General features: G+C 50.8%; 1 protein-coding gene across 2 annotated transcripts; it reads right to left on the reverse strand.

Moving 5' to 3' along the window:
* Nucleotides 1-1300: 1300 nt before the first annotated feature.
* Nucleotides 1301-55852, reverse strand: PTPN5 (protein tyrosine phosphatase non-receptor type 5). Of its 2 annotated transcripts, none has more exons than XM_029208226.1 (14): nt 55682-55852; nt 33599-33679; nt 15704-15897; nt 15051-15158; nt 14728-14805; nt 13995-14236; nt 12452-12641; nt 9951-10035; nt 5813-5892; nt 5492-5629; nt 4844-4954; nt 2533-2693; nt 2328-2441; nt 1301-1900 (listed from the first exon to the last, which is right to left on the reverse strand). In XM_029208226.1, the coding sequence occupies exons 2-14, from the start codon at nt 33621-33623 to the stop codon at nt 1807-1809; spliced, it is 1620 nt and encodes a 539-aa protein (XP_029064059.1). In that variant the 5' UTR covers nt 33624-33679; nt 55682-55852; the 3' UTR covers nt 1301-1806. The 2 variants fall into 2 exon arrangements, with proteins under 2 accessions (XP_029064059.1, XP_029064060.1); XM_029208227.1 differs by having other exon boundaries at nt 15051-15062; nt 55682-55780.
* Nucleotides 55853-70907: the final 15055 nt, after the last annotated feature.

Raw genomic sequence — 70907 nt, forward strand, 5'->3', positions numbered from 1 at the left:
GCTGCCCAAGCACTCCCTGTTCTTTCCTCATTGTCTGTAATATACCCTCAACCAGCCCACTCAAGGCTACCTTGTGAGGACCTGCTGGTTAGCAGCCCTGCCCTGGACTCCCTCCTGCCCTGGGTTGACCCACACCTGTCATCAAGGGCATGACAAATACTTTTGCTGCATCCCTGGGGGCTGGGATAAGAACAGAGCAGGAATGTCTAGGAGGCACAGCGTCTTTGCCTAGGGGCAGATTCCCCAGGCTCCTTGGGTGGGGCTTCCTCTCAGCCCAGGCCTTACAGGGGAAATTGCTGGCTTGCAGCTGCTCTTGGGACCTGCGGGGCTAACAAGGGATAAGTGGGCTGGCCAACAGGGAGGGGCCTGAGTGAGCTGAAGGTCTCCCTGCTCCAGCCTTGGCCTCTCTGGCCCATCTGTCGAAGCTGGTGGCCTGCCAGACACTTTTCCTTCTCTGGAAACCTCCAACACCTGTCCCTGTGGCTCCCCGTGGCCCCTGGCTCCTGGCTGGGTGAGACGGTGGGGGTGTGTGAGGATCCTGCTCGATGGACTTTGGCTTTTCAAATCTGGATTCAAGCCACACTCCCAGCATCCACAAGGGGGTCCCACGGATCTTGAGGGCCAGGGTGTGTGTGTGTGTGTGTGTGTGTGTGTGTGTGTGTGTGTGTGTGTATACAAAGACAGAGATACAGGGAGTGGAGGGGAGAGGCAATCACACAGACCCAGTTTTGCTCAAAATGCTCCATTTATTGCTCTATTCAATGACCATGAGCAAATTATAAAAAGACACCAAATGTCTCTGTCTGCCGTGGAATAAGTACTTAAAGTCAGCAATAAAAACACGTGGCTCCAAGATAACACATGTTGCCAAAGAGTCATGCATGCCCTGCTGACGGGCTCTCAACACACGCATGGACATGGGACACACGCAGAGCTACACGCGGTGAGACTTCTGGGAGGGATTTCCCACAGTGACACGGAAAAATGTTTCACACACATCTGGGGCCGAGTCCCCACCCCACCCTCGGAGCTCCCCCTCTCCCATCGTGGCCCAGGTCCTCTAGGTTCACTGTCCCCATCTGTCCCCTTCCTCCCTGACGCCTTGCGGGTTGCTCACTGCCTCCTGCGGGCATCTGACACCCAGAGGCCACCCTGGCTGCGATACTCCTCCCACCACCACCACCCAGAGACCTCTCCCCCAGCTGAGATCTTTCTGCCACCCCCTCAGGAGCTCCCTGTGCCTGACCTCCAGGTCCTGAGGCCCCCCGTCCTTATCCTGGTCCCAGTAACTAGGGGCAAAGTGCAATCTGCCTGTTGGGAGAAGTGGGGCTGGGGGCCGGGGGCAGGCACCTCTGCCGGGGCCACTTGGGGGCTGGAGCTCATTACCCTTCTCCCGGGCTGAGGAGACACAGTGTCCGGTACAGACAGCAGAGATGGATGGACAGACAGAACACGCTGCAGCAGGACACATGGAGCGCGGCACGGAAATGTTTTGGATCAAGTAGCAATGGAACCATCATTAAAAACTGAGGCCCCAGGTCGCGCAGCATGGGTCAGGCCCTGGGGCCCCAGGCCTGGCCTGGCACACCCCTCCCCCACCCTCCCCCACTCCCCAATATGTACAGTAGGAAGAGCTACGTTGTTGGGGGAGGCAGGGGCCAGGCCAAGGCTGGGGAGCAGACTGAGGAGAAGGAAGCGGGAGGGACAGGGGGCAGGCTGGACCCGAGGCAGGGCTCTGGGTGTGGCCGGGATGAGGGCCCAGACTCAGGCTGGGTGGTACCCAGAGGACCTCGGGGAGGAGTGTGGTCACTCGGGGGACTGGCGGGACAGCTGCTTCTCGTAGAGGCTCATGACGTGGTGCACGAACTGGTACTGCTCACACGTCTGGATCATGCCGCCCCTGCCCGGCAGACGCACAGTGGGGACGGGGTCATGGAGGGACCTGCCCCCAGATCCACAGAGTGCCAGTCATCTGAGGCACATCAGGGACTCTGTGCAGCTTAGAGAAGCCAACCCTGGCCAGCCACTCCCCCTGCCCCTTCCTGTCCCTCCCAGCTCTGGCACAGACAGCAGGGACACAGGTGACATGTCCCCCGCCACTCAGCCCCTGCCCCTCTGTCCACCAGCTCTGTTTCTCTCCCCTCTTCATCCAGCCACCAACTGCCTGGATCCGGTTCCTTTACCCATCTGTCCTCCCTACTTCCTGTCTGCCGGTCAGTCGCCACGGAGTGTGTCCCCCTAACCCTCACCCTATGCACACGTCAGTCTCTCTCTGCTGCCCCCGGGCTCTAGCTCGCCACGTGCTCAGACCCTGCCCACGGGCTGACCTGTCCTGCCGGAGCTGGCACGTGGTCTTCAGGATGTCCACCACGCCCTGGCGCCGCAGCTGCCGACAGCAGATGCTAGTGGCGATGAAGCAGCCCGTCCTCCCAATCCCTGCGCTGAGGGCCGAGGGCGTGGGTGGGTGAGAGGCAGGGCAGCCGAGGGCTGGGGGAAGCTGCCCTGCCCTCGTGGGTGTCTGGGAGCACCCACCTGCAGTGGACGACGATGGGGGCGCAGCGGGGCCCCTCCTGCTGGGCTGCCTCCTCCACCTCCTGCACCAGGTGCAGGAGTGGGGGGGCCCGGTCTGGGGTCTTCTGGTCAGGCCAGGATGTGAACCAGTAATGCTTCAGGCCTCGCTCTTCTGTGCCACTCTGTCCAGGACACAGAGGCCCACCCCAGATACACGTGAACTCTTTGAGCCCACAGATCAGCCCAGAGATGGAGATGGAGGGAAGGAGGAAACACACAGGAGGGAGGCCACAGGGAGTGCGGCCTCGGGCCTCTGCCAGCTATACCACATCACCCAGCGGCACCAGACAGAGACCCGAAGCCAGGTGGGCAGCAGGGGCTGGTCAGCAGCGTCAGCACTGGTCTTCACGTGGGTTCTGCCCCAGCAACTCCAAGATCATCCAAGAGAGGTGAAAAGTCCCGTCTCCAATTCACTCCTGTCTCCTGGTCACCCCTTAACAGCCCAGTCACCCCCCAAGAGCCCTGGGACCCTTCCTCTTGCCTCAGTATACTTCCCTGCCCACCTCCAACCCCAGCAAATGTTCCCCCCTCCGTGCTATCCTCTCCACCACCACCGCCTCCACTTTGGTCTTTATCATCTCTCGACTGTGTGAGACCCTCCCATCTCCTCCCTGACAGCCTCAGCTCCACAGTGGTCAAAACGGTCTGTCTACAGCACAGGCTGCTCTGCTGCTCAGAACCCTTTGATGGCTGTCATCGCTCTTAGAATCAAACCCACCGTCCCCAGTCTTCAGCCAGGCAAATAAGACACATGGTTCAGTATCTACCCTCCAGGCCCAACTCCTGCTCCTGTGAACTTGCACTTGATTCTCTTGCACTCCAAATGGTTTGCAGATCAAACCTCTGCTTCCCCCACCTCCTCCACGTATACACACATAGAGCTATTCTATCTTCCACGCCCTTACTTTTACTTTCTCTCTGCCTGGAATGCTCTCTCCACTTCTTTGCTCCCTAGCCAACTCTTACTCATCCTTCAGAACCCCATTCAGCACCACCATTTCCAGGAAGCCCTCCCTAAGCACCCTAGCTGACAAAGGGTCCTTCTTCTGTGCTCTTACCTATTTCTATGTCACTTACCATTTTATAGGTGCTCCTTGAGGAGAGAGTCCAGGCTTTGGACAGCTCTGTGTTCCCAGTACCCAACCCAGAACCAGGCTCAGAGCAGGTGCTTGTAAAGGTTTATGGACAGAAGTAAATACCCCCAAGCCCCAAGTTGTCCCAATTCTTCCCTAACCAGTCCGGCAGCACTGAGAAGATGAGACAGCCCCAGCATATCTTTCGGGGGGAAAAAGGAAGCTGGTTCCTTGCACCCCTGTGTTATCTGGCTGTGGCAGCTACCATGGCCTCTGCCCTCTACCTCCTGGCCCTTTCCGCCCGCAAGCAAGCCTGTATCTTGGAGATGCTTAATTGGCACCAGTCCTCCAGGGGCTGAGCTCTCCTTGACACCCCCTCTTTCACCTGCTCCAGTGGGAGGGGGCAGCTCAGAGGAACAAGTCTCAGGCCCTTGACATCCTATCCAGACCCTGTGGCTGCCAGCATCAGTGGACCTCCTAGGCTGTTTCTGGATAGGGTGTCAGCTTACCGGCATCCAGCTCATCTTCCAGACTTTGGGTTATTACAGTGGCACCACTTTCCCCAAACATGGGTCATAAGATTTCTCTAAAACAGAACGCACTGATTCTCCTGACTCCAAAGGAACAATCTCCTCTTATGCTGAGCCTGGAAGAGGCACAACCTCAGGGTGGGAGGATGCCTCCCCCCACTCTTTTGGGCTGTTCTGTAATTGTTCATTTTTCGTATGTCGTCTTCTCTTTTTTTTTTTTTTTCCTTTTTCTGTGCAACCACAACCTCCCTGTGCAGCCCAAATGCAGCAAGGAGTGCCTGCCCTCTGGTGGACGGTGTCATACTACAGGCTGGAAGCTCAGGTAAAGGGATGTTTCTAGGCAGGATCTCAAAGCTCAGTTATAAGGACAGTGCTGGAAGCTGCTGAAGCCCCCTTTTCCAGACAGTCCTGGCCCTGGGTACATTTGAAGCAGAGCTGGAAGACATTATGAATGACAGTGTGGATGGAGAGAACCTAACGATATGAAATACACTGAGGGTTTGATCCTTCTTCTGGCCTCCAAGTCTATTCACCACACTCTCCCTCGTCCCTGCTTATCAGTAAATCCTGGGAGTGACACACGCCTTAATTTCAGCTATCATGGCCTCTGGGACCCTGTTGGCTGTGGAGTCCCCCACCTGCCCAGCCCAGTCCAACCCCAGGCCTCACCCTGAGAGCAATGAGTCGGAGCCGGTAGTCCTCAGTGTGGATGACTTTCCGCACAGTGATCTCCACGCCGTCGCACACCACCTGCTCCTCCGGCCAATACTCGGTGCACTTCTGCAGGGGCCCAGGTAAGGCTGTGATACTCCCAGCACCCCAGCCATCCTCTCCTCAATACCCCTCCCAGGCCAGCGGGAAGAGAGGTAACAGGGCAGTAGGTTTGCAGTTGGAGAGTTCAAATCTCAGCTTCATAACCTGTAAGTTACCTCCCTTTTCTGAGCCTGAGTTTCCTTATCTGGAACATGGACATAATACCCGTTTTGAAGGACTTTTATGGGAGTTCAATTAAATGGGCCGTGATGAGTACAGAAGTAGCCAGCATCAGCCCTGGCAGGCTGAGCAGCAGCAGAGCCGCGTGTTTAAGATCCTGAGCCCTGGAGGTGGAGAGGCCACAGCTCCAGGCTCTGCCTCTGACTCTCTGTGTGGCTCTGAGCAACTGACTTAAGTTCGCTGAGCCTCACGTTTCCTCCCCTTGGCAGGCAGTGAGGTGAACATACCAACCTCACAAAACTGCTGTGAGGATTAATACAGAAACAAGACGCTTAGCTCAGGGCACAAAGCAGCAGACACCTGGTAAGGTACAGGGGTGCCTACCTCGTTCATCTCCTCGATGTTGGTGATCATGACAATGATGGGCGTGTGCTCCTGCCACACCATGCGCCAGAAGTCGCCAACTGTGCTGACGATGGGTCCCTGAGTGGCGATATACACCTTCTCTTCCCCACCATAGCCCTGCGGCCAGCCAAGGCCAGGCCATCAGGGTCAGAGGCCGTGCTCCTGGGGCCCAGTCCCCACACTCAGGCTCTTCCGGGGGGCTGGCAGGAGCCACCTGGGCTTAGGGACAAGCCTAGAGGATGGATCCCATTGACTCGGGCCTCCCTTTCAGGGAGAGGCCATCGGGATGGGGCTACATACCCGGATGTAGTTGGCGTTGATGTAGGAACTCAGAGGGTCGTCAGGGTCTGGTGAGGTCAGACACACTCTGCTGTGAGGGTCTGGGGTGAGGGAGACAGGTGAGGCTGGGATTTAACATATGCAGTCCCCCTGGTGCAGAGCCCACTTTGCCCCATTTCAGGGCACCCACATTTCTTCTGGAACTTGAAGTTCCTTCTTCCCTTGCCCAGAAGCAAAACACTGACCCATCCCTGTGGCCCACTCAGGCAGGTGAGGCCCAGGTTGAAGAGGACAGTACAGAGAGAGGCCTTAGGTCTCTCCCTCTGTAGGATCCATGCCGCCCCTTGCCATGTGTCCCTTAAGCTTCCCTGTCCTCACTGTGCCTCATGTTCTGGGGAGGAGAAAGCTAAATCAGTAAGGAATTCCCTAGAGGATGAATCCTGGACAGCAGGGCTGAGTTCGAGTATACACCGTCCCCAACGTGCCGTGTAAGCTTGTAAAGCACATGGCCTAAGCCTCAGTTTTCTGATCTGTAATATGGGGGTAAAGATGCCTACTTCCTAGGATTGTCGGGAAGATAAATAAGAAAACAGATGGGAAAGTGCAATGTTAAACTGTAAAGCACTTTATAGCTAAGATTTGGGTAGGACGCTGAGGGAGAATATTACTATGAAAGGAGTAAAGTCTTCCACGTCTGAGATGAGATGGCACACACGTGCACAAGGGTTCCTCCCTACCCCCATCTATTCACATGTCAAATCCCACAGCAGCAGATTCTCACAACGTCCTGCTCTTCTTCCTGGGTTTGTTTTGTTCCAGCTACAGCCTCCCTGTATTGACTAGTCTGCTCTGTGAGCCTGCAGAAGCTGGGCTTGAGCTGGCAGATTGTGGGGTGGGCAGGAAGCTGGGGCCTGGGGCCTGGGGCCCGGGGCCCGGGGCTCTGGTCTGGCTTTGTCACCAATTGGCTGTCTTCTCCCTTCTCTGGGCCCCAGGGTCTCTTCTGTGGAGGGAGGGCTGGACTAAAGGCCCTGCCAGTGTGCCCCATACGGGGCTCTCAAAGGCCGTGTGAGGAGCGGTCAGGAGCCTACACCACTGACCGGTAAGGCTGGTTCAAGTCCTGGCAGTGTCAGTGTAGGCCATTTACTTAGTCCCCCTGTGCCTCCTCTGTAAACTAGGGACATTCCTTCCATCACAACCTCACTCATCTTGTAAACGTTCAAGAGTAGATGTTAATGAGTCCTCAGACCTGTAACTCGGCCCAGCATATGGTGAACACTATAGGGCACGTATCTGCTGTTATTACTGCCATCATTACCAGTTCCGCTATAAGCTAACAGGTTAAAAGAAGGATCCCACGAAGTGAGAGAGCGGCATGGACATGTATACACCACCAAATGTAAAACAGCTAGCTAGTGGGAAGCAGCTGCATAGCACGGGGAGATCAGCTCGGTGCTCTGTGACCACCTAGAGGGGTGGGATAGGGAGGGTGCGAGGGAGACGCAAGAGGGAGGGGATATGGGGACATACGTATACGTATAGCTGATTGACTTTGTTATACAGCAGAAACTAAGACACCATTGTAAAGCAATTATACTCCAATAAAGACATTAAAAAAAAAAAAAAAAGACGGATCCCAAACCCAGTAGATGAAATGGGACATGACACCCACAAAGCCTCCCCTCTCTGGCCCTTTCATGCCCTGGCCCCAGTGCTTGAGGTTTGGGCAGGTGATGGTGCGGGGGGAGGTGGGGACAGGGCAGCTCCTGTGGAGGAGGGAGTGGAGGGGCGTCAGGTATGGGGAAGAGCGAGGGTAAATGGAAGGAGGCTTGGGGTGACCAGCGGGGGAGAGGAGAGGCAGCACTGTGTGGGCCACCTCCCTCCTCCTCGTGGTGCCTGCCCAGATTAGGACTCAGAAGTGGGCACTAGACCCCCTGGCTAGACACCAGGGCCTTTGATATTAAAGAACCACCGTGAGAATGGTGATGGTTCTATTGACCCTACCGAGCGTGGACTCTGAGCCTGACACTGTGCCTGAGCATGGGGGCTCCTAGATCATCCAGGCCCGGTCCCTGTCCCCTACTGCTGGGCAGGCGGTCGACCAGTGTATGGCCTGTGGGCACTGGGGACGAGGGAACAGAGGGGACTTGACTTGGCTCAGACGGAAGAGGGGGCACCTGGGTTGGGTTTGAAGGATCAGTGGAAAGCAGAGTAGGGAGCACTGCTCTGTCCAATTTAAGTGTACAGGGCCAGGTGGGAGTTGGGGAGAGATGAGGCTGGAGAGGAACCAGCTGACAAAGGGTCCAATAAACGATGCTCATAAGGCTGGACCTCAACCCAAGGATTACGGGGTAACAGTGACAGTGTTTAAAGAGGAGAATGACATGATTCGTTTTCTGTTTTGTGTCATTTTGGTGACAGTGGTAGAAGACGGACAGAAGGAGAGAACGGGGGGCTCAGGAGACTAGTTAGATTACTGTAATGATCCACATAAGAAGTGTCAGGGTCAGAGGGCTGCCCTGCCCTGCACAACCCCAGGGGGCACTATGTCAATGCAGTCCATGTAAATGGCACCTCTGGAATTGTGCAACATGCAAGTCCGACCCCCCAAAATCACTGGGCAACATGGAAGCCCTCACCCCAAAAAAGTAATTTGGCAGTGAAGTTGGAGAGGGGGAGCTAGATTTGAGGGATATTCATTCATTCATTCATATAGGTGCAGCTCCCCTGTATCTTGTCCTCAATGCTGCCTGCTGGGTCACTCTGTACTGGAACTGTCCATGGATCTCTCTCTCACTAGACTGCGAGCTCCCTGTGCACAGAGTCTGTGTCTCATTCATGTCTGAATTCTCAGGCCCTGGGCATGGTGTAGAATGAATGAGAAAGCAAACCTTTGGGTGTCCCGGATCTGAGAGGGGGCTTTGCCATACACCCTAGCCTGGTCTCTGAAGGCACAGGGTCAATTCTTGTTGGCCACAGAGAAGGTCTCTGTTGGGCTCGGGGACCTGGAGGCTCAGGGCATGGCTGGAGGCTGGAGTCTTCTCAGGAATCCAGTGGGGACCAAATGGAGTGATGGCCTGGCTCCCATATTCCCCCAGTGGCTATTCTGAGTGGCCAGCAAAGCCCTAGATTGTGGGGTACCCGAACCCCTCCCTCCAGGTTGGGCTGGGTGGGTGGAGGGCGGCAAGAGGAGGGAAGAGGTGAGCAGCCCTGAATATTGCATCCTGGCCTTAAATGGTGCTTTGTTTAACCGGAACTACCTAGACACTGTGTAACCATAGCAACCACAAGTCGATATTTTAAAAGTTAAAAATAAGTCATGACATCTTACATGTTGTTGGAGTTGCTAATGGCAAAACTGCTTTTTTAAAGCCTCGTTACTCCATAAACTGAGTGGAGTAGGTTTGTGGATTTGCTTTCAATATATCACCCTCTAAGCTAGCCCTGGGGCCAGGGGCCAGAACTTGGCAGGGGTGACAGGCAGATAGGGACTTGATGAAAGTTACCTGAAAATGACACTCCGGGGCTAAAAGAGGAATATCAGGTCGCCTGGTCTAACTGCCTCCAAAGGGGGAAAATCCTTATCAGACCTTCCAGGGGACTGCTCATGCAGTCTAGCTTGAATACCCTGACTGATGGGGAGCTTACTACTGGACAGGCAGCTCATTCCCTTATGGGGTGGCTCTGCCTGTTAGAGGACTCACAATCTGGCCAAACTGAACTCAAGGTAGACAAAAGAGCCCAATTCTGGGGTCACAGGCCTGGTTTGAAACTCAGTTCTGTATGTCTTAGCTGTGTGACAGTCGATGAGCCACTTATCCTCTCTGAGCCTTAATGTCCTCTCTTTAAAATCTGCCCATTCTGAAGAGACCAAGGATGTGATAAGACTTTTCAGCCACCACGAACTGTCTAGGAGCTGCTGTTATTGTTCCTCTTTCTCTCTGGGCTTCCACAGGGCAAGGGTCTGGAAAGTGCTGTGTGAAGGAACAAGGAGTCCTCTACCCTCTAAAGGGGGTGTTTCCCTTCACTGGGTACCTGCACCCTCCGTCCCCTCTCCTCGTGACTGTGGAGGCCCACTCTGGGGTTAAGGCCTTCCTCAGGGTGAAGTGGCACCCAGGTGAGGGGGAGCCTGCCCCCACCCCCTGGGGCAGTGAGTACTCACTGGGAAGGATGGTTTTGTACCGGTTCTTCCGCACCAGCCCAGGGATGTTATACTCTTTCGGATCCACAAAGTTCATGGGAATTTCCTGCAGGAGGAGGACGTGGGGGTGTGAGGAGAGGTGGGTTGACTTAAGTGCATGCATTCATTCAACAAACACTGACTATTAAATGAGTTAGTGCACATAAAAAGTACCTAGAACAGACCTGGCACGCGCTGAGTGCATAATAAATGTTATCATCACCATTGTTTATTGGGGGCCAGCCTGGCACATAGTAGACACTCAAAGAAGAACAGAAGAAAAAGTGACCTGGCAAATCACTGCCTTCTTGTGCACCCTGTCCTGCAGCCACACTGAGTGGTTTTACTGACCCGTGTTCCTACCCTGGGTGTCTCTACCTCAGGACCCTGGATAGTGCTGCTGACTCTGTAGCAACATCCACCCCATCCTCATCTTCTCGTGTCCTCCTGTCCATCATAAAGCCACCTCCTCCAAGAAGCCTTCCCTGATTCTCCAGCAGGAAAGGAGCCTCCTTCTGGGCCTCCCAGAGTTGTGTTTGCACCTCCCAATCACTCTCTATGTCAAGAGTTCCAAGTTGGAACTTCTCTGCCTGGAATGTGAGGTCTTTTCCGATCTGGCCTTTCTTCACCACCAGCTGCTCTGAAGAGACCCACCCTCCAGTTGTGCCCATCTCTTCCTGTGGCTAATTTGTCAGTATCCAGCTAGCCTCCAGGTCTGAGCTCACGGCACCCAGCTTGTGGGGAGCACCGGTCCCACCCCTCTTCATCACCCCAAATCCTTCCCAGCCTTTAAGGTTCACCTCTTCCCCCTGACCTATGTTCTCTGGGATGACTCCTCAGTGTCTGCCTTCTCTTCACGCCCCTTCCCTCTGTCCACACGCTTTAGCACCTGACTTCACATGGTTTACAGTGTTCACTGTTTGTGGACACACTAAGTATGTGCTTTGTACGATGAGGATCATAATACTTACCTTCTAGGGTGGTTGTGAGACTCAAAATAAAAAGCATGTGCAGAAGCGCCCATGGAGTGGATGTGTGGGCACCCCCTCTTTCTTACTCTCTGAGCAAAACTGACAATGATCTACTGAACCGGAGATGACAAGGGGATGCAAGCCCTTTCCTCAAGGGGAGGTGTGGCTGTGGGAATGGCAGCTGAGGCTGAGTGGTCGAGGAAGGCTTCCTAGGGGACTCCAGGGTGGGGGATGATGACAGGGGAGGCACCGGGGCGGGGGCATGGTGCGGGGCCCAGTTTGAAGTGGACAGTCCCTGCAGGGATGGGGATATAAGTCCGGAAAAGGAGTCTGGGGCTCGTTGAACTCAGGTAAGGCAGGCTGTGCCACATTCTAGAGAATCTGGAGCAACGGGTCAGAGGGTGATGAAGGGCTTCTCAGAGGGGAAAGCCATCGGGTCCAGGTAGGGAGCAGGGTGGCCTAGGGCGAGGGGAGCTGTGAGGGAGGCACACGGGTTCTCCATCTCTCTGGCTTCTCCCAAGAGGGACTCTCCCCAAATGCTCATGGCCTCTTGCCCGTTCCTACCCACAGAGGTGGGCAAGTTACCCAATGAGTGTGTTTGATTAAGGAACCGGGCTTTTGGGCCCCAGCCCCTTCCTTCCTCCTTCTTTCCCGGCCCTCCTGCCAAGAAAGAATTATAGGGCTCCCCTGTGAGGTGCCAGCACCGCCCGGGGTGCGTGGAAAGTTTGTTCACTCTGGTGGTTGGTATTAGGAAGTTCCCTACTGCTACAGACCTAATCCTCATGTTAAACCTAGCCTTTATCAGCAAAAATAAAGGTGGTTTTGTGATTTTCCACGTGTTGGCTCCTAACTGGTTGAGTGCTCAGGCAGGTAAAACAGGGGTGTCATTTATGGGCCCCTCAAAGTCCAACAGGAGGCAGCTGGAGGCTGCTGCCTAAGTCTAGAGGGGAGGCGATCAGGACCACCCTAAGCCTGAATCACAGAACTGGACAGATTTCAAAGGAGGACGAACAATGTGAGGTGATGTCGGGCAGCGGGAGGGTGGGAAAACGGGAGAGTCAGAAGAGAAGGCTTTCAGGAATTCCCTGGCAGTCCAGTGGTTAGGAGTCAGTGCTTTCACTGCTGGGGCCCAGGTTCAATACCTGGTGCCTTGCGGCGTGGCCAAAGAAGAAAAAAAGAAGAGAAAGCTTTCTAAGTCTTTCTCAGGCTTTCAGAGCACAGTCCTGGATGATAAAGACTTGGGAATGCCACAAACACCAATCACCCCATGGGTGCTTTGCACACGTTCTGCATCTCTTGAATCCTTGCAATACCCCTGTTATTTTTACTCCCATTTTCCGGATGAGAAACTGAGGCCCAGAGAGAAAACAAGACAGTAGGAGAGGTGAGAATGAAATGATGTTCATCTATCAGATGCTGATTTGGGGTACCCCGCTCCAAAGCCTTGCTGGGGGGATGAACATGTGCAGAACGGGCTGCCCCCTGCAGGGGAGCCGGCTCAAGGGGACTCACGAAGAATTCTGCCTGAAGCAGGAAGGGGTCCAGGGCCTTCTCGTGAAGCTCTTCGGCCTGGAGGACACGGGAGGCGCTGAGCAGGTACTCGCGGGCCGACTCCTCGCGTGGGGACATGAGATAGCCGAACCCCTCCTCATTGCAGCCCGGGGTGCACATGTCCAGGGTCAGGGAGACGTTGGAGCCCCTCCTGGAAGGACCGGGTAAGGAGGGGTGAGTATCAGGGTCAGGGACGGCCATCAGCTGGGGGCCTTGGAGCAGGAGGATGAGGGAGGGAGAGATGGGGGTGGGAACCAGGTGGGCTCCAGAGAGAGAAGTGGGTGTGACATCACCCCTGACACAGGGAGCGTGCGGCTCAGCCCCGAGGCTTAGGCTGCCTGTGGTGGAGTAGCCGAGTGTGGCCTCAGCCCGGTTCCCAAGGTTCAATGCAAGGGCCCTGAGCGCTCTCCTCTGCCACTGCTGGAGGTCGTTCCCAGCCCTGTGGCCCCAGGAAGCTCACAGAGAGGGTGCCTGCCTGGAGCAGAGAAGCAGGGCTCGACCTTCTATATACCAGCCCCGGACTGGCAGTCTGCAAGGACACAGAATCCAGGAGAGGCCTGGGAAAGATGGGGTCCCAGGGGCAGCACAGCGGCAGCGAGGACGAGCAGACGCGACAAACCCTACTGTGTTCAGGGCACAGAACGGGAAAGCCCTCGTTACACGGAAAGGGGATCTGAGTGCCACAGCGGGGACAAGAATGGCCCAAGCACACAGTGAGGGGGTGACAGAGCTGAAACAAAAAGCTAGGTTTTCCGAGTCCTCGTCCAGTGCTCTTTCCATGACATCATGTGGGCAACTCAACCTTGGTGTGATCTGGCTTACCCAGCCAGGCCCCCAAAAGAGAGTGCTGACACCTCCCAACGTGTGCTCTGTGGAACACTATGAGACACTATAAAAGAGAGCTAGTGGGAACCTGTATAGCACAGGGAGCTCAGCTCAGTGCTCTGTGAGGACCAAGATGGGTGGGATGGGGGTGGGGGTGGGAGGGAGGTCCAAGAGGGAGGGGATAGATGTATACATATAGCTGATTCACTTCACTGTACAGCAGAAACCAACACAACATTGTAAAGCAACTATACTCCAATAAAAAATAAAAATAAAATTGAGTTCAAACCAAAAAAAAAAAGTAGGGTTCTGTGGTCAGATGGCTTTGAGGAATGCCACACACTCCCCTTAGTCAGTCTACAATGACTACAAGCACGTTAAAGGTCCTGACAAGTCCTGCAGTAAAGAAACCTATCCAAACCACAAGTGTATGTGCGAGCGTGCACGTATGTACACTTGTGTATGCCCATGTGTTTGTGTGTAGTAACAGCATTTCTTAGCATTCACCTTGGGGCATCCTGATCTATGTGAATCAGACCTGAAGAGGATGTGTCTCCACTGGTGGGCTCATGAGCTCAGCTCTTCCCTGGGCACTGGGAGGCAGAGTCAGGCATCTGCCCTTCCGATCGGGAGCTGAGAGCTTCAGGGCCCACAGAGCCCACCTCTCCGCTGAACCCACCTCTCCTGCAGACCCATGGCCTTGACAGTCAGTGAGGCAGGGTCGGCTTCAAGCTTGATGTCCATCACGCAGTCAAACACGGGTGTCTCAGGGACAGGGTCCAGGTCCAGGAAGTCATCCTCGACCTTCTCCTCCATCCACTCAGAGTAGGTGAAAGAGGGCTGACGGCTCACCGACTGGCGCCTGTCCTCGGGGGGCAGCGGGCTGGGTGGCTCTGCGGGAGTTCTCAGGAGGTGCCACACCTAGTTCGGGGCATATGGCATCATGGACCGAGGACCATTCTGGCAGCCCCCCTGGGTGAGGGGGTGCCCATGGATTTGAGCCCCCTGCTCCTCCATGTGTCTGGAGCAGCCCTACTCTCCTGGGAGCTGTCTGCATTGCACCATCCCTCACCTAGATGGGAGGCTCCACCCCTGTCATGTCCTCCCAGCCCCCTCCATCTCCAACCCTCAGGTTCTTGTGGATTGAAGCCTTCTTCGTGGGGTGGGGGTAGGGTTCCTTCTCCAGTCTTCTCCCTGCCTCAGCCCCTTTCCCCAGCCAAGAACGCTGCAAACCAATTTTGAGAAAGACGGCACCTCTCCCCCCAGGCTGGGCGCATTGGTGGAAGGAGACGGGTACCCCATCCTCAGCCCTACCCAGAAGGTCTAGTCCGTAGGTCAAATGGGAGAAGGTGGGGATCGGGCCTCAGGGTCATGGAAGAGGAGCACGGAGGCTGGTTCAGGAGGAGTCTTACCAAGGTGGTGACGAGGACCACGGACAGAGAGACCAGCAGCAGATTAGGGACGTCCCAGGTCCCAACAGCCAGCCAGGCCTGGAGAACATCAGACAAACAGGTCAGGGTGATGGGGGGTGGGGGTGGGCAGAGTTCTCATGTTTCAACAGGGATAAAATCAAGGCTCTGAAAACTTTGGACCCGGTCTGGGTGGGGGACAGGGAGAGACACTTCAGGGGCCAGTAAATATCTCCTGAACTCAGAGAAGCCCTAGGCAGGGGTTGGTGGGACTGGAGGTCCCCGAGCATTCCCTCCTACCCTGGGGCTCCCTGGAGCGTACTCACCGAGGGTCCCAGCTGCTCCAGGAGCGTGAGCACGGAGGAAATGAGGTCTGTGGCATTTTGCGACCAGATGGGGCCATAGCCGCTGAGCCAGAGCATCCCGCAGGCGAGCTGGGGCGGCCGGGGGCAGCACGCTGAGCCCGGAGCCTGGGCTCCTTGCTCCCATATACTCCCATCTCCCCACCCTCGAGAGCTCCCCTTCAGCCTCAACCTGGCCCCCCAAGGCCCAGACTGCGCAGCTGGGGCAAGGGCCTGGGACCTCTCCCTGGAGAAGAGCTGACTCAAGGGAGCCAAGAGAAAGCCCTTCCCAGAGGGGACCCTCCCACCCCACCAGGTACACATAACAAGGAGAGTCTCCCAGAGATGCCTCCAGAGACAGGAAGTCCTCAGAAGAACCGCTGCGGGGCCAGGGGGTTGGGAGTGGGCCTGTGTTCCTACTTCTGAGGTCAGGGCGTGAGGGGTTTATCCATCAAGGCTGTGGCTCAGAACTCCAGCCTTCTCCTCACAACAGCCCGAGGGCTGGAGTCACGAGGGACGCCACGCCACGGAGGCCCCTCATCCTTCTGTGTCCCCAGGCGGCCATCTCGGGGAGGAAGTGGAGGCCGTCCCTCAACCCGCCCTCCCTCCAGGCCCCACAAGGCCTGTGATGTCCTTACCAGGAACTGGGAGGCAGCCAGCAGGCACAGGCTGCTCCTGACAGCGAGGGAGGGGCTCCTGGCGTCTCGAGGTGGTGGCTTCTGAGCTGTCTCTGAAGGCGGTGAAGGAGGCGGGGGCAGTGGCATCTCTCTCTGCAAGGCCGTGGGCCCCTCGGCCTGGTCCAGCGCCTGCATCCCTACCGGCTGGGGGACACCTGCGGAAGGCAGACACACGGCCGGTGATCCGGGCCCTGCCGACCCCGGCGGACCGCTCCTTCTGGGGCTGCCGTGGCTTCCTCTCAATCCGGGATCAGTCAGCCTGGCTCCGCTTCCAGCAGTCACCCTCGATTAGCAAAGCAATACTCACCTACCTTCGTCAGAAAGAGCTAAGTGTGGGTGGACAAATTATTTCTCTTTGATTTCTCCAGTAACAGAGTTAAAATGGCAGGAGGTTTTTCAGGGAGTTAACATCGTGGTGTTTACACAGCTTCATTCTTTTCCCATTCCTTAAGGAAACGAAAAACCACCACCTCAAACTCAATTAAAAGAGAGAGGGAAAAAAAGGTATGGCATGACCAGGCTGTGACCCTGAACAGCCCACCCATGCCTGCCCTCTGGGTTTTCGTCTCTCATGCTCTGCGCCCTGACTCAGTATGTGTGCCGGGGGGGAGACGCTGGACACTTGACAAGGTCACAGCCCCGTGCCCCTTCCCCACCTCAAGACCCCACACTGAGGGGGGATGGGGGTGGTCAGGATGGTGTGGAGGAAAATCTCGGTGCAGCAGAACTGATGTCAAACGTCTAAGATCCAGTTCTGGGTCTATCCCTGGTTGTGTGACCTTGGGAAAGTCACCCCCTCCTTTCTGGACCTCAATTTCCACACCTCGAAAATGGGGGTTGGGGGTCCTCCCTTGGTTTTCTTTTTTAAAGTTGTTGTTTTTGATGTGGACCATTTTAAAAATCTTTATTGAATTTTTTACAATATTGTTTCTGTTTTACGTTTTGGTTTTTTGGGCACAAGGCATGTGGGATCTTGCTTCCCGACTAGGGATCGAACCCGCGGCCCCTGCATTGGAAGGCGAAGTCTTAACCACTGGACAGCCAGGGAAGTCCTCTGGTTTTCTAACTGTGCTTTAAGGAGCCCTGGTGTTTTCTCAGGTGCACCAGCTATGACCAAGTGCTCTGGGTCCCTGTGCCTGGGCCTCAGCCGTGGGAGCTGTTCAATACCGTTCCGTATTCCTCTAAGATGATTTCAACACAAGGTTCCACTACTAAACAAGTCTGAACAGCACTGGCTTGGATCTGATGCCCTGGTGGAGTGTGGAGATTCCAGCAGCACCACCGCAGTGAGCCCCAGAGGTTGGAGCTCCCCATTTAAACCCACACCGTCCAGTCTATTGCCAAGAAGAAAGGCACCAGCAAGACGGACGTGTACGGCTTGATGGTGGGGATGGGACGGTCCACATATCACTGTGTATATATATGGGACAATGGACTCCTCTTCTGGTTGGGAGACAACGGAACACCCACAGCCAAGACCACGTGAGGCCAACATAGTTGTCTGCATGCTCACTTGGTTACGTGACAAGTATTTGCTGAGCATCTCGCATGGCCTGGATCAACAATGCGGTGATCCTGGGGATACCTGTATTTCTCTCCCAGGCTCCTCCTTCCCAGACCTGACCCTGTATAGCTCCCTACCTGCTGTGGTCCAGCCACACTCTTTGGCAGTTCCTCGGGTGAGCCCACACCCCATGTTTTGCATATCCTGTCCCCTTTGCCAGGAACATTCCCCCAACATCCTGCTCCCCTCAACTGTCCCCAAAACACTTTGCCAAGTTGACTCCTAATCATCTTGTAGAACTCGATCAGCCGCCTCCTAAGGTGGGGGCTCCCCTACCACACACACCCAGCAACCCACACCCCTCCTTCATACGACCAGCAGCAGCAATACACCTGGCGAGCACACAGCCCTGCTTTGAGCGCTCTGCACATGTTAATCTATTCACTCTTCATGGTACCCCATGAAGTTGGCACTACTATTATCCTCATTTTACAGAAGAGAAAGATGAGGTGCAGAGAGGCTAATAAGTGGTTGAGGTGGGTTTGAAGTGAGGCACTTGGACGGGCTCTGAGCTACAGTACACTCACTCCAGTCTGTCAAAATTATTTGTTGAATATAATCTCCCCCAGTCTCTGTAAGTTCCACGAGGGCAAGAGCAGTATTGGTTTTGCTCATCCTGACTGTCCACAACATGTAGCGCTAGTCCTGGCACGTAAGTCTACAATCAATATTTCCTAAATGAGTGAACGATGATGGGTAAGTGATAAACAAGGATAATAATACATTCTTTGAAAAGCTGCGATGAAGACGGTAGATCCTATAGATGAAACATCCAACTTGGCACCTGGCATCTAGTAGTTGCTCAAGAAACATCAGATTATAATAATGACAACACGTAACTCCTGCCTTCAAAAGGCTCAAGTCAGCTGGGTAAAACAGACCCGTGGATGAGTGTTTACAATACAGTGCATTACGTGAAAAATCTAAGTGCTGGTAGAGCCTAAGGGCCTCTACCTTTGCCCAGGGAGGCTATAGTTACTAAGCACAGGAGCAGATATCTCAGATCCAGCCGCTGCTAAGAGATGGATCACGTAGGAAGCCAAGAGTTTCCACTATTGATAAGCAGAGGGTTGATTACCCGAGTGGCAAGTTCTCCACCCACACCTTCAGAAAAAGCAGTCGATGTGTGACGGCAAATACGGACAGGTAGGAGGGGTACAGCTCAGGGGCCACCTGGCTTGGCTCGTAACACACACTGTGGACTTTGGGCAATCCTTTCTCCCCCCTGGGTCTCAGTTTCCTTATCTGTAAGAAGAGGGAGAACACAGTGCTTCTTAGATGTTTCTCCCATCCTTAGAGCAGAGGGGACATGGGTCTTTGGTGAAAAACAGCAAGTCACATGATCCTGGATTTTGCTGCCTTGTTTGAAAATTCATGGGTGTTCTTTATTCTATTCTATGGCATATCTGTGCTTGTTTTGATCTTAAAATAATGTTTTCTTTTTTCCTCCCAAAGCTTGGAATCAAATTTATGCTTCAGGAAAATGTTCTACATTTATCCTGTGGCTTTACCCTCAGGGGTACATGCACCCCAGTCTGAGAAGCCTGGAACCTGCCTGCAATAAAACGTCATCATGCTGCCGTTAGTAATGACTCTGTAGATAAATATTTAATAATGGGGAAAGAAATTTCGATGGTGTGGAGTGAGAAAGGCAAGGTTACAAAACAGTCTGCTCTCCTTGGCCTTAAAAATTAAGAAAGTATATAAAAAGGTGGAGAATCCCCGATGAAAGACGAGAGGCTAACTCAAGTGGTGCTTGGAAAGCGTGCAGCACACTGGACGCCGGGCACACAGGAAGTGTTTAATGAACATCATACACGGTAAATGGGAAGAACAGAAGACAGGTAGTAGTAACAATAGTTCTTTGGAGGAGGGTGAGAGTAGAGTGATTTTTTTCATTGTTTACATATTCTTTATTTTTATTTTTGGCTGTGTTAGGTCTTCATTGCTGTGCACAGGCTTTATCTAGTTGAGGCGAGCGGGGCTACTCTTTGTTGCCATGCACGGGCTTCTCATTGCAGTGGCTTCTCTTGTTGAGAAGCACGGGCTCTAGGCACACGGGCTTCAGTAGTTGTGGTGCGCAGGCTCAGTAGTTGTGGCTCGCAGGCTCTAGAGCGCAGGCTCTAGAGCGCAGGTGCAGTAGTTGGGGCGCACGGGCTTAGCTGCTCCACGGCATGTGGGGTCTTCCCGGACCAGGGATCGAACCTATGTCCCCTGCACTGGCAGGCGGATTCTTAACCACTGCACCACCAGAGAAGTCCCTGTTTATAGATTCTAAATTTCCTCCAATAAGTAAATAGGCACATACGTATAGAGATAAATATGTATGTATATACATATATTTATTTGTAGTGAGGAAAAATAGTTTTAAAAAGAGGGCACTGTTCTGAGTTCAGATATTATGAGGCCTGCTTAATATTCCCAGGTTCAGGACCCCGACTTTCACCTGTCCCACCTAAATGGCATGTGGGGGGACTGGGAGAGATTGAGAGTGGGTGCAAGTCTCTGTGAGACCCACCCAGCCAGAGAGCAGCCACTCAGAAGACAGGCCCCCTGACATCACTTTTGCATATGAAAGATGGCAGGTTAACAGCCTGGCACCTTAAGGGGGCAGAAGAAAAACTGCAGGCTGGCGGGGCCCTGTATGCACCTCTCAGAGACAAGGGTGGAAGCTGTTTTTTGATTTTAAACCCACAGGGTATCTGGCAGCCCTGGAGGCTGGATGAGTCCAACTGAGTGCCTGGTAGATGCCTACCTTTCAGAGCAGGGTTTATTTAAAAGCTTTTCTGGGAAGAAATCTAACATTTCTTTACTCAGGAAGATCCTTCTTCTCACACACACTATATTCTGCCTGTAATTCTGGAGGGGATCCACGGACCTCAGGTTAAGAACCCGTGATCTCAGGGGCGGGGAGCAGAGGTCTGTGATCAGGTGGTAGAAGTGGGGAGGTAGAGAACTGGGCTGATTTTAGTCTCTGCTCATTCATGTGTGAGTCCGACACATTTATTGAGCACCGATTATGTATCAATACTTTGCCAAGCACCAGGCTAGGCTCTGTGGATACAGCAGTGAACAACACAGTGCCCGCCCTCATGGACCACAGAGGTCCTGGGCTCCTTTGTCCTTTGTCCTCCAGGTCCTGCTCCTAGAGATCACGCCAGCCCTTCTCCTCACCCTGCCCACCCTTCCACTCACTGTCTTGCTCCGGAATGAGAATGCCAGATCTCTTGGGTAGGCCCTGTGCAGCTCCCAAAGCGCTTGTGCGCACGCAGTTCCTTTTGCTTCTCTGTGAGGCAGACATTGGCGTCATCAGCCCCGTTTTGCCGGTGAGAGGAGGCTGCTTGTGTCAAGGACCGGCTTTTCAATAGTTCACAGCAAGGTAGCTGCTTTGCCTTGCACGAAGCCCTGACTCAGAGGCAGCTTGCTGACAGTGACAGAACACTGGGCTCCTCTCGGGCCTGCTTCCTGCATGGGGTGAAAGGGATTTTCCAGGCATGGAAATCGGGCTGAGCGAGGTTCAGTGGCTTGCCCAAGTACGTGCAGACCCGAGATGCAAACCCAGGCCTTCCTGACGCCAAGTGGTCTTTCCGCTTTGCCAAACTGCTTCTCAGGAGAGGTCACTGCAGCAAAGGCAGGGAGATGATGAGAACCTGGGAGGGAGGGAGTCCCTGTGTCTGGGGATCCTTGAACCCTAACCAGCTGCATGGGGGTGGCGGTGCAGCTTTTGTGCCAGATCCCGGCTCCTCAAAGGCCGTATCTTATGAAAGGAAGGAACACTGGAAGGCAGGAGCTCTGCATCCTGGGCCAGAGCTCTAGGGGCCCTGGGTAAGGCACGCAGGCAAGTGGCCTTGAGGGTTTACCTTGGGCATGTGGAAACACCACGATCCCTCTCCCGTCACCTGGCACCCAAATCCCACCATTAAACTCTGCAGCCATGGTGTGCCCCGGGGCCGGCCCCGCCCGAGCCTGAGAACATGGCTGTTCCTGTTGGTGACTCATCCTTGGAGCTGCCAGCCGCGGAACTGGAACCGGAAGGCTGGCCCGCTTCTTTTTACATGAGGAGGGAGCTCTTGTCCCATTCAGCTTTTCTTCTCTTCCCAAACGTGGCCAGGAGGGACCTCCCCACCATGCCCACGTAGCCATGGGGGCGCTGACCAACAGAACATCACACTCAGTCCTGCCCGGGCTTCTGGAACCACTGATGGGCAGAGTCAGACCAGCCTTGAGGGGCATCTGGTCTAGTCTGCTGGTTTCTCAGATGGGGAAACTGAGGCCGAGAGGGAAAGTGGCTTGCTGTAAGTCAACAGTCAGCCAAACGTAGAGCCAGGACCACTGAGGGCTAACACGTACTGAGCGCTCACTAAGTGCTTCACGTATATTAACCCATTTAATCCTCACAACAATGCTAGAAGGTACTGCTCTTACTCCCATTTTACAGATGAAGTAACTGAGGCACACGGGCGTTAAGTCGCTTGGCCAAGTCAGCTAACAATAGGCAGAAGCTAAGACTAGAACCCGGGCAGCCTGCGGCCAGAGCCCATACCGTTAACCAACCCACCAGATGAGACTAGCTCAGGTGATCAGCTCTCCACACCACAGCATCTTGAAGAAATCTCCAACACTCCTGACCCTCCCTGTGTTCACAAGTACAGCGTCATCTCTGTGGGAGATGGTGCTGGGCTCCACAGCCCAACACTGTGTCTGAAACCCCACCCTTAGACACGGACACTTGTTTATAGGATTACTGCTCTTACCTCGCTGTGGGGATGGCGGGGGGCCTGTCTGCAGACACCTGAGGGGCTGCGCTAGGGAAGGGGGCACGTCAAGAGCTGAGAATAGGACCAGTGTGTGGATGCTCTTGGGAGGCAGATTTCCAGGTACACCAGAGGCACTACTGGTTTGGTTCCAGGCCGCTGCAATAAAGCAAATACCGCAATAAAGCAAGTCACACGACATTTTCGGTTTCCCAGTCCATACAAAAGTTCCGTCTGTACTCTACTGTAGTCTATTAAGTATGCAGTAGCATTATGTCTAAAAGAACAATGTACACACCTGCATTTAAAAAAACACTATTGGAAAAATGGTGCCGACAGACTTGCTCAACGCAGGGTTGCCACAAACCTTCAGTTTGTGAAAACCGCAGTATCTGTGAAGCGCAATCAAGCGAAGCGCAATAAAAGGAGGTACATCTGTAACAAGAACGATCTCTAGGACCCGGCCCTATCCAGTCAGCACTGCAGCTCTTGCTGTCCCTACAAGTGCCTTGTTTCTGGGGAGGAAGCTCCTTGGGGGGGGGCTCCTAGCCAAAGCTCTGGAGTCACCCAGACTTAGCTTTGAAGCCCGACTGTGCCATTTACTACCTGTGTGACCTCGGGGAAGTGACTCAATCTCTCCTCTGGACAACAGATCCACTAAGCCTCGCTGGCTGGGGTCTGAGGATGCCATAAGGTAAAAAATACCCAGTGCTTAGCCTGGTGCCTGGCGCATGGTGAACGCTCAGTAAACAGCAGCAGAATTGAGAGAGGAGAGGGAAGAGGGGAGTGGGGGGAGCATGAGGGACAGGCAACAGGACCAGGTCCCTTTCATCTGCCAGCTGAGCCCCTCAGGAGGACAGTGGGTGCCCTGCCCCCACGTGGGCGAGGGCTTTGAGGCTGCCGACTGGCACCTGGGGTCAGTGGATGGGGTGGGCATGGGCCGGGGGTGGAGGAAGTGGGGCAGCTTTGCTCTCTCAGTTAATTAAATCTGAAATGCTAACAAGCTTTCAAAACAAAAGGCAACTCAAGTACTCTTTGGATGGGATATAATAAAATGGTTCTATCTGAAATTGCAAACAGCTTTGTTGCTGCAAACAAAGGCTCAGTTCTTTGTGCCTCTCTGGAGCGGAGGCCCAGAAGTCCAAGGGCGAAAAGGGTCAATGAAACTCTGAGGGTGCAGCTATCCCCTCCCCCCAGCCCACGGTGAGAACTAAAATAACCAACGGAGAGGCCCTGGGCAGTGGGTACCAGAGGTCCCTAGTGCCTGAGACTTAAGCCCAAACATGTGGGGAGGGAGGGACAGAATTGGGAGAGCCTCTTGCTCCACCCTCCCATTTTACAGATGAGGAAACTGAGGTCCAGAGAGTAAGAGGCAGAATCAGGATTGGCACACATGTCTTTAACCCTCTGGTTCAGTTTTCACTCATTAAGCCAGCATGGGATGTTTCACACGGGCTGCCTGTGGGTATCTGAACGTCTGAGGCCTCCCTCCCTGACAGCAGAAGGCTGGGTCCTGGTTTGGGGTTGCTTTGTGGGTCCTGGTAAATGCTCTCAGAGGTCCAGGAAAGTCCAGGGGATAGGAGGTGAGCAAGAGCCAACCAAGACCCCCCAGGACAGATGTGCTGACAAATTCCAACCCTCCAGGGGCTGTTGCCCTCAGTAACTGGGGAGGCTCACAACACTGGCAGTGTCAAGAGGCCTGGGTAGCAGTTCTAGCTCTGTGAGGAGTGGGCTGTGTGACCCTGGGCATCTCACTGCCTTTATGGGCCTCAGAGGCCTTCTGTAAATTCAGAGTGTGCCTAGGGGTCTTTAAGGGCCCTTCTAAGGCTAAAGATCCACAGTTGCCTTTTTTAAAAAAACAAATCTGAGGCCCTGCTTTAGTTTCGTTCAATGGCTTCCCCTTGTTCTTAGAATAAAAGCCAAAATCCCTGGCATGGCCATCAATAAAGGCCCAGCATGCTCTGTCCCCTGCATATCTCCCCAGCTACCACCCACACCATTTCCTCCTGGTTCTCTGTGTTCCAGATCCTCTGTTGGAACCAATCTGGGAAGTAGAAAACTCTGGAAATGTGTGCTTCTGCTCCAAAAAATTCTTACCTAGTCCTAGGAAACACATAAGCTGTAAGACGAAGCTCCCTCCTGTGCTATCTGCGGTGGGGTGGGAGGAGTGGGGCACCTACATTCCCATCACTTGGGGAAGCTGGTAGGCCGTGTCCAGGGACACACTGGGGAATACTCTGCAGCCCTTAGAAGCAAAGGATCAGAGGACATACGGCACCATGGAAGGACCTCAGAAACACGGCTGAGCGAAAAGAATGAGACCGAACACAACACAATAGACACAAATTTTAAAAATATATACACGCGACATATTGCCACTCATTCTGCAAGAGCACACAGAAACGCACAAAATACGCCTTAAACACGTTAGAACACACTAACTGTGGGGAGAAGGGACCTGGCGGTGGGAGACAAAAGAGAAAAAATCAGTGAATGAAACCAGAGAGGGGCACTGCGGGGACCCGTGAAGAAAGCAAGGCCACAGAGGAGTATGACTGACAGCTCTGAACCTACCACCAGTCACTACCCCCTCCTCCCCCAGGTAAAAACAAAACCAGTTGAGTTGGAGGGGGGGCCAAGGTCCAATGGGGAAAGAATGAACGAAAGCAGAGGGCCCTCCATCCCGTCTGTGTCCTGGAACTGGGAGAATTACAGAGCGAGAACTTGTTCCTCCTGCCCTGGGAACGGACACCCACTGAAGGACTCATGGACTTAGTGAAACAGAGCTGCCTGTCAAGGACCCCCGAGTCTCCCCTTCTCTGAACTGGTTCACCAACATGACATGACGTGAGTCATTTCGTTGGCTTTCTGTGGGGTGGGGGGAGGGATTCCATGCCTTGGTGACTGTCTCCACCGATGCCCCCAAAGGATTAACCAGCCCCCATTAAGATCCCTGGGGTTGGGTCAGCACCCGACTCTGTGCCTGCCCTGCTGAGCAACCCAACCTGGAGGGAGGTGACTCACCCCAGGGGGCCCCCATGATCCCCAGCTACCACTCTTGCCTGGCGAGGATTAATAAATATTTCCCGATGGCCAATCTTTTTTTTTTTTTTTTTTTTTGGCCACGCCACGCAGCATGCAGGATCTTAGCTCCCCGACCAGGGATCGAACCCACACCCCTGCAGTGGAAGTGCGGGGTCTTAACCACCAGATCGCCAGGGAAGTCCCAGATGGCCAATCTTTTAAAAATGATTTTGGAAAATATGAGGGAAAAAAACCCATAAAAGCATAAATGAACCCCAAGTCATCCATGATCCTACCACACTGAGAAAGGCACTGGTTTCCTTTAGGTATATTTTCTGGTATTTTTTTCTCTCTCTGTGGGTGGATTTTTCCCCCCCACCATTCTGTATACAGTTGGCTCTCTGTATCTGCGGCTTCCACAGCTGTGGATATGGAGGGCCAACTGTAGTATACCATTTCACATATGGGACTTGAGCATCGGTGGATTTTAGTATCCGTGGGGAATCCTGCAGTTAATCCCCTGCAGATACGGAGGGACAACTGTACAGGCATATCCTGAGAATATGCCTTTTTGAATTTCAAGGATGCAACTCTTAAGCAGTATGGTAGACAGCCTCCAGGGTGCCCTAGTGATCCCCCTTTCCTGGTATTCACACCAAGGTGCCAGACATGTAAGAAAAGCTTTCTTGGACCTTCTATTCCAGCCCAGCACCAGGTGAACACAGCTGTGTGAATGACCTCAGTTGAAGCCATAGGGAACAGAAGAACCCCCCAGCTGAGCCCCTCATGACCCTCTGAATCATAAACAAATAAAATGGTGGTTGTTTTCAGTCAGTAAGTTTTGAGACAGTTAGGCAGCAATAGATAAACAAAGCACATCCTGAGACTTGAAAAGAAGAAATGAGCTTAAATGGAAGGAAAGAGGTTGTTGTTTTTGTTTGTTTGTTTTTAAGGTGTAAAGAAGTTCCTGGGAGTTGGGGTATTTAGTCCCCGGGCCAAGTCAAGGAGAAAGGTGACAGCATGTGTCACTGCATATCTTAGTTATACAATGATGCCCATTTGTCTGAAAGGGCTTGAGCATCAAGCTGGGTGGAGGCACGGGACTGAACCAGATGGCCTCTTTTTTCCAGTTGCACAGACTCTCTTTGTAGTTTCATCATACATCCAGGCAACTCCCAGGAATGTCAGAACTGTTTCTATACAGGAAAATGGATGATTGGCCTCTCCAGCAAGTCTGGCTCCTCTTCCCACCTGACTTTACAAGTAAACAACACTCCTCTATGTGTCTGTGGTGGCATGTGGTGGGGAGTCATGAAAGAGCCACAGACCCATATTATCCACTCCACGTCTGAAGGTCTGGCCTGGGACTTGATGCCTGGGAACATGTACAGGTTTTTTTGGTTGCTGTTTATACTCCACATCCTGGCAAAATCATCACCATCATTATTAGCTACCATTTATGGAGCACTGTGTAATACGCATTTCACACACATCAGCTTATTTAAACCTCCCAAAATGTCTGTGAAGATCTTATTATCACCCTCATTTTGCAGTGAAGAATTTGGAGCTCAAAGTGGTCAGACTATTTACCTGAGATCAAGCTGCTGGTCAGCAGCAGAGCTGAGATTGGAACCCAGGTCTGACTGCCCCTCCAGGACCCCAAGACCCAGCTAGATGGGCTCCTGCCTCCATATCTGTCCTGGTGTCTGAGGACAGTTAACCGCTACCATCGCTGATCAGTGAGTACCTGGGTTGGTACATTTCTTCTCAATACAGTGGTATCGTTACGGACTACTCTCTAAATTAGGGTTCTCAGCACATCTGGATGGTGTTGTTTGCCTTTCTTTAATTTCTATCCGAAAGTCTCAAAGACAATTCATAGTACCATTGGCCACATAAACACCCCTCAATGCATTAAAAGTCCCGAATGAAAACAGAGCCATCAATTAAAGAACTAAAAGTCAACAGCACCTAAGCTGCTGAGCGTTGATGGGCACAAGTGACATCTCAGTAATGATACCGTTTCCAAGTCTGTCTTCTCTACGTTTGTCCATCTGGGCTCCTGCACCTGGTCCCAGACCATCTGAACCAGTACCAGGCACCAGATCAGGGGGCTCAGTGAGAACAAGCATTAGCAGGTGGGGGATAAGGCCCATTCTGAGGTTAACCTATTCCTTAAGATGCTTTGATAGCTGGTTCCTCAAGACATGAGTCAGGACCCTACTCATCCTTTAGGTCACAGTTTAAAGGCCACTTCCTCCAGGAAGCCTTCCCTGACTGCCCCCCCCAGCCGAACCCGCCCAAGATAACGTAATATTATTGTTGCACACTTCCATGGTACCCTGTCCTCCTGAGAGCAGGGACCAGGTCTCTCCTGCTATTCACTGTATCATCAGTACCTGGTACAGCACTGGGCACAAAGTGGATGTTCAATAAATGCTTGCTGAATCAATAACAGTGTCAGGCTGCCTTTTCAATCAGCCCTTGTTGGCTTCTGGCAAAGACCTCATCCATGTCATGGTGGGACGGCTGTGAAAGCTATGGCCTGACTCTCCCTGATGACCAGGGGTAGTCACTGCATGATTACGATGACAAAGATTTCCTCAGTACAGGCCTTGCCTTTACTATATAAAAGACCACCCAGGATGGACAGTGGTCTCTTGCTGAGACCTAGACTTTGACCTCCTCAGAGGAGGGTCCATCTGATATCCATGATGGTACGGAGCCTAGGGCTGGGCTGGGGGTAGCCTTCAAAGCACCAGGACTTAAGGTGTGGAGAAGTCAGCTGTTCCTACCAGAGGGGCAATGACCTACTCAGGCCTTCGGTGGCTACTCACAGCCTTGCATAGACCCAGCTGATCATAACACACTTAAATCTCAGGGTGGCGGGGACTGCCATGGCTCCAACCAGCTGCTGGCTGTAGGAGGCCTTTGGGAGCACCTTATTCCCCAAAGCAGTGTGGTCCTTAGATCTGGCCCCTGGGCTCCCTCTCCTCTGGCCATGCCACTCCCCATGGAGCAAGAGGCCCCCAGGGCCCAGGACGTGTGCCCACACCCCGCTTTCCAGGCCATGCTCTGGTTACGAGGACTCCAGAACTCTCTGCCCGAATGGCCTGAAGCCTTCATGAATGCACGTACACGCTTCTGAGCAGGGACGTGGTCTTCCCCGGGGGTATATTTAGGTCTGAGGGGTGGCCAAGTGTCAGCTAGCAGGGTGGAGTGTGAACCATACTTGCACGCACAGACTGACGTGCCCCCATGCATTCAGACGAGGGCCCTCCCAGTGCAGGACTGAGCAGGGGGTGGTGCCCCACGAGGGGCCCCAACGGCAGTCTGACCTTGGTCCCTGCAAACATTAGGAGCAGGCCTGCTCATGAACCTGCCCACTGGAGACGCTGTGAGCAACGTGGTGACGTCATGCCATCACCAGCACCTACTGTTGCCTTATTCACCTCCTTCCCCTGCCCTGTATCCCTGAGGAAGCTGCTGGTCCCAGGCTAGGCCTGCACTGGTGCTATTTGGGCAGGAGCAGAGGTCCCAGCATCAGCAGCGTTGCCTGCTTTCTCGCAAATGTGAACACCTACACACAGAAGGGGAGAGAGTGTGAGTTTGAATGTTTAAATGTGTTTGGGTGACTGTGAGCAAGAAAATGAGGGAGGAAGTGAGCAAGTGAGGGGGAGTGCAAGAGCAAAGGAGGGTGAGCACGTGAAAAAGCGCGTGCGCACGCAAGAGGAGAAACCTGTGTATCCCCGTGCACGGACCTGGAGATACACCGGTGCCCACCACAGTACCTAGGAACTGCGTGCAGTGAGGGAGGGCAGGAATGTGCCTGCTTATCTGCATGTGCAGGAGAAGGGGGCGTCGTTGCAGGAAAGAATGAGACCTAAAGAGGAAACAGAGAACAAGCGTGTCCATCTCTAAGAAGCATCTCTAGCGGAAAGGGGTAGATGACAGGGTGATGGAGTTAAGAGGTCCTGGGTGTGCAAGAGGAAGAAGACTCATAGGTGCGGGAGCTGCACGTGCCCAGGGGACTGCGTGTGGGTGTGTGCACATGCATACGTGAGCACGAGGCCGTGACAAGTGACAGCAGACATGAGTGTGTGTGCGCCTGTGTGGAACGCCTCCGGGCGTGCGAGTGAGCATGCCTGCCCCGGGGGCAGCTGTGGGCTGCCTGCAGGTGTCGGCGATGCCTGAGGATGTTTTCACCCAGAAATCTCAGTCTGGGAGGACTGGATGACGCTGGCTAGGGTCTGGGTGACCGCGGCCCCGGGAGTGTTGGCCATGTCGCCCCCCGCCTGGCAGCTCCTGTGGGAATGAGTGAGTCACCCAGGCATGGCTGGTCCTCACTCTGCCTTGCCTCTTAGTCTCACCCAGTGGGGAAGACAGCTGGGAGGGGGAGAGATTACTCGAGGGCTGTATTTTTACATCATCATTATGCAACTGCTTGCAGTGTCCATGGGCTCATTCTAAAGGCCCAACGCCCCAGGTCTCTGGGCCTGTATGCCTCCATCTCCTTTTATGTCCAAGGTGCAGCTTAGGTTGGTGGTTTTGGCTGACGAACACTGTGGAAGTCTACTCCTTACCAGGTTCCAGGACCACCCTATTTACAATGCCAACCATTCCCCCGCCCCCCGCCCCCGGCCACCCAGTCCCGGTCCTTTCCCACCTCCCCCTTTTTGGCTTTAATTCTCTCCACAGCACTTACCACCATCTGCTATACTATATATTTTACCTATTTATTGCCTGTCTTTCCCTTAATAGGAAATGCCTATGTCATTTGCCACATTCCAGGCATTGTTCTGAGCTCCATTTAATCCTCCAACAACCGTACATGGTAGTGAATGTTATTCTTGCCATTTTGTAAATGGAAGGCAGAGAGGTTAAGTAGCTTGCCCAGGATCACCCCACCGGTAAATGGTGGAGCTACGCCTGGGTCCAGGATGCCTGCTCTTAACTAGGGCACAATACTGCCCTGTAAGGGTGGGAAATTTTCTCAGGTTGCTTCATTGTTGAAACTCCAGTGCTTACAGAGTGCCCAACACATGGAAGTCGTCAGTGAATACTGAGTAAATGGATGAAGAAATGAGTGAATGAACGTTGCCATGGAGGATGGAATAGAGAGGTAGTTGCCTTCAAAGAGCTCACGGTCCCATGGAGGAAACAGACAAAAAGTTATTTCAGTATCATATGAAGACGGCGTCATGGGTGCCTAGAAGGGCATATAACTTGCCTGGCCCCTGGCAGGCGGGCTTTCCAGAGGAAGGACACAGATAGGGACAGGCACAGTGACATCGCCCAACTCCTCCAAACTCCTCCCTGGGGACAGACATACCTTAGTTCTTCCTGCCTCAGTCCACAGGGTGCCAGGAGATCATAATGGCTCAATGGCGACAAGGAAGGCAGAATGGGGTAGCGGCCAGGAGCCTGGGCTCTGGAAGGAAACTGCCTGGAGGGACTCCTCACTCTACTGAACACTGGATGAACCCGGACAGACCCTCCAACCTCCCTGGACCTTGGTCCTTTCTTCTATGAGATGGTGATAGCAAATAATACCGACTTCCTAGGGTAGCAGAGAGGATTGCATGAGATATAGGTTGTGATATTATGATTTATCAGAAATATATAATTCGTCATTCAGATGACCAAAATATATATCTCTCATATATATTTGGTCTTCAGCCACAGTTCCTAATTCAAAGCTCCCAAAGTCTTTGGAATTTCCTGAGCTACTAGAGCAGTGGGATCATATTTGGTCTCTTGTCCTTAGTTCCTGAAAATGTTTCAGGGAAGGTGACTTTTGGATCCCACCCAAGGGTGGGGGCTGGTTGCCAGGAGAACCAACCATGTGATTAGAGCACTGGAACTCTCCAGTCCCAGACCCGACCTCCAGGGAGAGGGGCTGGGGGTTGAATCATTCGCCAATGGCCAATGATTTAATCCACGATGTTTATGTAATAAAGCCTCCAGAAACATCCCAAAGGACGGGACCTGGAGAGCTTCCGGGTGAGCGCATGGAGAGGTGGGGAGAGTGGTGCTGGGAGAGGGTATGGGGGCTCCGCGCCCCTTGCCTTGCCCTACGCATCTCTTCCAACTGGATGGTCATCTATATCCTTTAATAGCCTTTTAAAATAAACTGGTAATCTAGTGACTAAAATGTTTCTCTGAGTTTTGTGAGCCTTTCTAGCACATTAATTGAACCTGAGGAGAGGGTTGTGGGAACCTCTGATATATAGCCAGTCGGTCAGAACTGCAGGTAACAACCTGGGCTTGCAACTGGCGTCTGAAGTAGAGGGCAGACTTGTGGGATTGAGCCCTTTACCTGTGGAATCTGATGCTATCTCCTGGGAGACAGTATCAGAAATAAGCTGAATTCTCAGATAACCTGCCGGTGCTACTGCACCTTTGCATACATGTGAAAGCATTTAGCACAGTGCCTGGCACAAGGTAGGCAATGTGCCAGGTCCAGCGGAGATGACCAATACTCCTCTTTGATTCTATTCTGGTTGTTGGCTTTTGGGGAGGAATGGGAGAGAAGGTTGGAATTAAACAAATCACGCTTATTACTGTAGCCTCTCTGCGGTGGCTTCATCCCATTTTCCAGAAGCAGCTCAAAGCAGGGCAGGGACCTTGTCTGTCATACTCACCACTATATCCCTAGCACCTAGTACAGCACCTGACACATAGTACATGCTCAATAAGCATTTGTTGAATGAATGCTTGTGTGATTACATTTATTTTCCTTGTGAGGATAAATGTTCATACTGTTGCAGTTTCCATTTGCAAATAAAGGACTGCAGGACCAGCGGGTTACATGACTTGTCCATAAACACACAGCCTGTGTGCAGAACAGCCAGACTCCAAGACCAGAGCCCATGCTCTTTCCTCCACACCATGCTACTCTCTGGATTCCTATACACGGTGTCCTATTTTCTGTGGATTTTTTTCTAGCCACTGGGGCCATCCCTGGTTGTAGAATCATCTCTGAATTCTATGACTCATATCTGAATCACAGAACTGTTTAATAGCTGAAAGGGACTTGCGCTGTCACCTCGACCTCTCACCCACTGTGGAAATTTCCTCTCCAGTGTCTATCCAGACAATACTTGAATACCTCCAGTGATGGAACACTCATTTTCTCCTGCATTATCAAGTTCGATGACTGGACTATTTTTAGAGTCAGAAAGAAAGTTCTGCATCCCGTGGGCCAACAGGCCTCTTTTAAATTTCTATGTATTGGATTTATGCCCTCTTCATAAGACACACACAGAATGAATATGCCGTCCCCTTCACAAGACAGCCTTTCAGATGTTTGCAGACAGCTCTTACATCCCTTTGGAGAAGTCTAGTCCTCAAGCTAGCTGTTTTGGGTCCCACAACGACACTGGTGCAGTGGCACCCATCCTAGCCCATCTCAACAGGCCGTCCTAAGTGTTTTGAGCAATGGCACCCCCTACTGGATAAGGTGAGAATTATACTGAAGGGCTCAATGCTCAGTGGGAGACTGGAGGAACTTCATCCGTAGCTGGGGCAACTGCTCATGGGGTGAAAAAACAACCACTTATTTTAAAGAGTCATGGCTTTAGAGTCACACCGAGTTGTTTTCCATGTCTGTCTTAAAGAGGGTCACTGAAGACTCGACACTCTAAGGTTCCTTGCCAATCATGAGGTTTCTGACAAGCTACAGGTTTGAGAGTTCAAAATTAGAATTCAGAATTGGTTATTTCTTAACAAAAAGGTTTGGAAAGGGAGATGTGAAAATGTGTGTAGTGTTACAGGATTATGGTGATTTTTCTTTTTCTCTTGTCGTTATTTTCTAATATTTCTACAATGGATATTTGTTATAAGGAGGGAAAAAAAACAATAAAAACTTTTATAAAAGGAAAAAACACAAAAAAGTTTCCCCCACCTTCCTTCCTTCATTCCTTCCAAGGCTGTTAATCCTGACTTGGGTATTTGGTCTACAACTGGACATGCTGCTTCTCCACGGGCAGGAGTGCCTTGGTAATGTTTCTGTGGCGAGAGCAATGGCCCGTGGTTCAAGTGTGGTCAACCAGACTCAAGCAGCACAATCTGACATTCACAGCCAGGCTTCTCCTCAGGGCTGTCAGGGATTTTCTCCACTTCGTCCACCCCACCCTTGGCTCATGCCACGGTCAGGCTGTGTTTCCTAATCTTACCTTTCAAAATCTGCCCAGCACACCGCCGGCCAGTGGTCATGTCCTGATCAAGCCTGGACTCCCCAGCTCTTCACCCTTCTCTCCACCCTCCCCGCACACCCTCAGCTGCCTCTTCTTCCCTCCAGATGAGTCTACAGCAGCTCCAAATGATAACAGGTCAGAAAGACATCAGGGATTAGAAAAACAAATCCTCATTGAAACGAAGACCTACAGACCAGCTGAGTCACTCCTCTAAAGCAAATTCACAGCCACCCAGGCTTTCCTCCAGCCCCAGTGCCATCCGGAGCTCTCTTCCTCCATTTGCCGCTCTGGGGGACCTGGTGCTGGGAAGACTCACCCGGCAGCCTCTCGCTGCAGCACATGTCCAGGGCCCCTCCCTCGGAGTCATCAGCAGTGTGGTTCTCTCTCTCTCTCACTCCTGCAGCAGAATGAAAAATGTGAGATGAGGCTGTTGAGCTGGGATCAAGACAAAACCCTGAGCAAAGAGGAAAAGCCTTTCTTTCTTGCACTGTGTCCCTTGGAATAACCCTGCCCCATTAGGGGGACCGGAGGAAAAGATCAACCTACAGAGGGGTCAAGCTGCAGAGGCAGAAGCAGAATTTTACAGGTGTCTTCCAGGTGGAATAACCACCAGCAACATCTTTAAAACCACCATCAGCACCATCATCTCTGCCACAGAAGGAGGGCTTACTACGTTCAAAGCACTTTACAAACTTTATCACACTGAATCTTCATCAGGGCCCCATGAATTAGGGATCATTCCACTGGCTCAGAGAAGTCAAGTAACCTGCCTCAGGTCACACAGCTCATTAGGGTAGAGCTGGGTACGAAATTACAGTCTAGGACTCCAGGCTCACACTTTCACTGCTGTGCCATTCTGCCTCCTAGTTCCTGTGGGTTTGAACCATGGGTGAGCAAGAGGGATCTGGGTAACATACGGTGTGTCCAGCTCCCCACATCTGCACATTCCCTGTGCCTCAGGCAGTAAAAAGTGGTATGCAAAACTCTTCTCTGGAAATAGCTAGAAAAAGTAGCTGTATATGTATATGCATTTTCTAAATGTTCTATTTCTTTTCGAACTCAGAAAACCCTCTTTCTAGCTCATCAGGGCACCTTCCAGGACTATGCTGGGGACTAGTTTTTCTCCTTTACCCAGTAAGCTGGGAAAAAGGTTGCTGGAGATTAGTCAGACCCCAGACAGTGTCTGCACTTTGACATATCCTGAGGGTAACTGCGTTGCTCTCAGGGCTTCCCCTGCTTTGGGAATAGCCTGCCGTGCAGGTGTGGGCTCCAGTGGCTCTGCCTGCCCTTCGTGTCTGACCCCTGGCAGTAGCTGACTGATCCAGGGCTGGACAAACCAACTAGGCTGGGCCAATCAGATCCTCTCCTCTGCACTTTTAAAATGCATTCTGGGGGCTGAATCACGGTAGCCACCATGTCCTGGAGAGAAGGTCCAAAAACATCTGCTGCCAAGGGTCTTGGAGCTACTTCATTCCGGCCCATCTTGAGTCTTGATTGGGCAAAATTTCTGTTAAGGCCATAAGATGCCCCAGTATCCTTCCAATAAATTCCAACATTTCAGCTCAAACCAACAGCATCTGATTTCTGAAATTGCCAACCAGAAGAAACTTTAATACAGCCCTGCTAGCATAATACTTCCAAGAAGTTCAAGAGGTCAGCTGCCTCTCCACCCACTAGTCCTGCAATCCTGCCTCTCGGACTGGTCCTGAGGCTGATTTCAGGCCCAGCTGCAGATCGGAATCAATGAAGGGCAGACAGGCCGGGTTAAGGATGGTGACCATTTTCATTCTGACATCTTCTGCTCTCAATTGGCAATTGTTTTATTTTTTCCTCACTCCAATTGGCAGGGTCTCTGAGAATCCCAAATCCCAGGGCCCAGCTCTCCTATGGAGAGAGGGCTGCTATCTTCAAGGCCCTTTAAATGTCTCCTGAGTCTCTCCACTTTTCTCCCTCTTCACCACCTACATCTTGGCCCAGGGCAGCATCTCTTGCCTAGATTACTGTGGCAGTCTTTTAACTGGTCTCTGGCATCCACTCAGCCTGGCCTCCAAAACATTCTCCATATGGCTCCAATACATACGGCTTCATAGGCTGTGCACTTTACAACCTGTACATCTGGATGGGGCAAGCCTGAGCTAGAACTTTTTCACAACTCAATGTTTATCATATAACTTTCCTTAAAAAATACTTGAATGGCATCCTACTACACTTGGAACAAAGGCAATGGCAACCTTTGACATGGTTTATCAGATCTTGAATGGTCTAACCCTTGTTCATCCCTCCAACTTTATTTCATGCCCCTTTCCCCTTTAACCTCTGCACTCTAGCTACACTGGGACAGGCTCTTTCCTTCATGATGCCTTTGCACGTGTTTTTCTCCCTGCCTGGAGAGCCCCCCACCACTCCCCGAGCTTTACTTCCCAGTACTTTTTTTTTTAAAAAAAAACATCTTTATTGGAGTATAATTGCTTTACAATGCTGTGTTAGTTTCTGCTTCATAACAAAGTGAATCAGCTATACATATACATCTATCCCCATATCTCCTTCCTCTTGCGTCTCCCTCCCACCCTCCCTATCCCACCCCTCTAGGTGGTCACAAAACACCCAGCTGATCTCCCTGTGCTATGCGGCTGCTTCCCACTAGCTATCTATTTTCTTCCCAGTACTTTTTACTCACAGCACTTGACAGAGTTTGAAATTTCATTTTAACTCAGGCCATTATTTGACTAACATTAGATTATAAGTGACACGAGGGCAGGGACCACCATTTCTGTTTCATTTACCATTGTATCTTGAAAGCCTCGCATAGTGCCTGGTTCACAGCAGGTGTTCAATAAATAAACAAACACTTGTTGAACAACTGAATGTTGCCCTGACCTTCTTGGAAAAACATCAGGAACCTCAAACATGGCCATCATCTGAGCTGCCTTTATGAAGGCATTCTTTTTTTTTTTTTTTTTTTTTGGCAGTACGCGGGCCTCTCACTGTCGTGGCCTCTCCCGTCGCGGAGCACAGGCTCCGGACGTGCAGGCTCAGCGGCCATGGCTCACGGGCCCAGCCGCTCCGCGGCACGTGGGATCCTCCCAGACTGGGGCACGAACTCATGTGCCCTGCATTGGCAGGCGGACTCTCAACCACTGCGCCACCAGGGAAGCCCTGAAGGCAGTCTTTGTGAAGTCACTTGGAACCTTCCTCCACAGCTACTGTCCACAGCAGGCCCAGAATCACACATCGGGAAGGCCTCTCATTCAGCAGAGGAGGAAACGGAGGCACAGAACAGAGGTCTGACTTGCCCCAGGTGATATATCGAGTGGGTGGCCAAGTAGATTGGGATGGAGAACACCTACCCCCTACCTCCAGATCTGAAGCTTTTTCTTTATTTATCTTGAAGAGCGCCCCAGCTGGAGGGCAGCCCCAAAGGCCTGGCCCCTAGCTCAGTGCAAAAAGGTAACTGAGGTATCCAGATACCTCTGGAGGGGGACCCATGTGTGACTCACAGCTGTAAGCCTCCCAGGCCCCAAGCCGTGTTCAGAATAGCTCAGCGCTGCATGTGTGCAGCGGACTCTATAAATAAGCTTCCTAGAAAATGACTAATTTCATAATCAGGAAAGCAGAAAGAGTAGCACCTCTCGTCTGTAGAGGAAAATGGAGCTAGAGCCTGCTCTCGGCCCTGCAGTTGAAGGACTCCAGGCAACCTCGCCAAAACCTGCATGTCTAGGCTGTTCAGGGGAGGGTTTTAATTAGATTTCCAAAGAGAAGAGCTCGTCCATTCAGGCTGAATGGAGAAGCCCAGTCTCTGGGAACTGCCCTCCTTCCTCCCTGCCAAGAGCAGAAATAGCTGCTTGCAGTGGATTACTGCAGGCTCCTTCTCTCCTCTTCTCCACTTCTACCAGCCGGGCAACAGGAGCAGAAAACTGGCCTGTGACAACAGGCAGCAACTTGCTGCGCTGGCCCCTCACTGCTGCTCTTAGAACCAGAGAACCCCAGACATAAAGGGACTTGGAGATCACCCTGCCTGTCCTTCCCTCACCGATGGAGAATATCTGGGAGGGAGGAGAACTTTTCCAAAGCCATTGCCCCATTCAACAAGCGTTTACTGAGCACCTCCTGTGAGTAAGGCACCAGGGCTATCCTAGGAACACAGTGGTGAACAAGCCAGGCCCTTCCCCCTCGAAGCTCCCAGTCTTCCAAGGGAGACACACAGGCAAACATGATCGTTCCCACACCTGCTTTAATAGGCTGCATGCACGTGATACCTTGGGGAGCTCAGCTTGGCTCGTGGTGAGGGGGCGGAGGGTGGATGTCTTCTGCAAGGGAAGATAGGACCTGGTTCTTAAAGGATGTTTCTAGATGGATGAGAGGGTCACAAAGGAAAGAATTCCTTCATAGTGCAAACAGCAAGAGCAAGAGCTGAGCATCTCGGAGGCCTGAGATGTACGGAATATTTGGCATTAACTGGAAGCAGGTTGGTCAGTGGGATGGGGAAGTGATGGAGGCCGGGCACCAGCAGAGGCACCTGAGCAGGAATCCTGTCCTCTTCCAGGTGACCATGGGGCTTCCTCTGAACCAAGATGTGCCACAGGCTCCCCCATCCCTGGGCTGAGGAGGTCTGTCATAGGAAGGGCGATCAGTGGCATGTGTTTGAGGAATAAACATTAGGCCCAGCTGGTGGCATCTGATCTGGTCCCAATCTACTCCTTTTTTGAAACTGGGGTGAAATTCACATAACCTAAAATTCACCATTTTAACCATTTTAAAACATACAATACATTCACAACGCCGTGTAACCACCACCATTACCTGGTTCCAGAAGAGTTTCATCACCCCGAAAGGAAACCCTGTACCCATTAAGAAGTCACTCCCATTCTCCCCTCCCTCAGCCTCTGGCAACCACTAATCTGTTTCCTGTCTCTCATAGATTTGCCTATTCTGCATATTTCATATAAACGGAATCATGCAAAAGGAGCCTTTTGGGTCTGGCTCCGTTCACTTAGCATAACATTTTCTAGGTTCATCCCAGTTGTAGCACGTATCAGTACTTAATTCTTTTTAACGGCTGGAAAATATTCTACTCCATGGATGAACTATATTTCATCCATTCATCAACTGATGGACACCTGGGTTGTTCCCACCTTTTGGCTACTGTGAGTAGTACTGCTATGAACCAAACTTCTCTTTTAAACTCTGCTCCCAACATGCTTACCACTTTGGGCAGTCCTCTCTCACCCTGGGCCCCTGAGGCCTCATCTATAAAGTCAGGTGGTAAGATCCTCCTTGAAGCTTGAACGTCGTCACCGTCATTTGTCCATTCGTGTGCGAAGGGAATGTGTACCTGGCTGGGTACTGGAGACCTGGCCTGGACCAGCCCACCTACCTTCCTGGAGCTCATGGCTGGTGGGGGAGACAGGACAGCTAACGCTGTGGCCTGGGAGAAGAGTGCTAACAGAGGCCTGTCGGGGATGGGCTGGGAGCACCTCACCTCTGCCTGGGTGGTGGAATGGTGGATGGGTGGGTGCTGTCAGGAGGCATCCCGGAGTGGATGCCAGCTTTGCCCAGGTCGTATGCAGAGAAATAGCTGACAGGTTTGGGGAGGGGGGCAGAGGAGCTTGCACCCTCTTCCCAGGTGGGTGAGGGGTGAGGAGGAACTGGGATGCTGAAGCCAGATTCCTGGGTGGGAGGCTGAGCCCCCAGGAACCTCCTGACCCAACCCCAGGCAGACATGCCCTCTACCTTGGGCTTCATGCTCCTGGGGCTCCCGGGGCCCTCTAGACACCCCGAACTGTCAACTCAGAGCCTCTGCCACCCTCCTGAAGCTCCGATCCCACCAGACATCCCTATTCTCTGAATTCAAACCTGTACACACCCACTTCTAGGCCTTTGTTTGTGCTGTTACCTCAGCCTGATGTTTCCTTTCCTCCTCCTGCCAAATCTTACTCATTTGCAGCGTTACCTCTTCCATGAAGCACCCCCTGATCTCCCGGGAAGAATCACGCTCTCCCATCCCTGGGCCACGCCCCCGCACCCCTGGCTCACACTCCTCTCTGCCTCTGACTTTGTTCTGCTGCTTAGTTAGCTGTCTGTGCACCTGTCTCCCCCACCAGGCAGCCAGTGACTTAGGAGCATCCCCACCCCCTCAGCCACCCCCTGCATCCCAGGTGTTCAGGGCCCGAGCCTGTTGATGTACACGTTAAAGGTCAAATGGAGGGCAGTGGCAGGGTCTCAGGGTTAATGGTTTTGGGGTTCTGGGAGGGCAGAATCTAGCCAGGAGCTTCCCAACCTCGAGAAGATGGCCAGACCATGGCCGGAAAGAGACCCATAATGCCATCCAGATTTTCATCAGCACGTTCAGTGTAGAGGGGCAGAGGACATTCTGGCTTCATGGAAAACCAGCTGACCACCTCATGCAAATGCGTCACGTGTCCCAAAGCAGGCAGGTGGAGAGGCCTCGCCCCTCCTCCCTGGGGCGGCGGCAGGGAAGCACACACACACACACACACACACACACACACACGCTTGCTCACCGCGCTCACTCATCGTCATCCCTACGGTGTCTGGATGGGGCAAGGCACCATCTGGGGCCAGGGCAGGAAGCCTTCTCAGCACAAAGCACATGGGAGATGTGAATGGAGGAGAGAGGCCGGCTTTAGAACATCCAAATAGGGAAACTGAGGCAAGAGAGGTTAAGTGACTTGCCTCAGGTCACACAAGGTGTGAACAATTGTTTTCAGGTAGTTAAAAATCCAGATTCCCTTTTGGGAGTTACCTCTCTCTTCCCCAGGTGCTCTGCTTGTCCCTTGCTACAGGGAGGGTCCAAGACCAGAGGTCATTCTGTGTCACACCCCAAAGCCTCTAACACGCAGCCTTCCTGCCTAAGTTAGTCAGTTTCTGTTGCTGGCAACCACAGAGCTCAGACTGATGCATGCCGCAAACTAGTGGAACAAACAGGCTCCGAGCCCAGGACTCCCAATGCTTAGTTCACTGCTATTTCCATCCTGCCAAGCTGCCTACCCTCCCTGCCCAGCTGTCCACTGTCCAGCCATCTGTCCCCACGTCTGAGCAGACTGCAAACTCAGAGTGTTCTGGATCCCAAACACAGGGTCTGAGTGTTCCCCGCTTGGGATGTGCCCAGATGAATGATGACTTCTCCAACTTGCTCTGTCGGTGGGAGACTGGGGCGTGGGCCTGGCAGGCACCCCAGGGAAGGGAAGATGGAAGGGTGCTGGAGAGGCCCAGCTTGCAAAGGGGTGGGGGTGCTTCGGCAACAGAGTTTTCCATCTTTCTTGTGAGTCCGATTCAGGGACTGGAACATTCATGTGTTCAGCTAGTGTTTACCAAACACCTACTATGTGCAGCCCACGGGGTGAGGCCCTGGGGATACAATGAAGTACACGCTCTCACGGCACAGTGGGGCAGTGCAGGTAAGCAAAAGGCAATGGAACACAGGTGGCCCATTTGATGGGAGAAATGCAGGGTGCTGTGGGGATGCTGGTGAGGCCCCCAGTGAGGCAGAGGAGTCAGGGAAGATTCCCAGGAAGGGATCTCTGATGAGACATGAAGGAGGAGTGGCGGTCAGAAGCTGTGGAGTGAGAGAGGAGCAGCTGGGGTGCGCCAGGCAGAAGGAGGGCCCATGAATGGGCCTGGAGTTGAGAGGAAGCAGGGTACACTCAAGGAATGGAAAGAAATTCAGTCTGACAAGGGCATGTGGGAACGGAGTACAGACAGGGAGATTTACCGAGGTGCTCACTTGTGATGTTATTTCTTCGTGTTTCCTCCTCCCTCCCCTTTTTCCCAGAGACATAAGGCAGACCTTAATTCTCACAACAGCCCTAGAAGGAACATACTATCATTACCTGTAGTTTCTAGATGAGAAAATAGAGATCCAGAGAAGTGCAGTGACCTGCCCAAGGCCACAACGCTAGTAATGACAGATCTGCTTCTCGCCGCCCATATTCCTCAGCTCTCTTCTCTTCTGGCTTTCAGCCTTCGTTGTTAACAACACTCTGAAAATAGGAAGAGAGTGAACACGAACGTAACAGCAGACTACAGCAGTTGTGTTATAGATGTTCTTTGAAAAATCCTCACCATAGGTCTTTGGGGCATCATCCCATTTTACAGATGAAGAAACTGAGGCTCAGGGGGTGAAGTGACTGTGCTAGACTCTCACAGTGGGTGAGTCAGTGAAGGAGCCTGAGGGAGACTCCAGTCCCCAGGGCTCTGAAGGAGCTCACTGCTGCGGGGCCATTACCTTGTGTGTCCTCCCCAGGAACAGAACGACAGGAAGTGCTGCCCTGGACCCCGACCTCAGGTTTCTCCACCTGAAGCAGCGGCCCCGGAAGCCCTCCTTGGGAGACTGGCTGGAGTGGAGAGTGTGCATGATGGTGGCAGCTGTGCTCCATTACTGGAGGAACAAATGTGCTCCATGGCCAAGGACCCAGCAGCCCTGGGCTCTAGTCCTAGGCCACTGTAGGACCTTGATCCAGTCATTTCCTCTAATCTGAGTGTCAGTAGCCACAAATGAAAATCAAAGGAATTGAATTTAATGACTTTTAAGGGCCTTTCCTTAAGGTCAAGTTTCAATTCTTGGGCTATCAAGGTTTGATGAGGCGGAGGTGGTGGAGTCGCAGTGAAGCAGCAGAGGGCGCTCCCAGCACCAGGGAAACAAGCCCTTGGTCCATGCAGCCTGGGGCAGAGGCTGCCCAACCCTCAAGTGGGGAAGGTGTTCCCACCCCAGCCAGTTACTCATGGAGGCTCAGCTCAGCTGTGTGGATCAGTATGTACTGAGGATAGTCCTATCCGTGTGGTGGACAGGAGCCCAGAGATGATCAATCAAACAGCGGGATTTCAGAGTTCAAAGGTCATCTGGTTTAACCATCTGCTCTGCAAGATTCTGAAAACATCCCCCTTCTGCTCCCTCTTTCTACACTCCCCATACTCCAGGTATACAGTTTAATTTACAAGGAGGAAACAATTACAAATGTGAAGGCGTGATCACACCTCTCAGGAGGGGGCTGTTCTGGTATTTCCATTCTGTTAGATGCTTGCTCCTACTTATGATACCTTGAAATGCACTTTTCCCTTCAGGCAAAAGCCCCCTTTTCCCTTCTCTGCTTGGAAAACTCTTTAAGACGCTTTCAAGACCCTGTTCAAATGTGACCCCTTCAGCAGAACCCTCCCTTAGGAAGAACTGGGTACCTGCCTTCTGTTCTCACACTCTATTCGGTGATCATCTATTGTTTTAAAAACTTATTTTATTTTTTCATTTTATTTTTGGCCATGCCACGTGGCATGCGGGATCTTAGTTCCCCGACCCGGGATCGAACCCGTGCCCCCTGCCATGGAAGTGCAGAGTCTTAACCACTGGCCTGCCAGGGAAGTCCCTCGGTGATTATCTTTGATGCCTGTATCCCCACCTCACATGGAGCTACCGGAACACAAACCTGTGGATTATAATCACGGCAGCCTCCTTATACTGAGTGCTGGATACCTTGCCAAGTGCTGTACATGTATTACATCACTCATCCTTCACCAAAACCCTATGAACTAAAACACCGTTAGCCCCCTCCTACACATGTGGAGATAAGGACTTGGAGAGACTGAGTCACTTGCTCAAGGTCACCCAGTTGGTAGGCTGCAGAAGCAGGCTTCAAACTCCGTTTGCCTCAACCCCAGGCCCAGGCTTTATTGAAACCACTAGGTGTGTGGCCTCTGATGTGGACGTTCCTGTTTCCTGTATTTAATACCCTATCTGGCAGCAGACAGATATTCAAGACCTCTTCTTGAAAAAATAAATGAAAAGTAAGCTAGGGTTTGAGCATTTATAAATGGCTCATTAAAAACGCCACAAAGCGCAGGCTTTGGGATTGGGCTGCCCGAGTCTGAATCAAGGCTCCCTCACTGGCTGCCTGATCTTGGACAAGATACTTGACTTCTCCGTGCCTCAGGTTCCTCATCTGTGAAATGAGGAAAGCAGTGTCTACACTTCAGAGGGTTCTTATGGAGATTAAATGAATTTTGATCCTCACATGAAGTTTTTACATGAGATGCATGCAAAATGCTTAGACAGGGCCCAGTAAGCTCCTAAAAATGCTGTCGTCTAGTGTGTCAGGCGTTGCCTGCTTCTCAGTTAATACAGGACTTCTCTCCCATAGGTGAGGTCCACGGAGGCTCTGGGATGAGTCTGGTGGTGTGCTAGTAAACTGGTTCTCAGACAAAAGAATCTTTTAAAATAAATAAAAAATTAAAAAGCCATGATTTGTGGCATTTGCTGATTTCCCGGGTGTAAATGCTCCCACCATGGCTGATTTCAAGCTATGAACGTGAAGGGTCATGCTGCCAGTCTTGGAGAAGATGAGGAGTTTTGCTCAAACTCTCTGTGCCTCAGTTTTCTCATCTGTAAAATGGACCTAACTCAAAATATTATAGGTACACAGTAGTAGTACCTAACTCAAAATATTATTGAGATGAGAAAACATAAAACTGTTATAATAAGAGTTCCTAGCACAGAGCGTACCATGTAAGTGGTAACTAATATTACTGTTAAGAAGAGTTTTCACAACACTCAGTCTCACTGCTGTTTGTCTGGCTCAGACACTGGCCCCATCCCAGCCCCTGGCTTTCCGCCTGATGCTCTGGCAGGCAGAGTCTCTGTCTTGGTCATCTGCCTTCTAGGACTGAGGCCTTGTCCACTCTTACAGCTCTGCCCCCTCCACTTGGGAGGGGGCACTGCTGGTTATACACCCACCCTGATCACAAATGATCTTGTGCTTCTGGTCTCTACCTGTCTCTGGTTTTAGCCCTAGACGTCCCTGATGCCAACCCTGGGCCTCGATGCCAGGGCTGCCTGTGCCTTGGTCTGGATCGTCCATGAAGATCCTGGCTGGCATCTGCTCTGCTCTTCGTCGCTTACAAATCCACTTCTCATAGGGCTTGTATGCACTTACAGAGGGGAGGGCTGGGGTACAGAGCTAGGTCTGCTCCCACCTGCAGCTAGGGAAACCCCTAGCTCCTGGCATACCTCCCTGGGGGGTCTAGTCCTCTATCAGGGCCTCACACTCAGCCTCTGATTTAACCCTTCTGTGCTCAGGTTGGGAAGATCCTGGCACTTCAGGGTTTGGTAAAAGAATCAGGCAAACAGTCAGAGGCAGGGCCTGGGAGGCAGAGGCTGTTTGGAAACTTTAGCTAGGTCTGAGGCACCTTTGCCAGAAGACAGAATAGAGTGTGAGCCAGGAAGCTGAATGGAATGGGAAAGAGGAAAAAAAAAAAAAAAGCAGAGGGGACCAGGAATCAAGGTTGAAAAGGGTCTGGAAACCTGGGGCCTGGGGTGGGCTGTCAACAGACTCTTCCGTCATTGGTGGAATGCCTCGAAACACAACAGACTGGCCATTCTGAGGCTGCATACCTTAAGGCAGCCACGGTCCTCTGCAAAAAAGCATGGATTTGGAGGCCAAGAGACACGGCTGAAAGGCTGTGCTCTGCCACCCTCTCCCCACGGGGCCCTGGACCAGTGTCCTAACTTCTCTGAGCCTCGGTTTCTTCCTCTGGGCCATGGAAGCAATAGGAGCTGCTGGCCGCAGGGTTGTGGTAATGACCAAGAAAGTGACTGAAGCGCACAAAGTATGAGGCGACCCAGGGCTGACATCCTCCTTGTCACCACAGCTGACCTGGCTTAAAGCTGCATCTCCTGGTGCCCTCTAAGTCAACCCGGCACGGGAGCCAGGCAGTGCCATCAGCTACAAAGCTCTGTCTCCTTTTTCCTCAGGCTCTGCCAGGTGTTCTGGAGCTAATGAGAACGACGCAGGAGAGACTAGCTTGAGGATGAGCAGGGACTCTCCGGGAGAACCATCCCCTCCCCTCTGGAGAGCCCCGGGCTGTTTCCAGGTCCCCAGGGTCAGACCCAGAGCCCTCAGGAAGGTGGGGCGCCAAGAACTGAAACCCGATGGTAGGATTCCCCAAATCCTCCTCGCCATGTGTATTGCCCCGCCTCCCAGCCACGCCCACTCTTGCTTCTCAGCTCTTGTTTCCCCCATTCCTCCTTCCTGGACAGGGCTCCCTGCTCTTCTCCTCCGAGATGTGGCCCCTGCTCCTCCAGGGCCTGCCTCAGCTCATGCCGCCTCCAGGAAGCCTCCCCGGGGAGTCTAGTGCACGTTGACCTCTCTTCTGGCTGAATTCTTCCCCCACCATTTTGATTTGTAACTCGGCACCTCAAAATGGACCACACTCCACCCTGGGCTGCACCCTCCCTCTCCTGTCCATAAACTTGGCTTCTGTGAGCTGCCCAGGCTGGGAGGGGGCAAGGGATGAGCCTCCTTCTATAACCCCCAAGACAGGGAGTCCAGTGCAGAGAAGGAGGGATGGAAGGCCAGGCAATGTACATCCAGCTCTTTCTGCACATTCAAGTTTGGAAGGAAGATGGGAAGGAGCGACTAAACAGAAGAAAAGAAGGTAGGAAGAAGTGAGTTAAAAGGAGTGAAAGGGGAGGGAAGGGCAGCTACGTGAGACTCAGGACCACAGTCACAAGAGGACAGATCAGGCCATGATCCAGGCTGCCTTGGATCATGCTTTAAGGCTCTCTATATATTTCCCGATTATGTAACTCTCTGGCTCAACAGACTCCTCTTTGAAAAACCCTTGGCACTCACCTCCTCCAGGCGGCCTCCCATGACTAACGCTACTCTTTTGCCCATCCCCTTGGCTCCCTGAGCTGTACTGCTTTGCACTCATCAATGCCCATCCATTTCCCATGATGCCAGGTCCTCTGGGGGAAGGGCTGGAGGTCTCTGCCTCACTGGCAGTGAGTTTAACGCTACATTTATCATCTGTAGTCAAAGATTACACTGTCTTTTTTCATCACCTTTCTTTGAACAATTTCAGACAGTATTTTGGGGATATATTTTGCACAGTTATTTTAGACCCAATCTGCCTCTAAGTAACCTTGAGACAAGACCTGCTGTAATCTTAGATCCGTGTCTTTACTATCAGGCTCGGTATGTTGGGCCTGCGAGGATCCCCAGATGACTAAGTCGTAGTCCCTGCCCTCAACCAGCTTGCCGTCTTGTGAGCAGAGTCAAATCTGTGCTAACTGTCAACAGAGGCTGTGTAACGCGAGTGCCTGGGAGGGCAAAAGGGAGAGTCTGGGAAGCTGGACAGGGAGGTGATGTCTGAGCATCTCAAGGACAAGCAGAGTTCACCAGACAGTGGGGAGGATGTTCCAGGTAGAGAACACTGCAGGGGCAAAGGCCAGGAGAAGTGAGAGGGCAAGGCGAGCTGGGAGAAGGCGGGTACCTCAGTGTGACTGGACAGCGGGCAGGTGAGGGGCCTCACATCACACGGCAGAGGGCTTCGCGCATCTGGCGAACACACACTGACTTTAACTCACAGCCCACTTTTCCTTAGTTAGATTAAGGCAGGGACCGTCATTCTAGTTGGCATCTAGAGATCTGTGTGTGTGTCAGGGAGGGTGAGGGTGCAACAACACAGATGAATCTCAAAAACTACTTTATGACACAAAAGACCGCATGCCACGAGTCAGACAGAAACGGCAACAACGGTTACCTCTGAGGGCAGGTACTGACTGGGAAGGAGAAAGAAGGAACTTTGCGGGATGATGGAAATGTTCCACATCTCAAGCCCGGTGATGGTTATTCAACTTCATACAATCGTTGAAACTCACTGAATGGAACGCTGAAGGTCTGTACATCTTCTCATTCGTAAAACAGACCTTAAAAATGCGTGTGAGCGTTCTTGCTTGTCACAATGACTGAAGGGTCCTCCTGGGAAATATTCAGGGGAGTGGCCAGGGATGCTGTCATAACAAAGAACTCCCCCACCCAAAGGCCAGCAGGGTCCCTGTTGAGAAACATTGCTGTAGGCCATGGGGAGCTACAAGGGGTTCAAAGAGCAGAAAGAACTGGCTACATCTGGGTTCTGGGAAGACGGGGCTTTTGAGGTGATGGAAGCCCACAAGGTCCAGGTATCTTGGGTGTGAAGTGACACAGAGGTGGACATATGACCTCCACTGCCACTCCTGGGCCTTATATTTGGCCAACTCCAGCCCACTGGCCCGAAGCTGCCCAGGCCCAGGAGGTGCCCTGGGATGTCCCTCTAAGGCATCCCAGAAGGAGGCCAGCTAAGGAAGTCAGAGGCGGCAAATGTAAGAGGGAAAAGGACACATCCTACCTCTGGCCTCCCTGCCTCACGATAAGCACCAGGGATGCTGACTGTGATCGCCTTCCTCTGAAATGCAGCCTCAAGGAGGCGGGGCGCCCTGGGAGACCGGAGTCACGGGAAGCAGGGCTGGATATTGCTGCTGCTGCTACCAAAAGCCATGCTCTGAAATCATGGGCAAAAGAAGAACACAGCCAACTTACACTAAAACGCTTGCCTGACCCCTTCCTTCAGGAAGCCTTCCCCGACCCCCACGCTGGGCAGGTGCCTCTGCTGTGTCCCCACAGCCCTCAGCTCATCACCAAAGCACAATTACTACCTAGGTGTGAATTCTGGCTCTGCCACTTACTTGCTGTGTGCTCCTGGCAAGTTACTTAAGCTCTCTGAGTCTATTTCCTTATCGATAAGCTGAGGATAATAAAAACCTTGTGCAATGAACTGTGATAAAGATTAGGTGAGATAACGTAGTAAGCACTCAGAAAAGTTAGTATTTCAGATTACTGTAGCGAGCATCAGTACAGACCACTGTTGCCCGGTTACTCTCTGGTGCCCCCAACGGACACACACAAGCTCCTTGTGGGCAAGGTCCTCATGGCGTGTGGATTTCCTGGAACAGTGAATACCTGCATGCATGAATGAATTCCATCCCTAAGATCTCTCCTGAGAGCTTTCTTTTCCCACTCACGATGCCTCTAAATCACAATAATTCTTCAGAAATGGAGGGTGGATTCATTTGTATTCTGTTCCCTTGTCTGTCTTCTCCCTCATGCCATGCAGAAACCTACACAAAATTTACTTAAAAAAATGAATGGGTTCTTCCTGGACCCTCCAGTCCTAAGACTTCACTTAGTGGTCTTTTTTGATGAGTACACAAAAATCCTACCCTGTGGTTCCTCACAAAATTAAATACACATTTATCATTTGATCCAGCAATTCCACTTCTAGGTATATACCCCAAATAACTGGAAGCAGGGGCTCAAGCAGATACCTGTATATCAACGTTCATAACAGCATTATTCCATCATTCACAATAGTCAAAAGGTGGAAGCAACCCAAGTGTCCATCAACAGATGAACGGATAAGCAAATGTGTTATATACGTACAAAGGACGTATACAACAGCCTTAAAAAGGAAGGAAATTCTGACACACACTACAACACGGATGAAGCTTGAAAACATTATGCTAAGTGAAATAAGCTAGACACAGGGCTTCCCTGGTGGCGCAGTGGTTGAGAATCCGCCTGCCAATGCGGGAGACACGGGTTTGAGCCCTGGTCTGGGAAGATCCCACATGCCACGGAGCAACTAAGCCCGTGTGCCACAACTACTGAGCCTGCGCTCTTAGAGCCTGCGAGCCACAGCTACTGAAGCCTGTGCTCCTAGAGCCCATGCTCCACAATGAGAAGCCACGGCAATGAGAAGCCCGCGCACTGCAACGAAGAGTAGCCACTGCTCACAACTAGAGAAAGCCCACACGAAGCAACGAAGACCCAACGCAGCCAAAAATAAATAAAGTCTTAAAAAAAAAAAAAAAGAAATAAGCTAGACACAAAAGGACAAATGGTATATGATTCCACTTACATGAGGTACCTAGAACATGTGAATTCATAGACAGAAAGTAGAAGAGAGGTTACCATTGGCTGGGGGGAGGGGAGAATGAAGGCGTTATTGTTTAATGGGTACAGAGTTTCAGTTCTGCAAGATGAGAAGAGCTCTGTGGGTAGATGCTGATGACGGCCACACAACAATGTGAATGTATTTAGTGCTATAGAACTATATACTTAAAACGGAAAAGCTGTGTGCTTGAAGATGTTCACTGCTATGTCCACCAATTAAGAAATGATTGAGTAAAGTATGGAAGCCATTGAGGATAGAAGAAGGTCATGTATGAGTACAGAAGTTACAGGGAAAATGTTAAGTGAAAAATGTTGGGTACAAAACTAGATGTGGACTCATTTCAACTATAAAAGATACAGATCTATAGAAGAAACAGAATGGGACATATAAAATCATCGTTCACCTTACAGTTGTTCTATAGTAGGCTGTGTTATTTTTACAGTGTAATTTATTTTTCAAAGGCTGGGTCACACTCTTAGGCAGATAATGAAATATACACTCTTTGGAGTCCACTTCAGACGGCCACATGCCACCCACCACTGAAGTCCACTGAATCGCTCCTGAGTGGCTTTCAGAGACTTGGGGGAGAAAGGGAACATTTCCACTCTTAAGAAAGACATATCAAAGCTTGGTATGTCTCTCTAATGACATCAACCAACCACCTCACCATGCAAAGGAAGGGCAATTTAGGGTCTGTATTCTGCTATCACAGTAACAGTAACCAGACTTGGCCAAGAACAGTTTATCCCCTACATTAGCTCAAAGTTAGGAATTCTCACCAAGATGCTTGCTCGCTTACAAATTGTGGATCCCCTGCATCTAGCTCGAGGAGATCCCTTCCCAACTCAGCACGCCGCACCCCAGGTATGGAAACTTGCGTCAAGGCTGCTTCAAGGGGGACACAGGAAGGAGGGTGGCTTTTATTCTATGTGCCGCAGCTGAGTGGGAAAAGCTTTCTTCTGTCTAAGAGTCTGGGGAATTCTGGAGCTTTGCCAGATATTGGTGGCCAAGGTGCTTGTCTCACATCTCACCAGATGCAAAAAAGATGGGGATGATATTGAAGAATGGGGGAAGACCTTATTGTCCGTAATGCCATGGTTTAAGGTAAGGAAGAGCTTTTTGGTGATGGTACTGTTCAAAAACTAAAAGGGTTTTTAGTTTTTTTCTTCAGCTGACCTGAGTTTCCAGTTCCTAGAGGTGAAAAAACATGCAGAATCAGATGGAATTTGGACCAGGGCACCTAAAGAGACTATGATTCTAAGAAGACTTAGACTACCCGTCAACTTGCCCTCTCAGAAGGTCCAGCCTAGTATCTGGCTCTGTCTGCTTGATGGAAGCATCCCATCTCCTCTGTGACAGGACCGCCTGTCTACCTCCCATCCACCAAATCATCTGAGTGCCACAGGGAGCCACAGGCCCGCACTGTGACAGTGGTCACTGTCCTCCAGGAAGACAACAGTGTGGGCCTACAGATTTCACAGACCATAGTGCTTAGTGCCATAGGGGCCCTAGAAGCCCAAGCCCTACCTCCTAGACGTGGGGAAACAGTTTGGGAGAGGGTAAGGACCTTGCCCCAGGTCACTTAATCATGAGTAAACTTCGGATTGAACACAGGTACTTACACACAGATAGCTGCGCTGACCCACACCGGTAAGAACATATTTCCTGGTGTGTGAGTTAAAATTTTTGGTAAAGGGTGCCATACATTTTGAAATGTTTACACATACCCTGTGTTCAACTGAATGCAGAGAAAAAGCTTTAAACGATTAACCATCTTCTGGAGTTTTTCCATTCGCATTTATAGATCCATTTAAACAATTAATTGGGTGCTTAAAGAATTTATACTTCTATAAATAGTTTTTCTTTCCCCACTGCCCTCTCTGCCATTTTTGGGAATCTGTCAAGTTATTGAAGATGATAATTCCTTGTCCTGCAAATATGGGCCTTTGTGCTAGAGATGAGTTTCTTTAAAATCTCTACAAGGGAAATGGCTGAGGGCATAAGAGTTGCACAAGGGAAAATTTGAAATGAAGCCAGAAGGTTGTATATTTGCACTGGAAAGGGGATGAGGGAAGACCAAAAAATGTTACCATTTTAATTGTTTTACAGTCATTTCGGGTATGTTTTACTATTTCGCCTTATCAACAGCCATACTGAACATACAGACGTGACTCAAATTTTCATCCTTGAATGACATCACAGATATTCAAATCATCTGAGCTTTATCATTTTGATCATACATAGCTTACTTATGCCCTTACTATGCTACATCTTTATTTAGTCCAAGATAGGAGGCTTCGTACATAAATGGTGGTTTCCAACATTCATTCATTAGACTATTTAGTGAGCCACTGCTGAGTGTCGGGCTTGGTTTTCTAGGCATGACGAACACAAGGAGAACAGGACTCCAGTTCTCTTGTACTCATTAACATCATACGATCTCTTATTCCTCAGGCCTGTAAGCACCTATGTGATCTGGGCCTGCCCCTCTCTCCTACCGTTTTCCTTTCCACCCTCCCTCTTGACCTATGTTTTACAGCCACACTTGCTGTTCCCTGAAAACACCAAGCTATTCTTACCCCCAGGGCCTTCGCACTTGCGGTCTCCTTTTCCCAGAATGCTCTTCCCCAAGGTCACTTCCTCACTTCATTCAGGTCTTTGTTCAAATACCACTTCCTTGAAGACAATTCTTTTTAAAGGTAAATCTCTTCCCCCACAGTCAACCCTCATCCTGCTTTATTTGTCTCCAGAGCATTGCTCACCTCTTGAAATGTTATAGTTTGCTTACGTTTTCTTTTCTGTCTCCCTTGGTAGAGCTCGGACAGGAAGTTCATCTTTTTCAGCAATGTATCCCTAGAGCCTAGAACAACCTCACATGTAACAGATGTTTCTATGTATTTGGATAATAAGTGAATGAATGAAGGAGGAAGGAAGCAACTGGCTCTGGACACTTTGGGGTGCTCGGTGAGCCAGCTTTGCAGGACTCATTCTGGTACCCTGTCAGATCATGGCCCTCACTCCTGAGCCTCCCCTTCCCCCTCCTGCTGGGCTCTGTCTGAGAATGGATGCCCAGCCACTCAGGCTCCAAACCTTGCCGTCACTTCTCATTCCTCCCTCCCTCCACTCCCACATCCACTCCGCTGCCAGTTCTGGTGACACTGTGGCCTCCTGCTTCAACTCCTCTTTCTCTTCATTCTTACAACCCCTCGCCCCCCATCTCCCCTATCCAAACCCTCCTTAACTCTTACCTATACCGCTGTCATTGTTTCCTACCTGGGCTCCCTGCCAGCAGGCTCTCCCCCTCCAATCTGTTCTCCATGGGGCAGCCAGAGTGAGTTTCCTAATGGCCATGTTTGATCATGTCTCTCCCCCACTCAGAAACTAAAGGCCGATGATCACGTGGCTTGGCACTCAAGGCTCCCAGCAACTGCCTCCACCTTCCTACCCAGGCTTCCTTCTCATGGCTCCTCTTTTAACCTTTTTGCCCAGTTGGAATGAATTGCTTTCCAGTTTCTACACACGTCCTAGAAGCCCCCACCGCCGGCTCTCTGCTCATGCTGTTTCCACTACTTATAATATTTTCCTCCTTCCTTCCATTGTACAAATCGTTTAGACCCAGCTCAAATGCTACCTCGCTTCTCCAAGAAGCCATTCCTCGCCTTCCAGAAGAATAAACCCCTCCTTCTCGCTTCTATCCAAGGGGTCATCTGTCTCTCTTTTCGGACAGGTTTCAGGAAAGGACAGGCAACGTGACATAGAAGAAAGAGTTCAGAATCTGGGGTCAAAAGCTCTGAGCTGGAGACACAGCTCTCTGGCTCTGAGACTTTTACAGTACAAATCCTTAGATAAGTTAAACTCTGAGTCTTAACTTCCGCATCTATAAAATGGGAATAATAATGCTATTGATATCATGGGTGTGTTATGAGGATTAAATATAAGTGACAGTGTGTAAGAAAAGCTTTGACTGTATATAAACTATCAAATTCAATCATCCTTAGGTGAGAAATAACTGATAAACAAAAGTGACTTCTCCCAGGGAACTTCATGGATGTCCTATGCTGGCTGAGCCCTAAGTCCAGGAATAGATCAGTGGAGGAGAGATTTTTTGAGGGAGAGGGACTTTCAGGATTCAAAATCTCATGTCCTTTGGCAATCTGAAGAAGGGAAGAAGTGGAGGGTGGACTTCCCTGGTGGTACAGTGGTTAAGAACCCGCCTGCCAATGCAGGGAACACGGGTTCCAGCCCTGGTCCGGGAAGATCCCACGTGCCACGGAGCAACTAAGCCCGTGAGCCACAACTACTGGGCCTGTGCTCTAGAGCCTGCAAGCCACAACTATTGAGCCCATGTGCCACAACTACTGAGCCCGCGTGCCACAACTACTGAGCCTGTGCTCTAGAGCCTGTGCTCTGCAACAAGAGAAGCCACCGCAATGAGAAGCCCGTGCACCATAACGAAGAGTAGCCCCCGCTCGCCATGACTAGAGAAAGCCCGCACAGCAACGAAGACCCAACACAGCCAAAATAATACGTAAATAAATAAATATAAATTAAAAAAAAAAGAAGTGGAAGGTATATCCATAAGGCTGGGGCCTTAATGATATTAACAGCTACCTATTCGGAGCTTTTTCTATGCCCCAGGCCCTGTGCTAAGTACCCTACATAAATGATTTCATCACAGAGTAAGAGAAGAGGAAAACTGTAAGTGCTCCCCCCCTTCCCCAGCCCCCCCCAACAGTTCAGACCTGAAAGATATCCTGACACCAATCCAATGATCTTATTTTTTGGAGAGATTGAGACCCAGAAAGATTATAAGCATTCACTGCAACTGTCCAGCCAGATCTCTTCACTCTGAGGGTGAGACCCATGGCACTGCAATAACCCACGGGCCACTGCTCATTATGAAGTCTATGTAAATGGTGCTTCTGGAGCACAACGCCATTTACAGGCACAAAAATGTGAGTGGTGGCCCCTGGAGTTATGCCAGCTGGTCACCCTGTGTCTGCTCCATGCCAGGTTGCTCACCCAAGAAGGAAGCTCTTGAGACAAGAGCCTCAGGCCCCTAGAGACTGAACACTGTCCTCCTTGCCAACTCCCCCATCCAACAGAGTCTTCTCAAAGATGACTGACTTTATCCATTCACCATCCAGCTTGCACTCCATCAACATACCTCTCGGGGCACCCTCTCTGCACCAGGCATCGGGTTCAGCTCTGGGGATACCCAGCTGCCTTTGAGGGAGCCTTGCCTGAGCCATCACCCGAGCCTGGTGAGGCTGTAGCTCAAGCTTCCCCAGCAGCTCTGTCAGCAACACCAAGAGGCCGCACTCAACAAACATCAAGGAGGGAGAGGTGGCCGGACAGGAAAGACTCAGAGACCTCTACAAAGGGATGATGAAGGGAGCCTGGTTGGATTAGAAGACCTAGGCCCTTAAGGAGGGGGGTAGAGTGAGGGGGAAGGCACACAGTCAGGTCAACGTGGGGGGAAAGGGGGATGACTCCTTGACCATGACATTACCTGGTCCAACTAAGGACACTGGTTCAGTGACTCCTGGGAGAACCAGGACTAACACCCTGGAATCTGATCTCCTGTCCAGGACTGCTTCATTCTCCCAAACTAAATCTCAAGATCTCCTTTGAGGCTGAAAGAGGCAAATTAAAGGCCAGCCTTTTTTTTTTTTTTTTTTTTAAACAGTAAGTATGGTAGGAAATGAATGGCACCTGATGCTCCAAAAGGGGGCAGGGCTGGAATTACAAAGACTTTCCTGACACACTCCGGTAAATTTTTGGGATCTGAGGTTTCAACAAGGATAAGGATGGAATTGTATAGGAGAGGACATGAGTATGAAAGCCAGGGATGCTAGATTCTAATGCAGGCTTTGCCAGTAACTCTCCCGTGACCTTGGTCAAGCCACCTCACTGGGTCTCAGTTTCTCCGTCTGTAGAATGAGGGCGTTGAATGAGTTCCCAAGATTCACCTGGTCTTGACCCTCTAAGGTACACGATCCTTGGTAAGGTAAACCCCTCAGAAGTCTGGCCCGAGCAATCTCCACGTTTTGCAGGAGCCTGGGCCTCATCCAGGGAGAAGGGGCATGCTGGGGGAGGGGAACGCGCTGGGCTTTTATTTTGGGGGCGGGTGAGGAACTGGTGGTTTATGCCACACGGTCCGGGGGAGGCGCAGCGCAGCGCAGCGAAGGCTGGGAGCCCCGGTTTACAGGCCAGCAGGCTAGCGGCGATCTCCAACCTTCCTCCGGAGCTTCAGACCCTGGAGAGGTAGGCAATGCAGCCAAGAGCCGCGCACCAGCCACGGCAGCAGAGAGGCTCGCACCCCGGACCACCATCCCGATCCCTCCCCTCCCGCTCCGGAACCGCGCACGAGCTTCGTGGGGAGTGGCCGCTGCTCCCTCCCCTCTACCCAGCGCCGGGTCCCCTCCCAGTCATGGGGGACCCCTCCCCCAGTCCCGGGGCGTCGGGAGCCCCATGGGGGCGTGGCGGGGGCGGGCGCTGGCTTCTGCGCCTGAGGGTCTGGAGGAGGTCTCAGTTGCCGGGGCTCCCTGGGAGGGACCCCGCGCCCTCCACCTTCCAGCTCCCCACACAAAGGCGCCGACGGAGGCGCCGCACTTACCGGCCAGAGCGGACTCCGGGCGCCGACGAGCGGGCGGGTAGGCTGGCGGGAGGATGTGCGCGCGCGAGTGTGCGTCTGTCCCTGTGTGTGTCTGCGCGAGTGTGTGTGTGTGTGTGTGTGACGGGGACCTCGCCGAGCTCCGTGCGTCTGCGTGTGCGGGGGCGTCCGTCCGTCGGTCCGTCTGCCCGGCGCTCAGTCCCGCGCTCCGTGCGCGCTCCCTCTTCAGATCACCTCACCAAATGCGCTTCGGCTGCGGAGTCTCGGGCGCAGCCGCCAGGTCGGCTCCTCGCCCTTAGTCCCGGCTCCGCCCCGCCCCCGGGCGGGCTTGCGCCGCTTCCCGGGAATTGCGCAGGGCCTGAGGGGCTGGCTAGCGCGGGGGCGGGGAGCTCCTGCGGCGCCCAGGGCCCAGGTGGGGCCGGGTCGCGGACCCTTATTCCCCGACCCGGATGTCGGGCGCCCCCACCCCGCAGCTCGGCTCGGAGTCCCCTCAGGCGCCGCCCCCACGCCGAGGTTGCCTGGACCAGGAGGGCGGGGGAGCGGGAGCACCGCATCTATTTCATTCATGATTTTCTCCTCTCGGGAGCCCCAGGCCCAGGTTGCGCTGCTACGGCGGCCGCCAGAGGGACACCGGCGGGGCCGTGCGCGCCGAACCCGGTGCAGGACCGCCAGGCAGACAGCTGGGGGTAGGGAAAAGTGAGACAAAGGGGTCATAGCTGGGGGGTGGGGGGGAATTGCATGGAGGGGGTGCTGTGGCGCTCCCCGCATGATGCCCGCACGATGCCGTTGCCGCACCTGCACAAACAGAGTAGTTGCATACAGCGGCGCGCACAGTGCCGGATACCCAGTACCCGCTCCAGGACTCGGGAGAGGCACTCGCCTTCCCACCCTTCCCTGTTCAGTCTCTGAGGAGCAAGACCTTCCTCCGCCAGGTCTCACCCTCCTGACGCGCATCACGGGGCGTGTACCTGTCTAGGCTTTCTCGTGGGCACCGGCGGCCTGGACGCGCAAGGAGCTGCCCACGCGCCCCACAGTCCCACTTTTCCCAGGCTGGCAGCCCGCTGGCCGGAGGTTCCTGGCATTCCATCCCGATGGGGGCTTTCTGAGACGTTGGGAGGCATACAGGGCCGGCATCCTAAGCTTCGTTTTCACATAGGGAAACCGAGGCGCACCATCACAGGGCTACCACCCTGGTTCCAGCCGCCGTCCTCTTTCGCCTGGATCTCTGCAATAGCCTCCTTACTGGTCTCCCCGTTGCCACCCTTGGCCCCCTGCAGTTGATTCTCTACGAAGCAGTCAGAGCTATCCTTTTAAAACGTAAGTCAGATCGCGTTGCTCCTTTACGGGAAATCCTACAATGGCTCTCCATTCGTTCAAGTGAAAGCTAAAGCCCCTGTAATGGCTTGCAAGGCCTCTCATGAGCTGGCTCCCTTTTATTTAACTCTGTAACCTCACTTCCTACCACTCCAGTCACACGGGCCTTTTTCAATGCGTCACCAACATGGCAGCCACCCTGTGGCCTCAGGACCTTTGCACTGCTATTTTCTCTGCCTGGAAACTTCCCCCAGATAGTCAAATGGCTTGCTCCTTTACTTCTTAAGTGTGTCACCTCAAAGAGGCCTTCTGTGACCACCCTATTTTAAATGCAGACCCACTCCCCCCATTTTCTCCATGGTAGTCATGACCTTTATTTTGTGTTCCTTGCCTGTAGGGTTCACTGGCCCTTCACTTCCAGCTCTTACCTTAGTCCTTTGGCATCCTAGTTCTCCAGCCTTACCACACTACTCTGTTCTCTAAACAAACTGCATTTTCCCATTTCTAGCCTTTGTTCATGCTGTGCTTTCAGCCTGGGATACCATCCCCTGCCATGTCTTACCTAATTTTTAAGTTCCAGTTCAAATACCTCTTTCTCCATGGAGGCTTCTCTCATATTCCCAAAGACACTCAGCCCTCATTCCTTTCTGTTTGCTATAGTAACGGTTCCTTGTCTTTTACCCCAAGTGCCCTATGAAGTCCTGAGTCTCCTCTCTCTCCAGTTCCCAGCACAGAAGGGACCATCAGTCCATGTTGGTGGATCAAGGGCAGTGAATGGGAGGCCCTGGGCTAGGCCTTGATTCATCTTTTTTTTCTAGGAGGGGCACAGAGCCCAGCTGGGTCTTGTTATCCTCAAGTTGTTTCTTGTGGAACAAGGGGAAGGGTCAAATGTCAGATAATGGGGAAAGTGTGGGTAGATGTGTCAGCCAGTGCTCAAGGGCCCACTCTCCCTCCCTGAAAGTATCATCTCCGTCATTCAGCACAAGGCTGATTTTCCCCAGACAGTGTCAGTGTAACAATAGCAGCTACCATAAATGAGCGTTTGGTATGTGCCAGGCCCTGTTTTGTATGTTTTCAATGCTCTCTTTAATCTTCATGGCAATTTTGCAAGGCAGGCATTTTGATGTCACCATTTTCAGAAGAGGAACCAGAAAGAAGTGACTTATTTACGGCCCTACAGTTGATATGTGAGGGGTATATGTTTCAAATTAAGATCTAGCTAATTCCAAAGCCCAAGCTCATAGGGCAGAGACCCTGGTGACTGATGAAGTGAGGGAGCCTCAGCAAGGTCACCCTGGCCCAGATTTTTTTTTTTAATTTATTTATTTTTGGCCGTGTTCGGTCCTCGTTGTTGCATGTGGGCTCTGCCTAGTTGTGGCGAGCGGGGGCTACTCTTCGTTGCGGTATGCAAGCTTCTCACTGCGGTGGCTTCTCTTGTTGTGGAGCACGGACTCTAGGCGCACGGGCTTCAGTAGTTGTGGCTTGCGGGCTCTAGAGCGCAGGCTCAATAGTTGTGGCGCACGGGCTTAGTTGCTCCGCGGCACGTGACGTCTTTCCAGCCCAGGGCTCAAACCTGTGTCGCCTGCGTTGGCAGTCGGATTCTTAACCACTGCGCCACCAGGGAAGCCCTGGCCCAGAATTTTGCTGAAGCCAGCTTGGGAGTCACAAGGGCGTGGCTCTCCAGGGAGGGTGGGAGTTGGCAGATTTCTGTCAGTGGTGCCTGTGATGTCCTATGGTGGAGGCTAGTTGCTGTCCTTCATAAAGTCAACTTTGGAAGGCCAGCACTGCCTCCTAAGCGTTCCTACCTGTGTGCTCTGGGTTCAAAGCCCAGCCCCAGCTGTCAGGTGTGGATAACAATGCCCATCTCAAAGGGCTATGGTGAGGAAGGAGAATTATAATATACCTAGAAAATAGTAGGGGATCAAAAATGGTCTTTCTCCTTTGCTTCTTGTAGGGAGTTTCTATCACATAGAGATATACCCAAACTTGTCTTCTCATCCCGTGTCTGCCCTGTACACCCTCTTATTTAAATGTTCCAGATTCCTATAGTCCACTGAGTGTTGCCCTCGGGTACAGATAAGGAAAGAAAGTCTGACATTTATTGAGGGCTTTATAAATAAGCTATTCACGTTGCTTCCATGGACTCTCTTCTTTCTTCTTCACAAGCCCCTTAAAAGGGAGGTTCTGTTATTACTGATGAGAAAACTGAGGCACAGAAAGGGCAAGGGACTTCCCTACGGCCACAGCGCTCACTAATTAATAGCAGTAATGAGATTCTAACCTATGTCTGGCTCTGCACTCAGCAAGCACCCCTCTTCCTTAACCCCATCACCATGGAAAGCAGCCCCATCGATTTCCTTTCTCTTCTCTGATGGGGAAGAAGGAGTGTTCTGTGAGGTCCACGGCAGTGAAGTAATTGTGAGGTTGGGAGGATTTAGGCTTCTTGAGTCATTTTGTGTGACTCATTTACCCGCTCTTGATGAGGGGAGGAAGAGGGCTTTGGGAGAGAGAAAGATGGTCTGAGTAACCAGAGAGTGGCTTGCTGGTGGTTTCTAATGCACTGTTGGAGTCAATATTTCTAGCTTATGACCTCACTTGCAATTCACTCTATCAGTAATGAAATGTTTTGCTTCAGTGAAAATGTCCCCCATCCAGATTTTTATTTATTTACTTACTTATTTATAACCCACCCCAATCAACAAAGGATTTGAGGTTGCTTACCACAGGAGTAGAAACCATAAAACAATGTTAAAATATCAATAAAGATAGAGAATCAGGACCAAGGAAAATGTAAATAAACTTTGAGAGACAAGGCTTAATCATTACAGCCGGTGTTTATTGAGTTCTTCCGGCATGCAAAGGAATTTGTGTACATTATTTCATTTAATCCTTAAAAGAGTCCTACGAGGTGGGTGCTATTATTATCTTTATTTCGGGATATAGGGAACCAAGGCTCAGAGAGATTAAATACGATGCCCAACGTCATGTAACTAGTCAGTGGTAGAGCCAGTATTTAAATCTAGTTTGATTTTGGAACTCATGCCCTTAACCACTGTCCCGTCCTACCTCTCCAGGGGACAAAAGACCACACATTTGCAGACCACAGGGGCCTCTAGAGTACTGGGTTTGAGTCTCAAATTCGGTTCTAATTTTCTTGGATATCAAAAAGGAAGGCCACAGCAAGTTACATAGAACTAATGCCCTCACATCCTTCAGGTCTTTGCTCAATGTCACTTTCTCAATGAGACCTACCCTGACCACTTTTCTTAACTGATACTGGAGCCTGCCTGCCTCTTCAGCAGTTCCAATCTCCCTTTGTCTTTGCTTTTATGATGGCACATTTTACCTTCCGAAGTACTGGACGATTTATAAGCTATGTTATATATTTCAAATATGTTATATGCTTTATATAGCACATAAGAGGTTCTATTATATACTTTATAGTAATAAATATACTTATGCATTACAAATTAGATTACTTTATCTGTTTAATATGTTCACTATTTTGTTGTCTGTCTTCTTCCACTAGAATACCAGGCTGCTTGGGGGAGCGTCATTGTCTCTTTGGATTGCTGTTGGATCCCAAGTGTCACGGACAATGCCTGATATATAGCAGGTATTCAACGCATTTTTGCTGAATACTTGAATGATAATTTCAGAGAGGAAGGACAGAACAATATACCTAAAGTGGCAAAGTAGGTCATGTTGTTTTGCTAGCTCATGTTTTCCTTTCCTTCCCACTTTCTTTTCTCCTTTTCTTTTTCTCATTTCCTTGATGAATTCAGGCAGCTCTAGCACTTAACTCTCAGAGCAAGTCTTCTGAGGCTTTTCTGATGGTAGACCCTGAGGTTCCCTATGGCCAGTGACCTTTGTGTCATTGTTACAGCAAATGCATAAATGGGATTCATGGTGCTGATTTTGGTGGAGTCTCTCAGCGAAAGCCCGACATTATCCCCACACTTAAATTGGCAAAGGTAATCCTTTTAGTGGTCTAAGAATAGTGTCCAAGTACCATTCCCAACGATTTGAGTTTTATAGCAGATGCTATGGGGAGGGAGACGGGAAAACAAAAAAAGCAGAGCTTTTGTGTGAAACAATTGATTTAAAGGGAGGACATCCTTGTGTTCCGAAGAGCTCACCTCCCCAGTTGTGTTTCCTGGCTGCAAGCCTGAAGATTGAAAAGCCAAGGTCGTTAGCGAGGTTTATCAGAGGAGAACCTGAGCTGAGACCAATTGCCGGGGTGGGTGTGGGTGTGGGTGTGATGTGAGCTTGCTTGGGAGCTGCCCACAGATCCTGGCCGAGCCTCCGGGAGCCGCAGACACCAGCCTGTCAGCTCAAGGTGAAGGCCAAGGGCACAAGGCTGCCAATCCCAGGAAGAAACATCAGAAACACTTGTGTCAGGAGGAGTGGGAGTCAGAACTTTGTCTCTCCCGTGGTTACTGCTCTGGGCTCCTGCAAAGCAGATTTATTCAACGAATATTTTATGGGGCACCTACTCTGAGTTAGCCATTGTTCCGGAGGCTGAGTACATGTTAGAGAACAGGATAGTCAGCTTCTCTGCTCTCACGGAACTTACAGGCTAGTGGGAACACACTGCCAATGAACTGGGTGAAAACAATGAATAAAAGGATCATTTCAGACAGTGGTAAGTGCAATGAAGAAAAAGAAAAGAGAGTGTGGGTGATGGGGAGTGTAGGTGGAGAGGAGACACTTTGGATTGAGGGTTCAGGGAAGGCCTCTCAGAGGAGCTTACATTTGAACAGGACTTGAGTTACAGGAAGGAGCTGGTCTCAGGCGGCCTCAGCCTGCGGTGGCTCGAAGCAGGATTTTGGTTCCCGTGGCCAGAGATTGAAGGCAGGCTGCGGCAGTGAGTGTGCTGAATCCTAGCCACTAGACCATCAGGGCCAGTGGCCAGTGACAAGGCGCTGTCCCATCAGCTTTGTAGAAGTGAATTTCCACAAAGAGACAGAAAGTAGTGAAACAAGTAAAGTGTTTATTAGGAGGAAAAAGGGTACATGTGGCTAGACACACGGGCGGACTCCGAGAGAGAGTCGTGCCCTCGTGGTAGTTTGAATCACTTATATGGGGCATTTCTTCCAGGTTTCTCTTGGCCAATCATCTTGCTTTGCCTGGTTCTGAGTCCAGATTTGGTTTATCTCAGGGTCCTTCCCTGTGTGCACGTGCATCTCTTAGCAAGATGGATTCTGGCGAAGAGGCCTATGGGTAGGTTGACATCACTTACTATGGAGTGACGCCCCCTCCCTTTTGACCTCCAAGGAGCCTTTCTGCGCATGTGTAGTCGGGAAGGTCTCCTTGACCTTGAGAATGAGAAATATGCGGTCTCTTATCTGGGCAGGGCTCAGCGCCTCTCTCGCTCCTGCTATTTTGGAGTTTCTGTCCACAGGGGACAAACTCCAGCTGGTCAGCCTGGGGCCCATCTATCTCCTGCCTCAGAGCCAGCTGAGCAGAGTAGGGGAAGAGCTTCCCAAGCAGAACTTTCTCTTCTGGGCACAGCAGGAAGGCCAGAGAGAGAGATGAGGTGGGAGAGGAGGGCAGGAGCCAGGCTGCAGGGGGTCTTGAAGGCTGTGGGAGGAGTTTGGGTTTTATTCTGATGTGCCAGGAAGCTACGGGAGGTTTCTAAGTGGGGAGATTGATGAGACCTGGATCTGAACTGTGAGTGTCTGAGACATCACAGAAGCACCAAGAATCGCAGCCCTTCTGCTCTCAGAGGGCCCTCAGAGGCTGTGTGGCCCCGTGCTTCCCAAGCTGGCTGTGTCTCAGAATCATTTGGGGGAACTGCTTAAAAAATATGGATTCTCAGGCCTCCCCCTGGAAAATCTGGTTCAGTAGGATGGAGGTGAGGCTCAGTCTTAAGGAAGTTCCCCCAAATGATTCTGCTAATTGGCCAGGGTTGGGAGCAAGCAGCCTGGTCAAGGCCCCCATGTTAGGAGGGGGGTACTGAGGTCCAGGGAGGAGAAATGCCTTGCCTGAGGGAACACAGTGAGTTAATGGCCAACTAGTGTCCTGACCCCAGAGCAGTGCGTGGCCAGGGGTCTCTGGAAACAAGTCACAGAAGTGACCGTTGGCTAACCAAACAAAGGGGAATTGATTGGAAGGCCATGGGGAAGCTCATTGGTGGAAGGGAAGACTGAAGGACCATGCTTAGAAAGGTGGGGTTCAGGAAGCTCCAGAAGTTTTCAGGGTTGGGAACATCTCCACAGTCACACCTAGGTGTCACCACAAGGGTACATGAGCACCTTTCCTGCCACTCGAAGTCCTGGGAGAGTGAGAGTCCGATTGGCTGAGTTCTGGTTGTGGGCTCACCCCACTGGCTAGGGGAGGGCACACCTTGATTGACAGTCCCATCATACCTCGCCCAAGATTTCATCCAAAAGGAAATCAGAAGGCTGTTACCACAAGAGCAGCCCAAAATGTCCTCTACATCTGGCACCTCAGAGGGCTGTAAAGATCTGTCGTCATTGTCATCATTGCCATGATCATAGTAATACTTATTTGTCTACTACTTACAATGTGCCAGGTACTATTCAAAGCATGCTACATCTATTAACTCATTTAACTCATACTTTAAGGCTATGGGGAGGATACTGAGATAGATACTGAGCAAGGAAACTGGAGCAGAGCAGGTATGTAGCAACTAACACCTAGATCCTGCTTTTATAGGTTCCAAAGCCCATTTATACCTGTTGTCTAATTTCCTTCTCATGACAACCTATAAGGACAGGCACTTTTACAGATAGAGAAAGTGTGTGCACATGTTCTAGAGTCACACAGCTACTAAGTGGTGGAGTCTTTGGGTTCATATATTCACTCATTCATTCATTCCCACACTCATTCGTCCAATAGCAAGTGGCTGTCAGGCGTCAGGACTGTGCTGGGTTCTGGGAGCTCACTAGTTAGCAGCTGTAGTTTCTTCTCTGCAGAAGTTCGCCAACTTCAGGGGCAGGGGCAAGAGAAAAGGCTTCAGCGTGTGTGTGGGTCAGGAACCAAACCAAACCCAACCAAAGCAGGGGCCTCATGTTAAAGAGTTTGGACTTCATCTTGAGGGCAACCGCGGAAGGATTTTAAACCAGGAGTTTGTGTTTTATGAAGACAACTCTGACTGCAGTATGAAGAATGGACCGGAGGGGGTAAGAATAAAGGTAGGGAGTTAGTTAGGGGGCTGATGCAGTGATTCAGGTGAAAAAATCATGGTTACCTGGATTAGCATGGTGGCCCTTGAGGTGGAAGGAAGTGAACAGAGTCGAGAGAGAAGTGGAATTGACAGGACTTGCTGATTGGATGAGGGTGGAGGGGGAGGGAGGGGTTTAAGATGAAGGCAAGGTTTTTGACCTGGGCAACTAGGTGAGGAGTGGTGCCATATACTGTGGGTAAAGGCTAGCTGAGGGGCCATTTGGGTAGGGAGATGATACGCTCAGTTTTGGACAAGTGATGTTGGAAGTTCCAGGGGACAAGGACATGGAGAGACAGGAGTTTGTGGGCGTTTGGCCTCCAGTTCCTATGCTCTACCCACAGTGCCTTGCTAATTTAGAATCTCGATCTGTCAAGAACACTCAGAAACCACAGACTGAGAGATCCCCTCACATTTCAGATGAGAAAAGAGACGCTAGAGAAAAGTGGTTTCTGGAAGGTCACAAAGTGAGTAGATGTCTGAGCTGAAGGCCCTCCCCCTACCACCCCCAGTACCCTGGTCCCGAGGGTGCACACAGGAAACTTGCAGCTCAGTCTAGACTCCAGAAGGGCTCTGTTTGGCCTACAACTAATTCAAATTAGTTGCCATCGTTAAAAAAAAATCAGGACATTGCAAGTACAAATCCATATAAAAATAACAGAAGATCTGGTAAGTTCAGGCTCACATGCCTACGTGACAGCGACCAATGAATCTGGGTAGCAGTTGCTCCCTTGAGGCAGACCGTGTCCAGTTTGCCATGGTCTCCACTCTTACCGCCTTTACTGAGGGCCTGTGTTATTTGCCATTTGTCAGGATGCTTGCTCTGTTGTTTTTCTTAAAGGGGAAAGTCATATATTTCCTGGAACCCATCTAAGAGACCTCTTATCTGACCCCAGCTTGCTTTCCCTGGTCTCTGTAAGCATTTGAATTATGACGCTATCGCTTCCCCTCTGTGAACCACACATTCCTCATTTGTAAAGTGAGGTATTTGAATATGATGATTCCAAGATCCTTTCTAGTTCTGGCTTGCAAAGGCTCTCCAAATCTGCGCTTCAGAAATGAGTTGTGCTATTGACAATGCTTAATTGTTCTGCAGATGGTTTTTGAGGGATTGCTCACCCTTGACTCTTTTGTCCTTGAATTATGGTTTATCTAAGCCCTTGGAAGAAAAATGCCTTTTGTTTTGGGAGTTTATCCTTCATCTTTTGATCTTGGAAAAAAAAAAAAAAAGAGTACTTCAAACAATGCAGCATAGCTGCAGTTGCTAGGAAGGGCGAGCAGCCACAGAGGCTGCCTGGAGACAAGGCCATCAGAAAACTCTTGTCTCCCTTCCCTCTTTCCCTTCTCTTCCCTCCCTCCCTCCCTCCTTCATTTTCTCTCTCTCTCTCTCTTTTTCTCTTTTGAGCAAAGATATCATAATCAATAACCTCTTCTAAAAAGACCAATCTTAATCACCAATAGAGTTTAGGTTGTCCTGAATCCAAAGGGTAATTCCTAAAGACCGCCCCCCCAAGAGCCAAACTATTAAGTACTCAGTGAAATGACCTCCGGGGTTTTAATTCTGGTTCCACCACTCGATTGTCATTTGACCTTGGACAAATAATTTTTTTCTCGGGGCCTCAGTTCCTCCTCTGTAAAACAGGTTGGAGGAAATGCTTGGATGCTCTTGTAGTTCCTTCTAGCCCTAATATTTTAGAAGGAGACTGCCAGGGATTTAGAGAACAAGGTAGCACCAGCAGGTAATGTCTCTACGACTCTCATTCCAGGTCAGCAAGGCTCTGGGACCCCTTCACCTTGAAGCCATGATATTCAGCTGTAGGTCTTTGGCTTTCTCTCCTCTGGCTATTTAATCAATGGTAAAGGGAGGATTTCTATCCACCCTTCTCAGTAGATGTGACGTGCCCCGGCCATCAGCATTTTAGCATCGTTCCTTTATTATAGGAAGGGCCAGTGACAGGATCTAAATGTCTCTGGTTAATTATTTTTCAAGTCCAGTGTCGCCCTTCAGACTCTGCCGGTCTCCAGCTGCAGGGATGATTAAGTGACGATTTAAGCAACAGGTGCGCCCCCTGGTGACCTATGTAAAAATTGCAGAAAGCCTCAGCCATTCAACAAATACTGAACTTAAATCCTGCCTCTGCCTAACCTTCAAGGCAGGATTAAAAAAATGGACACATATGTCCTGTAAAGTAATATATAGTTTACAGATGGGAAGGTTATATATGTGAAGCTTGTATTTACACTCGCAGAACCAACTCTTGCCCATTTGGCGTGTCCACCCTTCTGTAATTGGGGTAGAGGATATATTGAGTTTGACACGGCCATCCTTTAGTTACACCTGTCTCTCGGTGAAACAATGGACTCAATTATTCCAGAAGATAATGAGCTTTCTGTTGTTGGAGATGTAGAAGCAGATGTTGCAGGCATCCTTCTTGGGAATGTTAGAAAAGGTTAGGTATAAGTTTAGATTCACTGATTCAAATGAGCGAATATTTATTGAGTACCTACTATATCTCAGAAACTTCCTAAAAGACAGGATGTACAAGTTGTGAACAAAACAAAGTCCTTGTTTTATGAGCTTACATATTATTGGGGGAAATAACCTCCAATGTTATTTTCTAATCAGAGATTCTCAGATTCAGCAGTTCCAAGTAATGGTAGTCTTGCTTGGCAAACATTGGTAACAGATTTTGGCCAGGGGCTCAGGGCCCTAAGGAGATTTTGTATATCAGAGCGAGAGCAGTTGAGACCTCTGGACATCACCCTGACAGACAGGAGCCCAACCACTAGGTGCTGTTCTGAGTTCTGAAAGTGGAGAGGCTGGTTCAAGGCTTTTGTTCTCCAAGGTACAATTAGTCCTGGCTGTAGCCTGTGGATGGGAGGAGAGGAGAAAGAGGAACATGTATAGGCATCAGGAGTTGCATATATTCTCAAGTCACCAGAGCTGGAAGACATCTTCGAGACGATCTCTTCAAACATCCTCATTTTATTTATTTTATTTATTTTAATTATTTTTAGAATTGAAGTATAGTTGATTTACAGTGTTGTGTTAATTTATGTTTTTAAAATATTCCTTTCCATTATGGTTTATCATAGGATATTGAATATAGTTCTCTGTGCTATATAGTAAGACCTTGTTGTTTATCCATTCTATATATAAAGGCTTACATCTGCTAACCCCAACCTCCCACTCCATCCCTCCCCCAGCCCCCTCCCCCTTGGCAACCACCAGTCTGTTCTCTATGTCCATGATTCTGTTTCTGTTTTGTAGATAGGTTCATTTGTGTCATATTTTTGATTCCACATACAAGTGATATCATATGGTATTTGTCTTTCTCTTCCTGACTTACTTCACTTAATATGATCATCTCTAGTTGCATCCATGTCACTGCAAATGGCATTATTTCATTCTTTTTAATGGCTGAGTAGTATTCCATCATATATATATATATATATATATATATATATATATATATATATACACACACACACCATACCTTTTTATCCATTCATCTGTCGATGGGCATTTAGGTTATTTCCATATCTTGGATATTGTGAATAGTGCTGCTATGAACATAGGGGTGCATGTACCTTTTTGAATTATAGTTTTGTCTGGATATATGCCCAGGAGTGGGACTGCTGGATTATATGGTAATTCTATTCTTAGTTTTCTGAGGAACCTCCGTATTGTTTTCCACAGTGGATGCACCAACTTACATTCCTACCAACAGTGTAGGAGGGATCCCTTTTCTCTACACCCTCTCCAGCATTTGTTATTTGTAGACTTTTTAATGATGGCAATTCTGACCAGTGTGAGTGGTACCTCATTGTAGTTTTGATTTGCATTTCTCAAAACACTGAGGTCCCTCCCAATACCACATGTCTGTGATTCAGCTAACCATTCATTACAAACCAGTATCCCTTAACTGACAAAAAAAAAGTGATCTTGATTTTAAATCAATCTTAGTATGAATTAGCAATAGGTGAATTAGCGATAACACCCTCATTTTAGAGGCAGAGTAACTGAGACCCAGAGAGAAATGCCTTTCCTGAAATCACAATCAATGATCATTAGCAAATGGGAATTAAAAATTGAATTTGTATGTATTGATAGGAGAAAAAACATATTATAAATTAGTGTGAATAATGTGATTCTAATTTTGATTAGAAGTCATATGTGACTATCTTTTGGAGATGAGATTGCAAGGGTTTTAACTTTTCTTTGGTACGCATTGATGTATTTAAAAATATTCTACAGTGAGGATGCATAATTGTAAAAGAAACCCCATTATTCAAAAGAACTTGTATTTTCAGTGACTCAAAGGAGATAAACCAAAACCCAATAGCAGTGATAGAACACACACACACACACACACACACATTTTTTTTTCCACTTTTGTGAATCTTCCACATTTAAAAAATAACTGTTGTAGAGATTGCTAGTCTTCCCTGTATGCAGTTCTCTCCTCTGGGCATGCAACAAGCAGGATTACCCTTCCTTTGCTCTTGCACTTATTGTAGGATCATATGACTAATTCTGGCCAATAAGTGGTGGCCCATGTGATCAGAGGAAATGGCCAGGATTGCCTCAGGGCCACCGCATTTAATTTCCAGTGCGAGTCTTTCTAGCACCAGAGAATTCCAAGTCTTGTACTGAGACTGAGGCATCTTAAGATGGAAGCTTCCTGCACCACTGAGCGGTGGACCAGGAGGACAGCTGCCCTGAAGAGGTGCTCAGACATGCTGTGGACTTTGTATTAAAAGGAAATAAACTTTTCTGGGTTATGCCACTGAGATTTTGGTGGTGTTTGTTGCCCCAGCATTACCTAGTCTATTCCGACCAATACAATAACATGTATAACTTATATACTATATATAACTTATATATTAAAAAGAAATATTACCGTTTCATGAAATCTAATCAAACCTGTACCATAATCAGAAATGTTTATGTCCAATTTTATATTAAATTATATTTTAAAGACTAATCAACTAAGATTGATTTAAAATCAAGATCACTTTTTTTTTTTTTCAGTTAAGGGATATTGGTTTGTAATGCATGGTTAGCTGAATCACAGACATGTGGTGTTGGGAGGGACCTCAAAGTTTTATCTTGCACATTTCACAAGTTCATATATAGAGAGGTATATAGCAACCATCCAATACAAGTTAAGTTGTCTAAACCAGGGGTCCCCAACCCCCGGGCCTCGGACGGGTAGTGGTCCGCGGCCTGTTAGGAACCAGGCCGCACAGCAGGAGGTGAGCGGCCAGTGAGTGAGCGAAGCTTCATCTGCCACTTTGCATCCCCCCCATCGGTCGTATTACCGCCTGAACCACTGGTCGCATTACTGCCTGAACTAACCCTCCATCCCACCCCCCGTGGAAAAATTGTCTTCCACAAAACTGGTCCCTGGTACCAAAAAGGTGGGGGACCGCTGGTCTAAACCAATGGGTTCCAAAACTTTGATGAGCTGAAATACCAGGAGAACTTTAAAAAAATTGAGACTCCTAAGTCACACTGCTGGAGTTTTGGTTAAGGAGGTCCAGGATAGGACCTAGAAATGGCATTTTAAGAAATCTGCCATGTGATTTCAGTCACAAATCTGGGAATAGCTGGTCTAGAGGATGACTTTCAAATTGAATTTGTCATTACTTAAAATTAAGTTTCATTTAAATCTTGTATTCACATGAAAACTGAAACCACTTTTGTAAATTCAGGTCAGGTTCTTTAAAAGCAGAATCCAAGATGGGGATTCATGTGCATGTGATTTATTAAGGTGTGCTCTCAGGAGACGCCTGTAAGGGAATGGGGAAAGCCAGGAAGGGGAGGGGAAGAAGCTACGCAAGAACATGATTTCAGCCAAGTCTAGCCTCAGCATGATTTTGTAGATTGCTTGGAAGTGCAGGTTGTACCACAGAGCTTGCCCCATTTGGGGTCAAGGAAGCTGGGCTTCTGCATAGCCCCCACACTGGGCAGTCATTGGCTAGGGGCAGCCTGGGTTGGGGGAAATGTAAACTGTGAGGTGCCTGCAATCACCCAAAGACAATTTTTGGACGGAGGTTGGTAAGCTCTTAGTAGGAATTCAGTTGGTAGCTGGGGCATAAGGGTACCAAACTGGAAAAGAAGATCTCAGGGATACCAAGAACATCTGCTATAGTCTACCTCTGCCACCACTTAGATCCACCTGCATCTCAGGTGGAATTCACTTCATCTTGTCTCAGCTTCTCCAGGATTCTGGATAGCCGTAACTTACCGTGAAAGTTACAAGAGAGGAATGAGATGAGTCGCAGCCCCTCAGTTCTGTAGCTGGCCCTCAGGCTGCCATTGACACTTATCTTCTCCTTTCTCTCCCACCCGTTAGAGATTCTCTTCACCTCCATTTAGCATTTCTGCTGGTCTAGGTGGCTTGACTGGTGGAGTAACCTAGACCCTCAGGGGGTCTGAACCCCTTATTATCATGTCCTTATCAGGCCATGGTTGCTCTCTTTTGCCCGTTTACAGTTAAACTTGGCATGAGAGTAAGAAGAGACACCCAGTGGCAAACATGTTCCTCCCTGCCCCCACTCTTGTGGCAGCATCCCTACCTTCTTATGGTGGCAAGGGTCAATCACTGCTGGAAGTAAGGTGAGGCCTTGCTTGGTCTGGTGGTATACTGGCACAAGGAACACAAAGTGTCCAGGAGGCAGCCATACTTTTAAGTTCAGCGAGACTCTTATTTTGTTCCC

The sequence above is a fragment of the Monodon monoceros genome, unplaced genomic scaffold, assembly GCF_005190385.1.
Source record: "Monodon monoceros isolate NGI ecotype Baffin Bay Population unplaced genomic scaffold, NGI_Narwhal_1 Super_Scaffold_7, whole genome shotgun sequence".
Taxonomy (NCBI): Eukaryota; Metazoa; Chordata; class Mammalia; order Artiodactyla; family Monodontidae; genus Monodon; species Monodon monoceros.

Bases quoted from the DNA above. Each gene is read 5' to 3' on its own strand.
- PTPN5 (XM_029208226.1), bottom strand. From the start codon at position 33,623: ATGTGCTGCAGCGAGAGGCTGCCGG. The intron at 12,642-13,994 runs GTGGGTTCAGCG...CGGTCCTTCCAG, and splicing joins GCCATGGGTCTGCAGGAGAG to GAGGGGCTCCAACGTCTCCC. The intron at 2,442-2,532 runs GTGGGTGCTCCC...CTCGGCCCTCAG, and splicing joins CCCATCGTCGTCCACTGCAG to CGCAGGGATTGGGAGGACGG.